Raw genomic sequence first — 51,339 nt, forward strand, 5'->3', positions numbered from 1 at the left:
GACATGACAAACTAGAAATATTGATAAACAGCCCAATACCACAAACAGGAGCAAGAGGAAAGTTCATACAGAGCTACTGCCAGAAATCAAGAAATGAAATTCCCTTATATCAAATTAGGAAAAAATTCCCCAATAAACAATTACAAAGGAGAAGAAACTGAAAGTGAACATTTCAAACAAATATTTTCAGACAAACTTTGAGGATATGAAAAAACATTGTGAAACAAATTCAAAAACAGGATGTGGACAGAAGTGGACAGAAATCAGAGATAAAAGCAAGAGTCATTGAAAAAGCCAGGAAAACAACCAAGAAAATGAAAATGACAAAAGAAGAAATAAAAAAGATTAGAGAAAAAGTAATGGAATGGAAAGCTGCAATATTTGTGTTATTGAGGAAGAAAATTAAGTTAACAGAGGTTATTTTTAAAACTATAATCCAAGAGCACTTTCAAAAATACAAGAAAAAAATCAATCTATAAACTTAAAGTGTTTAACAAGTATTAGGTTGGGGTGCAAAAGTAGTTGCAGTTTTGCAATTAAAAGTAATGGCAGGCCGGCACGGTGGCTCACGCCTGTAATCCCAGCATTTTGGGAGGCCGAGGCGGGTGGATCATCTGAGGTCGGGAGTTTGAGACCAGCCTAACCAATATGGTGAAACCCTGTCTCTACTAAAAATACAAAAAAGTAGCCGGGCGTGGTGGCAGGCACCTGTAGTCCCAGCTACTCAGGAGGCTGAGACAGGAGAACTGCTTGAACCTGGGAGGTGGAGGTTGCAGTGAGCCGAGATCATGCCACTGCACTCCAGCCTGGGTGACAAAGAGGGACTCCGTCTCAAAAAAAAAAAAAAAAAGAAAAATAATGGCAAAAACTGCAATTACTTTTGCACCAACCTAATACTTGGGAAAAATTGAATGATCAACTTTGAGACACATTCTAATAAAAGTATTAAATTTCAAAGACAAAATATCCTCAAGGTCAGAAGACCAAAAGATCAAAAGAATTTACAAAGGCAAAAGACTGTCAGACATTGAGAAACCAATACAGTTAGCAAGGTGACAAGGAAGTGGTGTGGTTGGCAGGATTCTAATAGAGGCCCCAGGATTCTGTGCCCACTGGTGAACATGCCTGCATCATCCCTAGACTGTGAAAGTGATGGATTTTACTCCCATAATTAGATTGTATGTCACAGTTAATTTTAAGAAAGGGAGATTATCCTGGTGGGCCTGCCTAATCACATAATCCCTTTAACAGCAATTTTCTCCAGATGCTTGAAGAAGAGAAAGAGATTTAAAGCACAAGAAGGGTTTCATGTGCCCTTGCTGGCTTGAAGAGGAAGAAGCCACGTATGCAGGTGGCCTCTAGCAGCTGAGAGTGGCCCCTGACTGAAAGTCAGCAAGAAAGCAGAGACCTCAGTCCCAAAACTGCACCCACCTGAAGGAGTTTGGCAGCACATTCCTTCCCTGAAGTTGCTTTAGGGCTTGGAGCCAAGTGGAGATGGAGCTGAATGTTGAGTAGAGTTGACCTGGCTCATTCTGGGTCACCAGTCCATTTCCTGACAGCCCCTCAGCACTTCTGTACCTTTTCCAGCACCCAAAGAGGGTGCCTTGGGGCAGGTAGAATCTACCACTAATAATAATGATTCCTGTCAAAGGAAACCCAAATAGGATTTCTCTCCCAGCCTAGGTGAAGCTTGTAAGTTTCTGATTTCTACTGCCTTTAATGTAGGTGCCGGCACCTCTTCCCACACCTTTAAAATCACTGCTGCCTCTATTGCTCCGAGGCATTGGAGTAGCTGAACAGAGCTATCCTATGTTGTTTCCTCTGATTCTCTAAAGTCTCAGCTTTGCCTCCTTCCATCAGAATCAAGAATCATCGTTTCTTTTGCCTCTTGAGCTGCCTGAAATGGCCTGCAGATGGCAGCACTCTTGACTCTTCTCCGCCTTCAGGGCTTTTGTAAACAGAAGTAAGTTCTTGACAAGCCCTAGCGGACACAAAGTGAGAAGACTTCTGGCTTCCTGAGGAGACTAGGTTCATTTTTGTTTAAGGTAAAGCCGAAAGCTTGCTATAAAGCTTAGCCAAGCCCACAGGCCGTGTACTGTTTTTGTACTTCTAATCCTGAAGTAATCTCGGAGAGCTTTATAAATCCTTCACAATCCACCTCTGTCTCTTAGCCTCTGAGGCGCCCCCAGCTCCCACTTTCCCTGTTAGCTTTCCACATCCGCTATTTCAGTGGTCCTGTTTGTTCTCTATTTTGTTGGTCAGATGTAGATGGGGCTGGTCTGCTTTCTTCTGGGATCCCCCTAAGAACTCCACTCGACTTCCCTAGATCTTCCTTACTTTTCTAAACACAATCCAACTTTATTTTGAAGTTTCATGTTGGCCATAAAAGGGGAAAAAATTGATAAACTTGATGATACTAAAATCTAAAACTTGAGTCTTAAAGACACCACAAATAAAGTGAAAAGTGACAAAGGCTTAATACTAGAATAAGAATGCCTATGATTCAATAAGAAATATGACCCAATTTTTAAAAAATTGGCAGAGAATCTCAAAAGCAATCCAGAGAAGAAAGAAAAATCCAAAAGGTTTATAAATATATGAAAAGATAGATTTCAGCTTAACCAGTATGCAAATGAAACAATTATTTTTCACATATCTGTTGGGACAAAAATGTGAAGTTTGAAGCAAGCATGGGGAAACAGGTATCCTCACACAACTGATACAGCCATTTGGGAGGGCATCCTGGCAGCATGTACTGTGTTCAAATGCATGTACCCTACAATCCAGGAATTATGGCTATGTACACAAGGAGGCACGCAGTTTTTTTCTTTCTCCCCTGGAGAGGCTAACTTGGTTCCTACAGGTCCTATGCATCCTAGGAGGAAAACTTTAGGCCTTTCCATGTAAATTATCTGCAAGACAAACAGACCTTTATATTGTTAACATTGACTGACACTTGCAGCAGAACTTCAGTGTGTTAACGCCTTACCATCTCTTTTCTCTCGGGCTTACCAGAGAGACCCTCTAGGAAAACAATGGGAATAGGAAGAGAAAAGATATTGAGGAGAGGGGGAAAATACCTATCCTGTTATTTAGCAGCTGAAATTATCAAGATATTTTTGGCCTTTAAAAATTTCCTAGAGATAGAGTTAATGTGAATTGTTTTTCACTCATTCCAAAGCTGGCTTTAGTCTGCAACTCGAAGGTAATGCTTTTCAACCTTTTTCGTTTCGTGGCACACAGAATACACAGCACTATATGTAAGGTATGCTGAGATGAATGGTAAAGGCTGCTCTGGGATTTGCTGGCTTCCCCAAGGCCTGACAGGTGATCACACTTGCTCCCAGCACAAAGTTGGAGCACTGTCTTTTTTTTTTTTTAAATACTTTAAGTTCTGGGGTACATGTGCAGAACATGCAGGTTTGTTACATAGGTATACATGTGCCATGGTGGTTTGCTGCACCCATCAACCCATCATCTACATTAGGTATTTCTCCTAATACTATCCCTCCCCTAGCTCCCTACCCCACAACAGGCCCAGGTGTGTGATGTTTCCCTCCATGTGTCCATATGTCATCATTGTTGAACTCCCACCTATGAGTGAGAACATGCAGTGTTTGGTTTTCTGTCCCTGTGATAGTTTGCTGAGAATGAAGGTTTCCAGCTTCATCCATGTCCCTGCAAAGGACATGAACTCATTTTTTACGGCTGCATAGTATTCCATGGTGTATATGTGCCACATTTTCTTTATCCAGTCTATCATTGATGGGCATTTGGGTTGGTTCCAAGTCTTTGCTATTGCGAACACTGCCACAATAAACATACGCGTGCATATGTCTTTATAGTAGAATGATTTATAATCCTTTGGGTATCTACCCAGTAATGGGATGGCTGGGTCAAATAGTATTTCTGGTTCTAGATCCTTGAAAATCACCACACTGTCTTCCACAATGGTTGAACTAATTTACACTCCTACCAACAGCGTAAAAGTGTTACTATTTCTCCACATCCTCTCCAGCATCTGTTCTTTCCTGACTTTTTATTGATCGCTATTCTAACTGGCATGAGATGGTATCTCATTGTGGTTTTGATTTGCATTTCTCTAATAATGGTGATGATGAGCATTTTTTCGTATGTTTGTTGGCTGCATAAATGCCTTTTTTTGAGAAGTGTCTGCTCATATCCTTCACCCAGGTTTTGATAGGGCTCTTTTTTTCTTGTAAATTTGTTTAAGTTCTTTGTAGATATTAGTGCTTTGTCAGATGGGTAGACTGCAAAAATTTTCTCCATTCTGTAGGTTGCCTGTTCACTCTGATGATAGTTTCTTTTGCTGTGCAGAAGCTCTTTAGTTTAATTAGATCCCATTTGTCTCTTTTGGCTTTTGTTGCCATTGCCTTTGGTGTTTTAGCATGAAGTGTTTGCCCATGCCTGTGTCCTGAATGGTATTGCCTAGGTTTTCTTCTAGGGTTTTTATGGTTGTAGGTCTTACGTTTAAGTCTTTAATCCATCTTGAGTTAATTTTTGTATAAGATGTAAGGATGTAAGGAAGGGATCCAGTTTCAGCTTTCTGCATATGGCTAGCCAGTTTTCCCGAAACCATTATATTAAATAGGGAATCCTCTCCCCATTGCTTGTGTTTGTCATGTTTGTCAAAGATCATATGGTTGTAGATGTGTGATGTTATTTCTGAGGTCTCTGTTCTGTTCCATTGGTCTATATATTTGTTTTGGTACCAGTGCCATGCTGTTTTGGTTACTGTAGCCTTGTAGTATAGTTTGAAGTCAGGTAGCATGATGCCTTCAGCTTTGTTCATTTTGCTTAGGATTATCTTGGCAATGCAGGCTCTTTTTTGGTTCCATATGAAATTTAAAGTAGTTGTTTCCAATTCTGTGAAAAGTCAATGGTAGCTTGATGGGGATAGCATTGAATCTGTGAATTACTTTGGGAAGTATGACCATTTTCATGATATTGACTCTTCCTGTCCATGAGCATGGAATGTTTTTCTATTTGTTTGTGTTCTCTCTTATTTCCTTGAGCAGTGGCTGGTAGTTCTCCTTGAAGAGGTCCTTCATATCCCTTATAAGTTGTATTCCTAGGTATTCTATTCTCTTTGTAGCAATTGTGAATGGGAGTTCACTCATGATTTGGCTGTCTGTTTGTCTGTTATTGTGTATAGGAATGCTTGTGATTTTTACACATTGATTTTGAATCCTAAGACTTTGCTGAAGTTGCTTATCAGCTTAAGGAGATTTTGGGCTGAGATGATAGGGTTTTCTAAATATACAATCTTGTCATCTGCAAACAGAGACAATTTGACTTCCTCTTTTCCTAACTGAATATCCGTTATTTCTTTCTCTTGCCTGATTGCCCTGGCCAGAACTTCCAATACTGTGTTGAATAGGAGTGGTGAGAGAGGGCATCCTTGTCTTGTGCTCGTTTTCAAAAGGAATGCTTCCAGTTTTTGCCCATTCAGCATGATATTGGCTGTGGGTTTGTCATAAATAGCTCTTATTATTTTGAGATATGTTCCATCAATACCTAGTTTATTTAGAGTTTTTAGCATGAAGGGTTGTTGAATTTTGTCAAAGGCCTTTTCTGCATCTATTGAGATAATCATGTTGTGGTTTTTGTCATTGGTTCTGTTTATGTGATAGATTACGTTTATTGAATTGCGTATGTTGAACCAGCCTTGCATCCCAGGAACGAAGCCCACTTGATCATGGTGGATAAGCTTTTTGATGTGCTGCTGGATTCGGTTTGCCAGTATTTTATTGAGGATTTTCACATCGATGTTCATCAGGGATATTGGCCTAAAATTTTCTTTTTTTGTTGTGTCTCTGCAAGGTTTTGGTATCAGGATGATGCTGGCCTCATACAGTGAGTTAGGCAAGATTCCCTCTTTTTCTATTGATTGGGACAGTTTCAGAAAGAATGGTACCAGCTCTTCTTTGTACCTCTGGTAGAATTCAGCTGTGAATCTCTCTGGTCCTGGACTTCTTTTTATTGGTAGGCTCTTAACTACTGCCTCAATTTCAGAACTTGTCATTGGTCTATTCAGGGATTCGACATCTTCCTGGTTTACTCTTGGGAGGGTGTGTGCGTCCAGGAATTTATCCATTTCTTCTAGATTTTCTAGTTTATTTGCATAGGGATGTTTATAGTATTCTCTGATGGTAGTTTGTATTTCTGTGGGATCAGTGGTGATATCCCCTTTACCATTATTTATTGTGTCTATTTGATTCTTCTCTCTTTTCTTCTTTATTAGTCTGGCTAGTGGTCTATTTTGTTAATCTTTTCAAAAAAACAGCTCCTGGATTCATTGATTTTTTCGAAGGGTTTTTTATGTCTATCTCCTTCAGTTCTGCTCTGATCTTAGTTATTTCTTGTCTTCTGCTAGCTTTTGAATTTGTTTGCTCTCGCTTCTCTAGTTCTTTTAATTGTGATGTTAGGGTGTTGATTCTAGATCTTTCCTACTTTCTCTTGTGGGCATTTTGTGCTATAAATTTCCCTCTACAGACTGCTTTAAATGTGTCCCAGAGATTCTGCTATGTTGTGTCTTTGTTCTTGTTGGTTTCAAAGAACATCTTTATTTCTGCCTTAATTTTGTTATTTACCCAGTAGTCATTCAGGAGCAGCAGGTTGTTCAGTTTCCATGTAGTTGTGCAGTTTTGAGTGAGTTTCTTAATCCTGAGTTCTAATTTGATTGCACTGTGGTCTGAGAGACTGTTATGATTTCCATTCTTTTGCATTTGCTGAGGAGTGTCTTCCAATTATGTAGTCAATTTTAGAATAAGTGCGATGTGGTGCTGAGAAGAATGTATATTCTGTTGATTTGGAGTGGAGAGTACTGTAGATGTCTATTTAGGTCTGCTTGGTCGAGAGCTGAGTTCAAGTCCTGGATATCCTTGTTAATTTTCTGTCTCATCAATCTGTCTAATATTCACAGGGAGGTGTTAAAGTCTCCCACTATTATTATGTGGGAGTCTAAGTCTCTTTATAGGTCTCTAAAAACCTGCTTTATGAATCTGGGTGCTCCTGTATTGGGTACGTATATATTTAGGATAGTTAGCTCTTCTTGGTACATTGATCCCTTTACCATTATGTAATGACCTTCTTTGTCTCTTTTGATCTTTGTTGATTTAAGGTCTATTTTTTCAGAGACTGGGACTGCAACCTCTGCTTTTTTTGCTTTCCATTTGCTTGGTAAATATTCCTCCATCCCTTTATTTTGAGCCTATTTGTGTCTTTGCACATGAGATGGGTCTCCTGAATACAACACACTGATGGGTCTTGACTCTTTATCCAATTTGCCAGTCTGTGTCTTTTAATGGGAGCATTTGGCCTGTTTACATTTAAGGTTAATATTGTTACGTGTGAATTTGATCCTGTCATTATGATGCTAGCTGGTTATTTTGCCTGTTAGTTTATGCAGTTTCTTCATAGTGTCGATGGTCTTTACAATTTGGTATGTTTTTGCAGTGGCTGGTACCGGTTGTTCTTTTCCATATTTAGTGCTTCCTTCAGGAGCTCTTGTAGGGCAGGCCTGGTGGTGACAAAATCTCTCAGCATTTGCTTGTTTGTAAAGGATTTTATTTCTCCTTCGCTTATGAAGCTTAGTTTGGCTGGATATGAAATTCTGGGTTGAAAATTCTTTTCTTTACAAATGTTGAATATTGGCCCCCACTCTTTTTTGGTTTCTGCCGAGAGATCCACTGTTAGTCTGATGGGCTTTCCTTTGTGGGTAACCCGACTTTTCTCTCTGGCTGCCCTTAACATTTTTTCCTTCATTTCAACCTTGGTGAATCTGACAATTATGTGTCTTGGGGTTGTTCTTCTCGAGGTTCTTTGTGGTGTTCTCTGTATTTCCTGAATTTGAATGTTGGCCTGCTTTGCTAGGTTGGAGAAGTTCTCCTGGATAATATCCTGCAGAGTGTTTTCCAACTTGGTTCCATTCTCCCCCATCACTTTCAGGTACACCAATCAAATGTAGATTTGGTCTTTTCACATAGTCCCATATTTCTTGGAGGCTTTGTTCGTTTCTTTTCACTCTTTTTTCTCTAATCTTGTCTTCTCGCTTTATTTCATTGAGTTGATCTTCAATCTCTGATATCTTTTCTTCTGCTTGATCGATTCGGGTATTGATACTTGTGTATGGTTCATGAAGTTCTTGTGCTGTGTTTTTCAGCTCCATCAGGTCATTTATGTTCTTCTCTACACTGGTTATTCTAGTTAGCAATTTGCCTAACCTTTTTTCAAGGTTCTTAACTTCCTTGCATTGGGTTAGAACATACTCCTTTAGCTCGGACAAGTTTGTTATTACCCACCTTCTGAAGCCTACTTCTGTCAATTCGTCAAACTCATTCTCCATCCAGTTTTGTTCCCTTGCTGGCAAGGAGTTGTGATCCTTGGAGGAGAGGAGGCATTCTGGTTTTTGGAATTTTCAGCCTTTTTGCGATGGTTTCTCCTCATCTTTATGGATTTATGTACCTTTGGTCTTTGACGTTGGTGACCTTCAGATGGGGTCTCTGAGGGGACGTCCTTTTTGTTAATGTTAATGCTATTCCTTTCTGTTAGTTTTCCTACTAATAGTCCCCTCTGCTGCAGGTCTGCTGGAGTTTGCTGGAGGTCCACTCTAGACCCTGTTTGCCTGGGTATCACCAGCAGGGGCTGCAGAACAGCAAACATTGCTGCCTATTCCTTCCTCTGGATGCTTAGTCCCAGAGGGGTACACACCAGATGCCAGCCAGAGCTCTCCTGTATGAGGTGTCTGTCAGTCCCTACTGGGCGGTGTCTCCCAGTCAGGATACAGTGGAGTCAGAAACCCACTTGAGGGGGCAGTCTGTCCCTTATCAGAACTTGAACGCTGTGCTGGGAGATCTGCTGGCTCTCTTCAGAGCTGTCAGGCAGGGACATTTAAGTTTGCTGAAGCTGTGCCCACAGCCACCCCTTCCCCCCTGTCCCAGGGAGATGGTGGTTTTATCTATAAGTCCTTGACTGGGGCTGCTTTTTTTTTTTTTTTTTTCCAGAGATGCCCTGCCCAGAGAGGAGGAATCTTGTGCTTGGTTTTTTGGCATGGTGGTGCATGCCTGTAATACTAGCTACTTGGGAGGCTGAGGTGGGAGGATGACCTGAGCCAGGGAGGACTAGGTTGCATTGAGCTGTGATTGCACCACTGCATTCCAGCCTGGGCAACAAAGCAAAACCCCATCTCTTAAAAAAAAAAAGAGGCTTGGCATCCTTGGAACTAGTTATAACAGAATTGAATACTGCTTGTCCTCTTTTATGCAGTTGCAGGTCACTGGGCCAGAGGTATCTGTTTATTGGCTTTCTCTTTCTCCTCTACACTTGTCTGAACTCCCTGAATAGAAACACCTGACTGTCTACTAAAATGCCAAGTGGTCCTGCTAACTCTCACTCTTCACATTAGCATACTTACCCTGAACTGCAAACAGGATAAATTTGGGGTATGATCTTCAGGGTTATGATTAGACTTTTCATGCTTCATCTGGTTGCCCTGATACCTGCTAGACTTGTTTAGGTTAAGGCTGAAAAATGGGCAGCAAGAAACACATACTAGGGTCCAGCTTCCCTTCTTTCAATGCTGATGGGAGCCGCACAAACAGAGCTTATGGATCTGATTGCTCAAATGTGGAGGGCGAGACTGAGATTTTTTTCTATTGAAATGTTAAAAGTTAGACAAAACATATTAAGACAATTAAATTTTATGAAATACAGTCCTAAATTTATAGAAATGTACTGCCATCTACTGCATATAAAAAATCATTGCAGGGTATGTTCCTCCCACTGGAATTATTTATAATCAAGCAGTCACACACACTGAAATGTACATGAATTTATAAGATGTGGCAACTGCCACAAAGAACTCATTTAGACTTTTATAACCTTTAATTTTCTTATCTGAAATGTTCTCAATTTTCCATTTTGTCTCTTTAAATTCTATTTTCATATTTTCATTGAATTTTTGCAATTACATTTTAAATCTCATAATGTTCTCATTCTTTCAATTCCTTCCTTTTAATAGCATCCTCTTGTTTCATGTGTATGGTATTTTCTTATCTGGGGATATGAACTGCATTTTGTTTTTCTACTTCCTGCACGAATTCTGTTTCCTTTGCGTTCCTTCCTCCTCTCCCATTGCTTATATGGATCTCTCCCAGTCCTGAAGCGTTCCTCAGTGGTCTGATGATCGTGAGCTGTCCACTAATGCTGCTAGCAAGGTGCCAGCAAGCTGACAGCAGTGGGAGGGGTTTGTTCACAGGCAGGCTTCTCTGGCCAGGATGGGCTGTTTCATTGAGAACCCTCAAACTGCCAGTATATATATGAGCATTTTTTTCTTGGACAGGATTTCTCAGAAAGGAACCCTTTAACTTCCTGCTTAAAGGATGTTAAATAGATGCCAGTTTTCTAGGAGCTTAGGAGGAGAAGTCAGCTGGGCATCTCGCTGCTCAGTGTGTAGACGTCCACTTAATCCTCCGCTTTCAGTATAACACTCTGGCCTTCATCTCTGCCTGGTATTCCCGAATCCAGAGGTCCTGATTCCACAACTCCAGAAAATGGACCACCAGTGTTCCATGCGGGAGTGAGACAGTTTCCATAGGTGAAAAGGGTTAACTAGGAGGGTCTCACTGTGGCTTAACAGACTTTCCACTGCTCCCATTTTTGACCACACTTCACCTGTCTTTGGAGGAACCTAGTGGACAAGCTTTAAGGTCTTGAATCAGCTTGCTTCTGCCCCTCTCCCCACCACCTCCTGTGGGCACTCAGCTTTCACTTTTCTGTAGTTTATTTAGTTACCAATTGCCCATTTGCTTCCTAGTTTCTAAAAATTATTTTGTCGTCTCTCTGTTATCTCTTATTCTTTTTGGCCTGGAGTTTATACTGTCTTTTTTGTTTGCTATGTTTTGTTGGTTTTTGGATTTTGGAGGTAAAAGTAACTGCGTTACTTTTGAGATGGAACAGGGACCCCTCTTAGGGGCCTGCAGCCTGTCCCTGCACCAAACAAAATTTTTTTAAAATCTTGAATTCCTTCAAAAAAAATTCCTGATACCTAGCTAGCCCTAAAAAATAACGTAATAAACAAAAAGATAATAACTTAAAACAATAGCCAAAAAAATTAGTCACTGGATGGTTTGGGTCTCTATAAAAACTAGTAAGAGCATCTTATAACATACGTCCCTAAGTTGTTTTTCAAAAAACCAGACCCGCCACTGAGTGGATCCACTGACACATAAACCTCTAATAAGGGGGAAATGAAGATTAAATGCTGCCACTGCTTGCTCTGAATTTCTTCCTGAAGGGTCTAAAAGAAGTCATGCCCAAGAGCCAGGGCCAACATTCTTTTCTGATGACCCCAAAATTTTAAATAAAGCTTCTCTTCCTTAACCAATTACAAATCAAAAAAATCTTTAAATCTGTTACCTATAAGCCCCCACTTCAAGATATCCCACCCTTTTAGGCCAAACCAATGTATTATAGAACCTCCATGTATTAATTTACAATTTTGCCTATAACTCTTGCTTAAAATGTACCCCTGCATTTAAAAATCCTTCCTTATGAGCCATTGGAGAGGTCAGGTCCTAAGCATAAACTGCCCAATTCTCCTTGCTTCAAGGTGCCTACAAATAAATGCCCCCCTTTCTCCTGCTGAAAACCTTGGTATGGATGCTTGGCCTTACCATGCTGGGCAAGCAGACCCCAGTTCAGTTTAATAACATTGTTGAGATTTTTCATTAATTCATTAGTATTGGTATTTATTATAACTTCTAGTTTCCCTCCATGCAAATTTGACCACACCTTATATTGTCACCTAAGTCATTAATGAACATGGTGGCATGTCATTTGCAGTTTCTCTCCAGTCTACATCAGTCTGTCAACATGCATTCTTTGAGTTCGGTCATTCTACCAGCTGAAGAACCAGCCACACTTTCCCATTCAATCCATAAGCATATCACAGCAGTCTTCCTCACAGACTCTGCTAAAACCCAGATACATAAAATGTAAGATAGTCCTCAGAACCACCAGTCTAGTACCAAGCAAAAAGAGTGTATCTCCTAAAAGATTGAAGTGGAAGTTATTATAGAATCAAGGATATCCTGATCAAAGAATCAAAGAATCTATCTGGATTCTAGAATGAATCCAAGGGTGAGAAGGCAGCTGGCCTTTTTGCTTGGAAAAGAAGAGTAAGTATCCTAAGGAACATCACTTCAAAGAACACACAGATGGCTGGAATCATGCCAGCACTAACATGCCCAAGTGGTTTCCAGAATCCACCTTTTGCCCACTTAAAAAATTCAGTTCATTTGGTCATTTTCTTCTGAGAATGCCTCAAAATTATAATTTGCAGTTTCATAGCATAGCCATTAGTATAGGGACTATGGGCCTGGAGATGCAGTTCATTTCTAGTCCCCCCTTACCCATATCCTCACCCAATATCTTGGCCATTAACTCCTTTCCTACCCTGTTCAGTATTATGTTGGAGTATACATTCTTTCAATATGAACTATAGTATTATACTATTAGCTTTACAACACCACAGCAGGAACATTCCTCCTGTTCTTGCTCTGAATGATTTTGAAAAGCCTGTTTATTGTGGATTAGACTTTGTGACACTACTTGTAATTCAGCAACAAATTTTTATATTCATTTCTCTTTGCTTTATACTTTCTTCCTATGAAAATGGCTAGAAAGCAGTAATGCTAAATTAAAAGAAAGATGGAATGGTGGTCGATCAGTTCAAAACTTTTTGTATGTGCATTTAACAGAAAAACCCAAGCTGGTGTAAATATTAAAGTGGAAACTATAACAGAATCAAGGCTATCTCCTAGAACGAATCCAAGGGTAAGAAGGCAGCTGGCCTTAGGATAGAACTGAAAACTGGAAATCTCTGGGACTTCAGAGAGAACTCTCTCCTTCGCTCATCTTTACTTCTCTTAATGCAGACACCTCACTTTTTTTTTTTTCCAACAGAACGGGTTAACTGCTAGTTGGCCTCATTGTTCTGAAGTTCTGGCCCTACATGAACTATTTCAAGTCTGAAATTCCCAGGGAAGGCGGGAGGAAACTCCTGATTGGCCCAGGTTGGTTCAGGAGCAGACTCCCTCCTCGATCAACTGTGATCATGCAGGAGCAGCAGAATCTCAGTGCATAAAACAGGTACCAGGACCCCACTGCCAAGGTGAGGATGGGAGGTAAGAGAATATGAGCTTTTAAAAACAGACCCCAAAAGATGTTTTTATACAGGGGCTTTGATGGGCTGAAGGCCTGGAAGACAGAAACACTGCCAATGTCTTTTTTTCTTTCTAAAATAAACTTATGCTTGGCTGGGTGCAGTGGCTCACACCTGTAATCCCAGCACTTTGGGAGGCCGAGGCGGGCGAATTACAAGGTCAAGAGATCGAGACCATCTTGGCCAACATGGTGAAACCCTGTCTCTACTAAAAATACAAAAATTAGCTGGAGGTGGTGGCGGGCACCTGTAGTCCCAGCTACTCGGGAGGCTGAGGCAGGAGAATCGCTTGAACCTGGGAGGTGGAGGTAGCAGTGAGCAGAGATCGTGCCACTGGACTCCAGCCTGGAGACAGAGTGAGACTCCGTCTCAAAAGAAAAAAAAAAAAAAAAAAAACCTTATGCTTAATGTTTGTTGTTACTCTGAACTACAGCAACTGTGTTCTTCTGAAGGAAAATCTCTGAGCAAGGAGCAGCTTGCTAGTGATCTTGAACATGCTATTTAATCTCTAGATACAAAATGGTGATGACAATATCAATAATAACTACCTTGCAGTTCCCTGAGAGAATCAGAGATAACATATCCAAAGTGTTTAGCACCATACTTAGCATATAGTAGCAGAGTAAAAACTCAGCAAATGGAAGCTATGATTTTAAAAGCTAAACAAAACTATGCAATATCAGCTGTTTTTTTTCCCTTAGGGAGACTTATTTCCTCCACGGCTATTTAGTAGACACTGGAGCCACAGTCCAGTGAGCTAATTTAAGAGAGAAAGTCGGAGCACAGAATGCTCAGTTCCACAGAATTCCAACACACAAGTCTAACTTATTACTGTATCTCAGTTACCTCTACCATTACCTATAAATGGCATAAAGTAAAAATTAAGCATGTGAAACAATTAACCTCAATTATAAAAATAAAATGTATTTAAATTATACACATGGAGTATACAATATATTTACTTATTGCATACAAATTCTGCTCAACTAGAAAGTTTTGTGTACAGTAGAAACAGTGGTAAGAATTTCTAATAAGTCAGTCCCAATTTTATTTCTTTGATCCTAAGCCTCTACTTGTTTCCCTCCCACAATTGGGCTGGGTGTTACTAACCTATGTGCACATTAATTACAGCATTTATTTTTCCCTAAAAAGTTGTTATTAAGCTAACAGTATATCTAAAAAGTACTGTTAACTTAAATTCAAGAACATATAATAGTGGAGATGAGTAAACAAAAAAAAAAGTTTTTTACTTTTTCAGCAGTATGTCCTTTATTCCATACGTACTACTTGCCCAGTCTTATATTACTTGTGATCTTGAAATGGAAACCATGTCCTGTTATTGAACAAGCTCTTCTCTATTTTTTCATCAGAAAGCCACAAATATAGATAAAGCATTTTTTTATTTGCCTTGGAGCAATATATTTTGAATTAAGCCCAGCCTCCCATGTTTCAGTTTAGGTAGCTAAGATACATGCAGGTGAAAAGTAAAAAACTAAATTATTTGTCTTTCTACCTACCACATAACTATTTTAAATAATTTTCTTAGGTGCTTAGTTATCATGGTCATGACATCATAAAGAGTCCCACTTTGTCTTTCCTTTAATAATAAGCAACCTCTGTTTATACGTATTTGAAAAACTGCCCATGTGATATTGACAGAGCTACAGTATTAAATACAAAGATGAATAAATGGTGTGAGTGAAAAATAGTGTATTCGACTCCAAGCTAGCTCAAAGGCTTACACGTCCATTTCAACATTGGGAACAATTCACTATAGAATGTGAAAGGAAAATGACAGAACAATATACAAATTTTTGACAAATTTTTGTAGGAATAATTTTGCATATATACCACAAGATCATTATCACATATTAAAAATAAATACACTGTTAGGTAATTCTGAAATTGTCATTTCTATTTTGGAGTTACAAATAATAAGCCCTGAGACAGAAGATACTGGTCCTCACACAGCAGCTGCCATTGCTCCATTCTCAGTTGCGGTGCTTTATATAGAACAATAGGTATACAAAAGCGTTTGAGCCATTCCAGTATTCCCACTGCTCTGATAAATGAGAGACAAGTTGTAGGCAATATCTCTTCGTAAGTCTAACTGGTCAACTTCTATACCCTAGGGAGAAAAAGATACCTTTATGTTTAATATTTCCAACTGTCAACCGGGACAATTTTATGGCAAATTAATAGTTTTATAAGTGTAAGTTTTCAAAAGGTATTAAAGCTCATCTACTAAAAAAAATTATAAAACTATGCATATACCTTGGATCAATGCTGATTCAGTTAACAGCATCATCAAACATTTTAACAGTAATTTAAAGTCTCACCCACAAACTACAGCAGAATAAACGCCAGATGAATTCTGGATTTTAGAGTTAAAAAAGAAACCATAAAAGAAAAAAATACAATGGGATAATATAATCTTGGATAGGAAAGGTCCTTTTTATGATAGCAAAAGTAGCAACTATAAAGGGAAAGATTGGTATGACTTCATAAAAAACTTCTCTGTGTAAAAATAACATAGTATTAAATGAACACCAATGACCCAATGGGAAAACAATTCCTATGCTATCACGGAAAGGCATATAAAGTGTAGGTTTAGGAGGGATACAACAAATTGACTCTAATATTACCTCAGGGGTATTACAGTTTTTCCCACATACATAACAATGCAGTGAATTCAATGGAATAGATTAGACCTATGTTTCTAATCTTCCCCAATACAAAAACTTTGGGTCAACTGAAAAAAAAACTGCAACAATTAAAAATGATACCTATAAAGCTCAATTAACAAGATGTAACAATATTTATGAAATAACACTGTATAAACAACCTTTAATAAACAACCTCTTAGGTGTATTTGAAAACTGCCTCCAGTAATATTGACAGGACTATAGTATTAAATGCAAAGATGAATAAATGGTGTGAGTAAACAGTAGTGTTTTTATACATATAAATATGTACATATGAATATGCATATACACCTATTTTTATATATACATATGCATATATAAATATAAAATATGTATGAAATACATATATAAATATGTATAAAATATTCAAATAGTAAATTTATATATAAAAACAGCATCACTATAAAATATATATTCATTTGTTTAAACTGAACAGTAATAGAAAAACAACTGTGCCGGGTGCAGTGGCTCACGCCTGTAATCCCAGCACTTTGGGAGGCTGAGGTGGGTGGATCACAAGGTCAGGAGATCGAGACCATCCTGGTTAACATGGTGAAACCCCGTCTCTACTAAAAATACAAAAAATTAGCTGGGCATGGTGGCGGGCGCCTGTAGTCCCAGCTACTCGGGAGGCTGAGGCAGGAGAATGGCGTGAACCCAGAGGCGGAGCTTGCAGTGAGCCAAGATCGTGCCACTGCACTCCAGCCGGGGTCACAGAGCAAGACTCTGTCTCCAAAAAAAAAAAAAAATTGTGAGGGAATACAGGAGGGATTATGAGTTTTAAAAGTTTTTTTCTAATACAGTGCTATGTTAAAATACATTTAAAAATTAACATATTTCAGGATTTAAAATAAAAATCAGACTTTAAACACAGATCATCATAGTATTGGCAACACTTTACCCTATCTTAAAAAAAGCTACATTAATACTGGTCTTTCATCTTTATAAAGAAACATGTGAACTACACTTGGAAACAGTCACAATATTCTTCAATATTCAGAGGTTATGTCTACCAGTTCCTGTCTGTAAAGCACAGGAACTACCTTGGGAACTAAAATGCTCACAGCCACAAGCTGTATATGTTCATATGGTTGCTGGTCAAGTCATAAGGCTCAGATGTCGAAGTGGTACCTGTTCCTGAATATAATTACGTAAACGTACTGAATAAGAGAAAATACATTTTAATATACGAGCTATAATTTACTGGCTGGACTTAGCTAACTGCCCTTATCTACAGACAGATGAAGTGTCTCAGTTTTAAAAATGCACAATACCTCTACCACAAGTGGAGGGAGCTCCAGGGCCTTCTGATAATAGTGGATTGCAAGATGAATCAGCCCCAACTGATGAAGGCCACGGCCCAAATTGTAGAATGATTCCTGGCAGGGCCCACGTAAACTGAGGTATCGATTAAGAAAGGAAAAGCCCTAACCAAAAAGAAAAAGATAATTCAATATTTCACTGATTTGACAACTATGTACTAGACCACTGTATTACCAGGTGCTGAAAATACAAATATTTTTTAAAAACCTATCTGCTTAGTGTCCTATTACTGTGTAGTATTACAGTGTAGTTAGGTGTCAACATTATAGCTCTTCTGAAGATGTAAGAATTTTTTTTAGCTAGGGATAAATATTCACAGAAAACAGAGCCAAATGTTACAACTAGTTACCAGAGATTCATAATCTACAAATACACAAAACTTTTAAAAAATAATTTGAAGTTGGCTTGTGCCATTATAGGCCAATAAACTTTTTGATGTGAGATTGACGCCTAAAAGATTGAGCAAGATATAAAATAATGATAATGTACAAAGGTTTCCTCTCAGGAGCAAATTCACTTGAGTATACTTAACCTTTTAGGGTAAATTTTACCTTTTATAAGTTACTTCTCAGGACCTTGATAACCTCTTAACCCAAAAAACTGAATTTTTTCCTCCTGAAAGCTTCTGACTCAAAGACTATGGAGAAACTATTTCAGAGCACAGCTACAATGACGCTGGCTCCCTGTGGCTCACACAGTCCAAAAAGCAACTTGTTTCTTTACCTCTTCCCATATTCACTTTCCCTTTTAATAGAGCTTCAGCTTTTATCATTCACTGAAATTACAAATTGCAAAGGTCTGAGTCCTAATTAAGTAATCAAATATATTACCAGATAATTAAGAATAAATCAACTAATTTATGAATATAGAATATAAAATGTAATTATTCTCTAGATGATCTGCTATGTAATAAGTGGTCACAAATTTTCCTTTATAAATAGGTAAATAATAAAAATGAATTATTTTAAATGAATGCATTTTAGGGGTAGTAATACTCGTGTTCAGTATACAAATCATACTTTCTGCATAATAAAATAACCTATTTGTGTGACTATGACCTCTATTCCACTGAAAGACACAGCTCTCTTAAGTACCAGCAGACTATTCGACTGCAAAGAAATATCAAGTATTCATAGTTAAAAATGACAAATTTAAAGATAAAAATATGAGGAAAAAGGAATAGTAATCTAAGATGAATTGTTGTAATGCAAATGAACCTGTAGGTCCTCTAATACAATAATGGAATAACTTGCTGCCCTTTAAGAAATGTTTAACAAATTTAAGAGGATAATCTGAAAGACTATTCAAATAATAATTAGTGATTTAAAAACTAGCCAATGTGGGTAGCCACTTTATAGGTACTGTGAATTATCAAATTTAAAAACTGAAAAACAAATTCTATTGTTCTATTCTGTTCTGTTCTCCCAGATGGAGTCTTGCTCTATCACACAGGAGTGCAGTGGTGTGATCTCAGCTCATTGCAACCTCCACCTCCTGGGTTCAAGCGACTCTCCTGCCTCAGCCTCCCGAGTAACTGGGATTACAGGCACACGCCACCACACCTGGCTCATTTTTGTATTTTTAGTAAGACCAAGTTTCACCATATTGGCCAGGCTGGTCTCAAACTCCTGACCTCAAGTGATCCACCCGCCTCGGCCACCCAAAGTGCAGGGATTACAGGTGTAAGCCACTGTGCCCGGCCAAAAACACACAGTTTAAATTGAAAAGAAAAGAGTTCTTTTGACATTATGTTACATTTCAAACATTTAAATCAAATTAATCACTAAAGGGCCCAATGTACTCACTGTCTATACAATATTAAATAAAAGCAGAAGTAATGAAACATTGACGATTTTACTTTTAATACAATATAAAGGTAAGAAAGATAATAAACCATAAAAAAATTTTTTTTTAGGTAGTATAATAGAAAACTAACTATAGTCTTGTAGCAAGAAGAAAGAAAAATAAGAGAAATTAAAACAGTTTCAGAAATGATGCTATTTACAATAAAACCTGCTTCTCAGAAACTTTTTTTATGGAAAATGTTTAACATACACAAAAGAGATTAGTCCAATGAACTTCCATATACTCATTACCTCTTGTTTCATCTCTACCTCCAACCATTTGAAACCTCCTATTTAACTATAAAAGTAATTTGAAATTTAGCTTCCATAGTGCTTTGAAGTACATGAATTTTTGTCCTACCAAGCCCAAAAACTACATATTTTACATATTTAATGAGTTAATCCATAAAATTTTCCTATCAATTTTTACCAGAATTTTATGAGGGCAAGAAATTCCATCTGTATACTTACTCACTGCTACGTCCCCGATTCCTGGCACACAACAATCCTACATTACTTAGTACAGCAAATAGTATCCATTAAGGAAGAAAAAGAAGCTTTGAGGAAAAGATAGATAAGAATATAAAAAAGGAAAAATTTAGAAGTTTTTGTTTTTCAGGATTTTTAAAAAACTTATTATAGAAATTTTCAAATATACAACAGTAAAGAGACCACCTTAATGAACCCATACCTAGTTTCAACTGTTATCACCATTTTAATGCAGGCTTTATTTTAACCAATTTACTTTAAAAGAAACAAAAAGCCCCTTACTAGACCCTGCAACTCCATTCAGGTCAACATTTTCTTTCTTTTCTCACCTACTACTTAATAAAAGACATGTCTATCCCATATCATATTTTGGAAACATCAAACATACAAAAATGAAGTCACAGAAATGAAAATGCTGAAGGCAAAGTAGTGAATAAGACAGACAAGATTTCTGATCTGCTGGACTTTATACTTTTATTAGAAGAGACAAGCTATTAAGGTAGACAACAAGAAACATAATTTCAAATTATTATAAGAACCACAAAGAAAATTTTAAAAGAACAATTTGTTGGTGATGGTGTAAGGAAACAGGCACAATCATATTATTGTATAATTATTTTTTTTCAACTACTTTAAGTGAATCTTCAGTACCTCAGATGGCTAGAGACCTTGAGGACCAGACTATAAGGAAGCCTGCCAGTGCATTCCTCCAGATTCTGCCTGTGTCTTTGTCCCTAAAGATCTGGCTGTGTACCTTTACTATATCGCTGTAATAAGTCTTAATCATGAGTATAATTATATGCTGAGTGCTGAACACTGGGGTAAGTGTTGGGGAACCCCGTCATGTGTACTGAGAGCATTGTGTATTACTTTTGAAGCAGGATTTTAAAAAAAGTATTAAGTGTATACATTTTTAAGAAACATAAAATCAAGTAACGAGAAATTTGAGTGAATTACCTGTACAATAAGAGCATGTCTCCGTAACACATACTTCTGAGATGCCATATGAATAAAGGTTAGGCCTATACAGAGGCTATAGAGAGGTTCGTCAGGGTGAGTGCGAAAGGCTTGCACATACTGTCCTGGAAAATAAGCAGTGGTGTCAGACGGTGTGACAAGAACAGAGTTCTTTATTTCTTCAACACTTTTAAGGCCAAACATTACTGATTTTAACATACATAAGGTGGCCATTCTATCTTAAATAGCAACCAGAGACCTATTAATTTGAATTTTAAAACAATGTATAAAATAAAACAAGTTCCCCATGAATGTATGCTGACCATGAAGATTCATATGAGGAACTAAATTAACTTTTTCTAGGCACAGCTAGACATTTCCATGTAAAGTAATACTTCCAAAATAAACAATTTATCAGCTGCAATCATTAAATCTATTTTATGACCTTAAATCTATTTTGAAAAGAATGGAGGAGGTGTGTTTTGGTGAACATTTTTATAGAATCAACTGATCTGTTTTATAAATTCAAATGTGGTGGATCATGGAGGTTAGAAGAGGAAAGCTTTGATTTGTTTTTTAGACTACAGGTGTTGTTTTCCCAAATGTAGCAATTATTTGTTTTTTCTGAGAAAGCTAAATGTATCCAATAACAGAATAAGAATTTGGAATTTTATGAATTACATGTATTCCATATATACAATCATCTCTTGTCAAAAGCCTAATCATATGCAGTACGGGTATTTAAGCAAGTTTTTCTCATAAAGGAATAACATATAATGTATCACATATAGATGAAAATTTCTCTTCCTTCTGGCTTCTATTTTGGAAGGAATGGCACCACAGAATCTCTTAGGCAGCAAAGATGGTAGACTGCCATTTGTCTATCATTTTAACCTTTTGTAAAAGTTTCTAATATAGGAAAATAAAATATTTTTATTTTCTTAATATAAAATAATTCCACAAAGCACACACAAAAGAGGAATGTTTCAACATCTGATGTTTGAGGTTACTGGATGAACAATGATAAAAATACGGGCCATACACAAGGAATCATGAACGTACCAAATAGCCAAAAACCATAGTTCACTCATAAGAAGTAAATCTGGCAACACCACCTTTTAGGTACTAAGACATGCATGCCTAATTTTAAGTTTAAACATTTAGTTAGGTATTTTTCTACTTGTTTGCTTCTTCTTTAATTTTTTTTTAAAAGGAGACTCTGCAAGTAATACTTGTTTACTTCTGATTCCTTATTACAGAAATTCCTTATTATAAATGATTAATGAAGTTTCCTTGAGTTTAATTAGAATTAGTAACCACCACATAAATAAATCTTAATATAGATTTAGCTCCTGAAGGAATGAACTTTCAGCAAATCTTGAATGTTTTGCATTATGGCAAATTAAAATCAGGTGGCAAAAGCATCCATAATTAATGAAAATCATTTTAAAAATAATAGGCCTAAGCAGGGAGAATTGTTGACCGTTAAAATGAATTTTATAAGACCTGTGTCAGCCTTTTACAACCAAAGCTTAATAAGAATAACAAATATTAATATTAGTAATTATCATTGTTGCTATTATATCCACTTACTACATGTGCCAGGCACTGTTTTAAGTTCTTTATATTGATTGATTTAATTTTCACAATTATCTACAAAGTAGGTCCAATTATCATCTCCATTTTAGAGATCAAGAAACTGAGGCAGGAGGAGGTAGAATAATTTGTCACAGTGGGGCTGATAATTAACCCACAGTTCCAATCCAGAGGCTAGGCTCTTCACCACACTATTTATGCTTGACAAAGTCACGTGCCAGGACACTTACCAAGCGCATGCTTAAAACTACCAGATACAAATGCATTGTGTCCATTTAAGACACATAGGGCATGATTTTCTGGATTTTTCAGCATCAAACGGAGACAGAAGCGATGATGTCGTACATCTTGGGAGTGCATGGTAACTTGATTGAAAATGTTCCAGAGCTGGGGTTTATTGACATTTTCCATTACCATTATCCTAAAATTGCAGGAAGAGGGTGAGGGAGAAAATAATGTAAAAATCTTCCTGATTTCTAAAAATGAAACCCTTCAGTGCTGTCCTACCAGCACTGAAATGTACCATCCTCCAACAAGGAAAAGCAGATAGTTTCAATCTATTTAAAGCAAAACTCTCCTACGCAATAAACGATTTTCCCCAGAAAATGTTGCTTAAGTTAGTGTTTCTACATCTTATTTCTACTTTCAACAAAACTTTTAAACTAAAACAGGAGCAAGTGGTTTAGGTTTCACTTTTTCTCTCCTTGCCCACTATAGCTGCAGTACCGAATAACAATTCATAATATTTGCCAGGCATTGGCCGGGCACCGTGGCTCACGCCTGTAATCCCAGCAATTTGGGAGGCTGAGGCACCTGAGGTCGGGAGTTGGAGACCAGCCTGACCAACATGGAGAAACCCCGTCTCTACTAAAAATACAAAATGAGCTGGGCCTGGTGGCACACGCCTGTAATCCCAGCTACTTGGGAGGCTGAGGCAGGAGAATCGCTTGAACCTGGGAGGCGGAGGTTGCGGTGAGCCGAGACTGTGTCATTGCACTCCAGCCTGGGCAACAGGAGCAAAACTCCATCTCAAATAATAATTATTATTATAATAATAATTGCCAGGCATTATTAAAAAGGCATAACAACTCCTTTAACCGTCATCATAACCCTATGAGATGGCAGTATTATGATATCCTTTTATAAGTGGGAAGACTGTGGCACTAGAGATTACCTAACTAGCCTAAGGTCACACAGCCAGTAGGCGTCAGGGCTGGGATTTAAACCCAGAAAGTCTGGTCCTAGAGTGCATCTTCTTATATACTGCCTCTGAGAATCACCAGTTAACCAGTTTATTGTTTAATAGGAGAGCCAAAAGTAAAGTAGCTTCTAAATCGAAGTACATGTACTTACTCTATTAAAGAATCTAATTAAAATAAATAACTGGGAAATCACCTGATATAGTTGTATGCCTTTCTGAAATTTTTGTCCAGAATTGCAGCAGACAGACCAAAGTATTCTAGTTCTTTGCGTTTTTGCCTGTCATCATAAAATGAGTAATATTCCAATGAGGAATCTACAAGCAACTCAGCCTCTTGAAATCGGGATAGGTCACATAAGGAGTATATGGCCTTCAACAGAAGATTCCACCAGTCATCCTTTGTCAAGACGCTTGTGAGCACAGCAAATATTGCTAAAATGAGACCAGTGAAAACCAGTTAGGATTTTCCTAACTGTATTTCCAGAAATAGCAGTATTAGAAAAATTCACATCATCAATTTTAAGACAAGTTTAATAATCATGAGCCTAAATTGTTGCCAGTGCTCTCCGGACAAAGATGAGAAGGGGTAGTTGCTTGCTTACACTCCTTCAATACTATCCGCTTCTTCTCTGCCAGTTTAACAATCTGCATTCCCAGGCACCTGATTCGGACTTGGTCTCTACAAGTTCCAGCTAGTTCCATCTGCATTTCTCCTTGCTAGCTAGGATATATCTCCTCCAGGGTAGAACAAGTATACTTTCTATGACTGTAATCCCATAGGGAAGCGGTCCCCAACCTTTTTGGCACCAAGGACCAGTTTCATGCAAGGCAATTTTTCCATGGACCAGGGCTGAGAAGGATGGTTTCAGGATAATTCAAGCACATTACATTTATTGTGCACTTTATTTCCATTATTATTGTTGTAATATATAATGAAATAATTGTACAACTCACCATAATGTAGAATCAGTGGGAGCCCTGAGCTTGTTTTCCTGCAACTAGACAGTACCATCTGGGGGTGATGGGAGACAGTGACAGATCATCAGGCATTCAATTCTCATAAGGAGCGTGCAACCTAGATCCCTCGCATGGGCAGTTTACAATAGGGTTTGCGCTCCTATGAGAATCTAACGCTGCCGCTGATCTGACAGGAGGGGAAGCTCAGGTGGAAATGTTCGCTTGCCCACCCACTGCTCACCTCCTGCTGTGCGGCCCAGTCCCTAGCAGGCCACGGGCTGGTACTGGGGTTGGGGACCCCAGTGATAGAGGATTACGTACATACAGGCATTCAAATGTTTGCTCAGCAAAAGACTTCAAATTCATACTTTGAGATTCAAGTTGTTCTTGATCTTTTTCTGATCTCAAGTCTCTTTAACAACCTCCTTCTCTTCCTTAGTTCTCTGTAAAAAGCCTCCCTTTGATAGCCCTTAAGGAATATCAAAAGCCATAAAAAATTTTACTATCTTTGATCCAATAATTTTCCTTCGGAGAATCTATCCTAAACAAAATATGGACAAATCTGTATGTATGAAAATGCTTACTACATTACTGCTTATAAAACTGTCAAAAGTGATCATATGCCAAAAAATAAGAAAATGATTAAATAAATTATGGAACCACTATCCAATGGAATATTACACATTCCTTAAATATAACTATGAAGAGAACAGAGCAAGATGATAAAATGTCTATGCGAAAATGTAAAGTGAAAAGATCACAGTACAAAGTTGCATGTAACATAAAAAGGCTTAGTTCATCCTATCCTGGTACACCAGTGTAACGTGATCCTCACCATGATAAAATTTACAAAACAAAACAACAAAACCTTATGAGCCTAAGGAAAACTAACCATGGACCTCCAGTGAGGAATCACTGAAAGAAAACAGGCAGATCACACAGGGAGAAAAATACAACATAAGGAAACATGGTTAAAAACACAAGCTGCAGAGGTAGAAGCTGTAGTCTTTTAAAGTTATATTACTTGAGACTAGGTCACAGCAACTTATTTTCAAAGAGTTTCTATGACTATTGCTACATTTGTTAAAAATTATTTCATAGAGAATGGAATATATATAAGTGAAGTCTCTGGACAAATCATCTATAATGTCATCTAATCTTCACAAATTTCTTAAAATATATTTTCTTTTTAAAAAGTCAAAGTTTTACTTCTTTCACAGATCCAAGCAGATGCTTTCCTTTTAATTTTTTTAAATTTAAAGTATTTACATTTAGCCTTTCCTTTTTAACATCGAATGAGTTTATTACACTTGAGAGATTTAGATTGGAAAATTTCATTTTATTTGAAAAGTATATTTTCAATTAGATTGCTGTCCAGTGTTACTTCATGAGTCTTTTTCAATTCAGCCAAATTTTATATAACATAATGCAAATGAAGTTATTACCTTTTGCATCACAATTTGCTGACTCTTGGTCATTGCTGTCTGATATTTTGTCTCTCGATACTTTAATAAGATAAAGATGCCTCTCTCCAGACTTGGAACTGGATATCAAACAAACTTGGGCTCGATTCATTGCTACCTGAATTGAAGATGAAAATTTCAGATTCTTTAAACAATAACTGTTTTGTTTAGAGACAAAGTCTTGTTATGTTGGCTCAGGCTGGATTTGAACTCCTAAGCTCAAGTGATCCTCTCACCTTAGCCTCGCAAGTAGCTGGGACCACAGGCACATGCCACCATACCCAGCTCTAAACAATAATTTTTTAAAGAAAACCTATGGGTCACAGATGCCACAAGACTGAAAGCTCCCTTAGTAAGAAAAAAGGAAACCAAATTACTATATTAAAAAACTAAAATTAGAATGAACTGACTTATTTTTCTCTTACCAAAGGAATTTTGGGTCACATTCCTCACCTCAGAAAGAAAAAAGGCAATTCACGTTAACATTATAACATGCATATACACACATCCCCAGAGATACACCCACAGAGCTACCTCCCTGCAAATAAGCTGGACTCAGAAAGAATATTAGATCTGGAAAATACTTTTGCAAAGTGAGTAATTTTGGCACATAGTACTGTCCACAGGGCCAATATCTGATAGACCATGGTGCTCACTTTTCTAAATATGTACTAGGGAAGATTTTCACTTAAGCTACTGTCAAGAACTTTCAGTCATATACCAATAACCTCTAGCTTTTTTGTTTTTATCTTTCATTTTTAGAAGTTTGAGTTTAATGAAGAAAAACAATTATAAAGTAGTATAATCTATGTTTAAATGAAATACTAAACATTTAAAAAGTCAACAAGGCTAACATAAAGAAAGATCATTACCCACCTTTAAAAGCATGGCTAACATAGTAAGTAAGGTATCCACATAACCATACATTTTGCCTTGTGAAAACAACAGAGTAGAACGATGAAGCAATAACTTCAGTTCCTAAACAAATAAGCACATGATGATGAGCCTAACAAGATTCGTTTTCTACAAATTGTTTTATTTGCATAGAAACATTTTTAAAAAAACAAACCATATTGCTTTATGGTCTTTTACAATAATTAAGAGCCAATATTTTAAAAACTATAATTTGTAACCCAACCAGTGGCTGAAATCCAATACTTAAAATCATTTTTCAAAAACTTGAATACACTAAAATAAAATTTTGGATATAAGCTATAGAGACATCCTTAACGGAGGAGAAAGTTCTAAAATATAATATACCAAGAAAAACTTCCCTCTATGTGACATGGCCCACCTGCTGTGCAGCATTTGCATCCTGTGCTAAAGTATCTGGATCATACATTGGTTCCAGAGCTTCCAGAGCTTTCTCAGGCTGGCCCAGCTGCTGCTGAAGGGTAGAAAGTGAAATCCTTGCATCCAAATGGAGTGGGGCCAGATCAACCACCTTGCCATAGCTTTCAGCAGCTCGCTCCATATAGCCTAAGGCCTTTAAACATTCTAAGATGATGTTAAAATAAAGCAAAAGTATGAACTACAGATTTGTAAACTGGCCAAAATTACTCTTCCATTTTAAAAGAAATATAGCAATATAAAAAATTATAACAAGAAATGAATGTGTATTTCTAGTACTTTAAAACTATCCCTAATCTCTATTAATCAATCGATCTCTCTAATAAATTTAAATTGCTAAGGAGTAATCAGTGTATACATATAATTTAGGGTTCTGCTTTATTCATTGAGCATTACATTTTAAACACTGTCTTCACTGGCATTTTGAATGGTTACATAATCAAACTGATTATGTAATTATATCATTTGCCATTTAGGTTGCTTTCAAATTTTTACTCTAATAAATAATACTGCAGTAAACATCTTCACATATATAAACCAGAGCACACAATCGGCAGACCAGTGTAACCCACAGGTATGTTTTATTAGCCCACAGTGCTTTTAAAAACTATTAACATCCTACATTTCTTAAAATTAGGATTTTAATAAAATCCAGGGTATTGGATTCTTTTGAAAGTTCTGTATTTGGCCACAGTGGGTGCCCCATTCCCACATGACACATCAGTCCATGCAGAGAAAGTGCCCTTTAGAAAGGGCTCCTCAGTTTCCACCTCTCCCTAGTATTCTCTCTCTCTCACTTCACTCATTTTTGTTATCTGCCAGGCTCCCAAGTTTTGTGATCCCTAATAGAAACTACCTCCTCTCATCCCACTCAATTAGTTCCTGAGTATAAGTTCTCAGAGTGAGGTTACTGGGCCCTATTTCTCAAACTTTACACCCAATCAGTCAATCAATCAATCACTACATGCGATCATTTGAACGTGAAAACAAGTCTCTGTGAGCATTTCTTCTTTCCATCCTTTTCGCTGCACTGTATCTCCTAAGTATTTTTACCTCCAGTTGCTTTTTCAAATCTCTCCTGACCATCATCTTTAGGTTAAATTTTGATAATAAAGGAAGAACACTAATATGCATGGATCATCACAGTGACATTTCTTACATTTTCTCATTTTTCACTTTAAAAACATTTTGTTATTTTGTTACTGAAATAACTGAATTCCTCTAATTATCTTTCTTATATACTGATCCCAAATTTCTTTATCATTTTTAGATGACTCTGAGATTTTATCTTTCATTCATCTCAAGCCACATGGGCTCAAAATGGAAACAGCATTGATCAGAATCATGATTAAATAGGATTTTTAAAGTATACACTATTAGTAACACAGGAGCAGTTTCAATATCACAGCCCTAAGTAGAAAGGCAATACAAACTAAGATATCCTGCTCATGTCTTTAAAATTCAAATCTCACAAATAATGCAGCTTTTTACGATGGTATTACATTTGTATTCATATTTATTCATCTAAACAGAAAAGTGTTATCTTAATCATTAAGTGCTCTCTTTCCTAGCTCATATCTGTGATGTGAGTGCACTACTGCCCCAAAATGCCAATCAATGCTTCTCTCATTATAGAGTTCTGTCATCATATAATACTTAAGAGCCATTAGTTTTCTGCCATCACATAGTATTTGAAACCAAGACTATTCGATCTTTAATGTGTCTTTTATGTTGACTCAATAAGAAACCCTATTAGAATACTTTTTGCTTTCATGTAAGAGCCACTAGAGTTTTCTGCCATCACACAGTATTTGAAACCAAGACTATTCGATTTTTAATGCATCTTTTATGTTGACTCTATAAGAAATCGTATTAGAATACTTTTTGCTTTCATGTATTTCTTCAAAAGATTTAGTCATGTTTCTTAAGCTATTTTTTCCAGTCTAAATGATTCACTGCAGATTACTATGGACTTAGGCACAGTGTAATAAACGGCTGATAAAACCCAATTTTGAGTATGTGTGGCTCAAAGAGCATTGAAAAATATATTAATTTTTCCCAATATAACATATTAAATATAAATCTATAAAAACTCTTCAAAATTAGATTTTGCCCCAAGTCTGACAATCCTTTACTAGAAACCAGACCCTATGGTTAAGAGAGGTTCAAGACAGGCATCTAAGGGAAATGTGAGTACTTCAACTTCACTCTGGCATCATTAAGTAAATCATTCCTCCAAAGCATTAGTGATGGGGAAATCACTTAGTAGCCTAGCAAGACAATTTAAAATACTGACTTTCAAAAAACTCCCCTGAAACCAGAAACACTTGCACTATAATAATTACCATCTTGGGAAAGTAAGTTCTTGGCTGCTTATATGATTAAAACTTCTTCCTCCCACAAAAAAGTGTTACCTGCATGACGAAGCCAAACTACTGCAAGGTTGTATCTTTCAGAGCAAACAAGAGCACTGAGGAGGGGAAGTGCAGAATTATATTCACCAACATCCAGAAAAGCTTCAGCAACATCTAGGTATAGGTCTCCCATATCTTCAGGATTCTGTTCTACTAGTGTTGTCAAGAGAGGCTAGACCACAAATAAAAGCCCCAAGTTAAACATTCATTACAAACGTGCACATCTATCTATAGCTTTTTTTTTTTTTTTTTTTTGATATGAAGTCTCTCCCTGTCACCCACGCTGGAGTGCAGTGGCACAATCTTGGCTCACTGCAACCTCCGCTTGCTGGGTTCAAGTGATTCTCGTGCCTTAGCTTCCTGAGTAGCTGGGATTACAGGTGCATACCACCAGGCCCAGCTAATTTTTGTATGTTTAGTAGAGACAAGGTTTCACCATGTTGGCCAGGCTAGTCTCAAACTCCTGGCCTCAAGTGATCTACCCTCCTCAGCCTCCCAAAGTCTGTAGCTCTCTTTTTAACCTACATATCAGTTATAAGAGGCAAGCTGAAAAGGAGCAAGGCTTAATAAAAACAGCTTTATATGGTCATTTTTCTGTTCACTTCTGCCATCTTTATTTTAAATAACTCATACCCAGTGAACACATTTTGTGGATCTGTTTAAAGACAGGCATTGCAGGAACTAAGACACAGCTCATCTGTTTTGCTCTTCGTCTAACCAGCACAACATCTTGTGCCTCAGGGCTTCTGTGTTTGCTAATGTTTTTGGAAAGTTGTTTCCTTAGATATCCCCATGGTTTACTTCCTCACCTCCTTCAGGTCATTATTCAAATGTCACCTTGTTTGTTTGTTTTTGAGACAGGGTCTGCAGTCTCTACCTCCTGGGCTCAAGCAATCCTCCCACCTTACCTCCCAAGTAGCTGGCACTACAGGTGTGCACCACCACACCCAGCTAAATTTTTTGTATTTTTTGTAGGCGTAGGGTTTCACCATGTTGCCCAGGCTGGTCTTGAACTCCTGAGCTCAAGAGATCTGCCCGCCTCAGCCTCCCAAAGTGCTGGGATTATAAGTGTGCACCATGGTGCCCAGCCAAATGTCACCTGATCCCCTACTGAAAACTGCAACTTTCCCCTGCCCCCAATATTCCTTATTTTCCTCCTTTTTTTCCAGAACACTTATCACCAGCCAATGTCCCATATATGTTATGTATTTATTTTATTATCTAATCCCATTAAAACAAAAAAGCATCCCAACCCATGAGGGTATGGATTTGTATATTTTACTCAATATCTTATCCTAAGGTTTACAAAGTAGATGCTAAGTACTTTTTTTTTTTCAATAATATACTTGGTCCAAAGTCCACAAAAAAGAATAGCTGTCAGAATTATTACCAATTATCTAATTGTCTAATGACAATCTCAAATGGTCTAAAGACAATCTCAAATTATGGTCTTTAGATTGTTATTTTAAAAGAAAAATAAATTACTGTAAGCCCAATTGCAAAACAATTTTAGTTTTTATAAGATATTCATACAAAATTATCTGATGCTTATTGTTACCTCCTTGGTTATTAAGAAATGTGAAACTCTAGGGTCAAGTTATAATTTCTTGACATCTAAAGAAAAGAGATGGTGCATTTGATCTGAACTATCTCAAGTACAGATCTTGTTACATACATTAAGTGGTTCAAGAATGTTGAGATGTACAAGGCAGACCATCAACTTCACTGTGATATCTATTGGCACGCCATCAGGTATAGTGCAGGTAACATTCTCAGGAGCTGGAGAATACACAGACAAGAAGCAGTTACTATATGCAAGCTTGAGATGTGTATCTTCTATGTAAGATCTCATTTATTTCATTCAAAGCAAATGATTCCACAGTCAATTCTTAGTGTGGCCAACTCTATTAATAAGTTCTTACATCTCTCTCAGTCTGTCCTTTGGTAGCAAGTATGCTTCCTACTTGATTTCTAATACCTTATGTACTTATCCAAAACTTACTTTCACACCTTCTACTAAACTACGGAGAACTAAAAAGACAAAAATAATGAGGATATATGAACCCTCTCTCTTTTTTTTCTTGAATTGAAAAGTCTCTTTTTAGTGTTCACTAGAAACAGGCTAAGAAAAGGATAAAATAATACTGTGTTATTTTCTAAAACCTCATTACAACAAAATAATTTTTAAAGCCCTGGGAAATTAAAGGAATTTTTATCCACATTTAAAGTAGTTTGCAAAGTCTAATAAATTCCAAATAAGTTTACATGTTTTCGTTTCAGAAAAACGTGAAGTATAGAGGACATTACAGATGTATCCTAAGTGGTGAAATAAAAAATTACTTCAAGAATTAAATAACTATCTGTTTTACAGAACTTGTCATATAAATTATGACAGTCTTCCATACCTTCAGGTTCCACATATGCAGATTCAATGAACTGCAGATCAAAAATGTTAAGGGGAAAAAAAAAATATATATATATATATATATATAATTAAATAATCATACAAACTTAAAAAGCAATACAGTTTAACAGCTATTTACATAGCATTTACATTGTATTATTAGGTTGGTGCAGAAGTAATTGTGGTTTTACCATTAATATTATAAGTAATCTAGAGATGATTTAAAGTATACAGGAGAAGGTACGTAAGTTATATGCAAATAATACACTATTTTATATAAGGGATTTGAGTATCCAAGGATTTTGGTATGAGGGGTGTCCTGAAGCCAATCTCTCATGAACACTGAGGGGAGACTATATTGCCTAAAATTACCAAGTTATAGGAGGATTCGGACAAGTTTAATTAAGAGACTGTTTTTATCATTGAGCTCTAAGCCAATAACTGGTATCAGAAATCCAATTAAGATATTTAGTCTGCTCAATGAGAGAGCAGAATTTACCTACCATGTAAATTTACTCACACTAAGCCCTGAGCTCCATGAGGACAAGAACCATGTCTCACTCAAGGCTGTATCCACAGCACATTTCTTCTGTAGACAGTAGCTAAAGTCACCTGTCTGAATAAGGACTAAACACAATGCAGTCATTTTAATGAGCCTTTTTCTTTACTAAAATCTGATTCTATCTTTATCATGTATGGGTTCTACATTCCAACTGTATCACTTTGATTTTCATTCTAGAAATGCTGTTTGCTAACAGTCTGAAATGTTGGTGTCCCACCAAAATACCTGTGTTGATACCTAATGCCCAAGGTTATTAAGAGGTGGGTCTTGGGAGGTGACTATGTGGGTGGGATTTGTGCCTTTGTAAAAGAGGTCTGAAGAAGCTTGTTTGTCCCTTTTGCCACGTGAGGACACAGCAAGAAGGCACCATCTATGAGAAAAGGGCCCTCACCAGACACCAAATCTGCTGGTGCCTTGGACTTCCTAATCTCCAGAACTGTGGGCAATAAATTTCTGTTGTTTATACATTACCCAGTCTAAGGTCTTTTGTTAGAGAAGTCCAAACGGACTAAGACACTGTTCAATAAAATATATCTACGTGTTTTAACTTTCAGCAAGAAAATTATAGTATATGAAATACTTTATATCTCAGCATAGGCCTTAAAAATATAGTGTGTATAGATGCATAGCTCAAAAACCCTGCTTTCATATCAAATCACAAAGTAAAACTCAACCTTATGTTGAACGCAAGATGTATACCTAAAATCAAGTGATTCAGGAAAGCTGAAAATAAAAGGACAAAGGTATAGCAGGCAGGTGCAAACAAAAAAAAAAAAAAATAGGTGTCACCATCTCAATATGAGACAATGTAGAATTCAGACCAACTATATTTTAAAAGGTAAGGAGGTCACTTCATAATGCTACAGGGCAGTGCTACTCAAACCAGTCTGGGACCTGTGCAGGTACACAAACTGTTACCAGTTCAATCAGGTAAGTATGGAGATTGAGAGTAAGTATTTAGATACTTTAATGGCAACTTGACAATGCTAAGGAAAGCAGTATATATATTTATAGCCCCTACAGCTTATATATTATTAACTAACATTTAACAACACTATCTTTTAAAAAGCTTGTCTTTGTGTCACTGATACTTTATTCTCCTGAACTCCCATTAGGTCTTTCACATTCAGAAGAATTTGAAAATGTGACTGTCAATAGACAATACATAATCTACCATAAATGGTCTCATTTTTTAAAATGCATACTAAAAAACTACCTTTGCTCACTTTGTATCTGTTTTAATCTCCTAGTCTTCTGGACATATCTTTTTCTTTGAAGTTACTTCATCAACACTAAGCTGCCAGATTTCAGATGCACCGTTATTTTACATGCTAAAAAATAAAGAAGCCACTACTTAAACTCTAACCTGTTGTTGATTTATGTTAATATGTGCCAGGAAGGAAGGGAAGGAGGGAGGAAGGGAGGGAGGGAGGGAGGGAAGTAAAATATATTAAACAACAAAATGATTATATCTACAATTAAAACTAGAACAGAACTTGGTATTTCTCTACCAAGTTTTCCAAACAAAGGACAGATTTTCAACACAATTAAGAAGAAAAATCTTAAGCAGAAATTATGACAGTAAAATAATAACTTCATTGGGCCTTGGCTCGTGCCTAAGCCAGGTCCTAGTAAAGTATCAAAACTGGCAAAGCCTCCTTCACATGCCCTAATCCATGCTTTCATCCACAATTTCTACTCCTTATTCTACTCATTCACACCACCCTGATGACTCAACAGCCCCAACCACAGCCTGTGATCTGGTCCTGCTCTTCCAAGCAGTGCTCCTACACCCTGTGACTCAATCTGGATCACACTCCCCATGGGTGTCTGCTTAAACTGGGCCTCTATAAACATCTTCTGATCCTTGTATACTGCCCTCCTCTATTTTCCCATAACATCAACTTTGCTACAGAAATTATCACACAACTCTTAAAACTGTATGCACCTCATTTGAACGCCTCTTCCCACCTCCACTTCCTTGAGAGCAGGAAATATCATACTCATCTGCGTAGTCTCCACACACCTAGCAGTCCCTTACAAGAAACTTACTGAACTGGGTTTCCCTTCCCCAACAACTTTCCACTTCAACATTTATCTGTCCCACATCTCACCTTGGGCCTTACTCTCTATGAATTAGCACAGATTGGCTTGTGTAAGTGAATTACTGCTCACCATTAGGATGGATCATATTTTAAGTAACAGTTTTTGTTTTTGAATAGTTATGCCTTAGCCCAAAGGATTACATAATGATGGAATTTTTAGGCATCATGACAGGCCACAGAAGGAGCTGTTTTGAACCAGGCAGGACTCAGTACCAACTCACTTGCCCCTTCCACAGATTCCATCAAAATCCTCACAGGGTAGGGGTTGAAGGTACTATACAGGAATTCTCTTAAAAGAGCCGGGTTATATACTCTGCTCATAAAGATCAATTTTGCTACAACTTGATATAGGGTCTTGAATGTTAATATTTTTACAGAATAGGTTAATGAGTATGGTACAAAGAGACTGCAAGCCACACTTAGGTATAACTTTCTAACCAGATCACTAATTATATATTTGAGTTTTCAAACAATGTAGGGTAATCATATTAGTTTCTACTTATTATGTGAATGTTTAAGCTTAAAGTCGAATGTTTTAAATAAAAGCATTTTAGGTCCTATTTGAAAAGTAAATTGCTTCAGTGCTAAAAGTTTTTGATAAACTTCAGTAATTCATTTTTTTTCCTATAAAAATGAATGAAAAAGACTGTCAATGAAAAATGCCATGTTCAAATGGACATACAGGGACTCAAAACAAATTTTTTTAAAGATTACTTGTAAGTCAATACTCACAAGATATGAAATCTCTGAGAAAAAAATGCTTCTTGGGAAAACTTATTATGAGAACATTAACTGTCAACTCACCACAGTATGAAATAAATTTTCACCATAAAACGCCACCTTATGACCAAGAGAGGATTATATACACTTTCCTAAGCAGAGGAAACTACAACCTTTATTCTCTTCTGAGGTGCCTTCTTCTGAAGTTTTTTTTTCCAGCACAATTCCAGAAAAATCTGTAATTATCTAAAAGAATGGGAAAGAAGAAAGGAAATAAAATATGTGTGAAAAACCATTTCATAATGCAAAGATTTGTACAGTTATTTCAAATAATCCCTAATATAAAGTTGGGCTATAAAAAGAAAGAGTCTTTTAAAAATGAGAAACCCTGTGACACATTAACATTTTAATATCCTATTAACTAACGCAAACTCAATGTATATAACTTCTTTATATCAAACCAACCTACTTTCCCCCAACCAGCTTAAGAACTAAATCACAGCAATTCATCTGACTGTTGAGTCCTACTACCCTGAAGTACAGACATACTTAGCAACTGTGATAATGGCAATATTTTTTATTATGTAACTACACTTCATATTTCATACTGAATTGCTACAGAATCTAGAAATCACTTGTTTCCATATAGACTTTAAATATATACATAATTTAATATAACTAAAACGAAGAACTGCCAATTTTTAAGAATTTCCAGAACACAGAAACACATGCAAAACCTAACAGAGAAACACATAAGCATTCCTACCTCCAAAGCTTTGTCATACTGTTTGTTAGAAATATACAGTTCAGCTGCTATGTTAACATCTTCCATGGAGACTAGGCCCTGGTGTTTTGAGAAAGCTTCATCAATTATGTTAATAGCAGAAGTAACATCATTGGCTTCATAGTAACTCCTAAAAAAAAGTGGCAAAATGGATGAATATTTACTTAATTCCAATTATAAAACTCATTTCCTTGCTTAGGCTATCTAACAATGAACAGTGATTTTCATTTTCTTAGAATTTGAGAGGAATGTGTATTTCCTTAAAATCGTAATCAGAACTGATCCAGAAAAAATGTGCAAAGTCAGTAAAACAGTGTCATAATTTCAAGCATCTCACCCTCCAAACGCTACCTCCTATCATTCCAGCTCATTCCCTATGTAATCCAATACCAACTCTTCTACCTCAACAGATCTACAAAGCATAGGTCCTACCACTTTTTCACTATTGCCTACACCCCGCCTGGGCTCACTTTCTTCCTTCTCCGTGGCCCAACATTATAGCTATTCCTTTGCATACATCCTCAGTTCTCTTGCCCTGCACTCTCTTGATCAAAATCACTCAATAAAACTCCAAGCCTGGTTAAAATCCAACTATATCTACTCTTCACCACCACCTGCCCAGCTGACCATGTTGACTGGTCTCACTCTAAACTGATGACCAATAGCCTCAAGCAGGTCCATGGTACTGATGAGCAGTATTACTACAGTTACCTATTTCAGTACTTCTCAAACCTAAATAAGCCTATGGACCAACTGGCTATCTTGTAAAAACGCATATTCGGATCCAGTAGAGCTGGGGCGGGCCTGAGATCCTGCATTTCTGACAAGCTTCCAGGTGATGCAAATACTGCCAGTCTGTGGGGCAGTAATGTCCTAGACAACTATTGACATCTCTCTCTTTTCAAACCTCCAGCAGTCTCCCAGTCCCCACTCTCAGTTGATGGCCTTGCTTGACATTTTTACCAAGAAAAGAGAATTAAATCAGAACATCCCACATATTTCCAGCACATCTACCTACTTACCAGTATCTTTGGCCATATCATCTGCCTTCCCCTTTATCAAGGATAAATAATTGTATACACGAAAATAACCCCTAGTTTGATCCCATTCCCTTTGATCTACTTAAGGATATTGCTCAGGCAATTGTCTCTTCCCTCACAAATCTTCAATGTGTCCCTCAATTTTTGATTACTCCCATCTAAATAAAGATAAATTGTAATTTTTCCCAACTTAAAAAATTCTCCCACCCCTACAACCCATTCCTCTGCTCCCCTTGCAAATTCCCCCAAAGTTGTCCATCCCCCATACCCTGTCTCCAATGCCTCTTTCCATTCTCTTTTTAACCTAATCCAATCAACTTTTCCTCTTCCCATTCTGCCAATATTTCCAATCTCCTTGTTACTAAATCTGTCAATTCTCAGTGCTCATTTTACGTGATCTATCTGCAATATCTCACACAGATGATCATCCCTCCTACTTGAAGTTCTTTCTTCAATTAAATTCTAGAACATCATGCTGTTCTCAGTTTCCTGCTACTTCACTGGCCATTTTCTTTTAGTCTCCCAGCTGTTTCTTCTTCTTTCTGACTTCTAAACATTGAAGTGCCTTAGGGTTCAGTCCTCTATGCCCTGTCCACCTCCCCAACCCACCCCTCATATTCAATACATCAGAAAATCTTGAGAGCTCAGCCTTCAAAATACATACATAATCTGATTACTTCGTACCAGTTCCTGCTGCCAGTTCATCCTGGTCCACGTTACCATTTTCCCTTCTATGTATCACTACAGTAATTTCCTAACTAGTCTCCATGCTTCTGCCCTTCCACTGTTCAATCTATTCTCAAAAGAGCAGCCAGAATTGATGCACTTAAAATTTAAGTCAGACCATGTCACTTTTCTACTCAAAATCTTCCAGTGACTTCCATACTCATTCAGAATAAAAGCCAAAGCCCTTACAATAGCCCAAAAGGGCTAAATGATCTATTCCTCTGATACCTCTCTGCACTGCTCCCCTTAATTCTTCAGCTTCCCTAACCATACTTTGCACTTCCTATTTCCTTTACCTGTGATACTCTTCCCTGAATATCTGTTCTCGTACCTACTTAAGTTCACCTTTAGTCAGTATGACCATAATACAGAGAATTAAGTCCTTCTCTAACCAGTCTATCTTAAAATAACACACCCCCACCACATACCTCAAATTCCTATCCCTTTTTCCTGCTTTGTTTTTCTTCATATCACTTATCAACATCTGATGTACTATATATTTAGCTGTTTATTTATTGTCTATGTCTCCCACTGAAATGTAAGCTTTACAAGAGTAGGGGATTTTTAAAACTTGTTCAATAGTGGATACCCTGGTTTCCTGTATAGTACCTAGTGCCAAAGATATATTCAATAATATTTCTGGAGGGAAAGCAGGGACCAAAGGGAAAGCCTAAACAGAAGTTACAGTGATAGAATTCCACATAGGAAAGACCTCAATGGCAGTGGCAGAACTGACAATCATCACTCTTTCCCAAAAAAGTATTATATCTAATAGAAGTGGAAAACCAATTTACTATCATAGGCCACCTAACATTTCACAAAGTCAAAGGCTACTGGACTAACCACTGTGACAGCTATAGATTAACTAACAGCAAATAACCTGGGAAGACCCTCAGTGCTCACTGTATTCCATCAGAGATCAACTTAGGGTTGCCTTGCCTCAACAAATTTCCTAGAAATGTTTTCTAGTAGTCCTATGTAACCCACCCCTGGGAGGGTAAGGGACAGTTTCACAGCTAAGCATCATTGTGACAAAGGCCATGGAATTAATAGGGTCACCCCTAATGTACCCTGATGGAGATGGTTACTCCTAGAACAAAATATCATATGGTATCTCTAGAATGGAAAGCATATCACAAGGCATTACTCAGCAAAAATGTTTCCTACTTTGTTTTGCTGCGCAGCATACCAGAGAAGTAAATGCAGTAGGGCATATTTTAGAATAAAATATATACCACAGTCAATAATATGCCAACTGTAAAAGAGAATTTTTATAGTCTTAAAATATTATATACTGGCTCAAGATAAAATAATAGAAGATCCCAAATCATTAACATTTCATTGGCACATCTACAATAAAAAATAATTTTTTAATTATTGCAAATATATACACTTTTGACTAAGTTTGGAAACCTGAGAACCTACTCTTCCTTTTAGGACATGTCCCATTTTTAAGCCTCTGAGCACTTGAAATGTAACCTTATATACACAATTTTCTAAGCAATGACACAGTTGACTTGGAAACAGAAAAGTACTGAAAATTCGGTACAATCTAAAATACAGGGCTGGGCGCGGTGGCTCATATGTTTAATCCTAGCACTTTGGGAGGCCAAAGCAAAAGAAATGCTTGAGGTCAGGAGTTCGAGACCAGCCTGAACAACACAGCAAGACCTTGTCTCTACAAAAAAAAATTAAAAATTAGCCGGGTGTGGTGGCGTGCACCTACAGTCCCAGCTATTTGGGAGGCTGGGTGAGAGGATCACTTGAGCTCAGAAGTTCACGGCTGCAGTGAACTATAAACATGCCATTATACTCCAGCCTGGGTGACAGAGCAAGACCCTGTCTCAATAAACAAAACAATAAAACACATAAGGCAAAACACTTCTTGAACTTCAATGAAAAGTACATTCTATTCCAAATATATGCTTTGATTTGCAAAACAAGATTAACAGGAGCAAGTAGATCTGTTTCACTCCAAACTTACTTTGCCATATCTCTAGCCAGCTGCATAAAACGTTCGCCATCAGATGGAGACAAAAGGTTTAAAATACGCCTATAACCATCCATGGCCATTTTATGATCACCCATCTGTTCATAAAGGCTTGATCGCTCCCACAGATAACGGACATTAGTAGGTTCATATTTAAGAGCTAAAAAGAAAGAAATACAAATTATTTACCACAAAAAGAGGTGCATGGTACCTGGGTGTGATCCATCATCTCAGAAAATTTAATAAGCAAACTAATCCATCAAATGGAACCAAGGGAGTTATTCTGAATAAATCTATATTCACAGGAACTCTTGACTAGGTTTGATGTAAGAGCAGATAGAATCTGAATCTCAACAGTAATCTTCTTAATGTGGTCAATCTAGTCTGATGTTAATCCTCAAGGAACAGCTTAGAACCAACAATGATCTTAGTGAGAAACTGAAGGTACCGTTCATCTACCAACTTTCGTGTTGTATTATCTCACAACATTCAAAAAGTCCCTGATAAACATGAGAACAGAGGAACCCCAAATACTTACCTCTAGAGCAACACACAATAGAAACAAATTTATCTCAGCCAATATCACACCCCAGAATAGCAAATACAATGATCAAAAAACCTATTATGTAACAGCTTGTAAAAGTGAAAAAAAAAAAAATTTTAATTACCTTTTGTATAGCAAAAAATAGCCTGCTTAATATTGTCTTGTTCCAGAGACATTTCTGCCAGTCTAACCCATTCTTCTGTGTCACTGGGATTTAAATGCGCAGCAATCAACTCAAACTGCAATGATTTTTCCATGTCACCTTGGTCCTCATATATCATGGCTAGAGTAGAGAATGGCTCATAAGCCAGAGGAGCTATAACAAATTAAAAAAATAAATTCCATTGGCTGAGAGAAGAGGCTTGAGTTGATGTCCATCCCATGGTTCAAACTGTATGTCTTTTTTTTAAATACCTAAACTCTTCAAATCACTCTAGCAGAATTATACAAACTGCTTAAGGCAAGTTAAAATAAATGCTAGATTATATCTGCTTTATTTTCATACATTTTTAGCATTTTTAAAGCATTGTTTTCTCTAAGCAAGGTATAATTTCATGAAAAATCCTAATCTCTACCACATCTTCCTCATGAAAATGCCCCTTTGCTCAGGATAAACTTGGCTCAATATCAGCAAGTTCATCCTAATAAACACCAGCCACATCAGTGGGATTGAATCTTCATGATTTAGCTCCCACACCAAGGAGTATGGTATGAATGAACAGATGATACCTAAGCAGCAGCTAAATGGATATCAAAGTGACTGGCTAATCTACATTTCTGAAATACTGTTTCTGAAACAAAATTCAAAGATTATGAAGTATTAAAGTCAAAGATTTTTGTCAAGAACAATTATAAACTAAAATAAAGGAACAAATAATATTGGAAAGTAGGAACCAAATGAAATATACTAAAGGAAAAAGTCTGTTTAATCTTAAGCAGTAGCCTCAAATTACCCTAATGAATAATCCAGGAAATTATAATAAGACTTCTAAAAGGACCCTAGTCTAACCAAAAAGAAATGCCAAACTATTGAAAAGATAAAAGTTCACTGTATTACAGCTATCCAAACCACTCTGCAGAGCATAATTTGGCAAAACATCAAGGAAACAAAACAATAAATATAAGTAATTAGTTAAAAAAAATCACACTGAAGATATCATTTAATATGTCCAAGATACACCATTTAACTGAGAGATAAGATGACAAGTTTAAACTGTCTTTTACCAAAAAAATAGAGTAACATAATCTAGTACTGCATGATCTAGAAAACAAAAGGAAAAAAGAAAGCTCTTCAAGTGGCTTTAACATAATATATTTGCCATACTGACAATTCAAAAGTCTAAATCTCTCAACTGAAACATTAGAAAAAAAAAAGGTAACAGTGAAATTCAACAAATATTAATGACATCTCATTGACTCATACTCTGAGATTTTCATTTTCTTGTGAAAAGTGGCAATTACCATTACAATCACCCTTAAGCTTCTGAACATATTTTCCAAATAGTACTGTGAAGTGCTCCCTCATTTGTTTTAAGTCAGACTATTAAACTGCTATTATTAACAAAGTCCCCACAGAAAACACCTTGTCTTATGATTTCCATGCACATCAATATCGCCTCTTCACGTTCCCCTCGAGCAAAACGAATGTTGGCTTCACCCATGAGACCTCTCAGAGCTCTGGGAAGTTTACTCCGAGGCCTTTTCTCCTGTATGGAAGAAAAATGACATTTAGATTAAAATATAGTGAAGTCTTAGATTTCAATTCCAGCCATATTAATAAATATAGCATATAATGAAACTGAAATTTTCCTTTAAAAATTTTCAGTTTTTGCAACCCAGAACTAAATAGTTGCAATTCTAATTGACTCTTTAACATTAAAGTTTATCAAGTCTAAAACTGGCCATACATGGTGACTCATTCTTGTAATCCCAGCACTTTGGGAGGCTGAAGCAGGCGGATCACCTGAGGCCAGGAGTTGGAGACCAGCCTGGCCAACAGAGTGAAACCCGTCTATACTGAAAATACAAAAAAATTAGCCAGGCATGATGGTGCACACCCACAATCTCAGCTACTTGGTAGGCTGAGGCATGAGAATCACTTGAACCTGGGAGGCGGAGGTTACAGTGAGCCAAGATCACGCCACTGCACTCTAGCCTGGGTGACAGATCAAGATTGTCTCATTAAAAAAAAAAAAAAAAAGTCTAAAACTCGATTGCAGGAAAAAAAAAAGTGGTCAGAAGTTACTAAATTACTAATTAGAATAATAACAAATGTAGAGCTGGATGCTGCAAAATGCATTTATATTCCAGAATTATGATGTAATTTACTGAAGATTCCCCTTCTTTCAAATTTATCCACTCAAAATGAACTTGTTTAAAAAAGTATCAAAGGGTTATAGTATGGACACGGACATATTTTTTAAGACAGGGTCTCACTCTGTTGCCCAGGCTGCAGTGCAGTGGAGTGATCTCAGCTCACTGCAGCCTCGACTTCCCGGGCTCAAGCATCCTCCCACCTCAGCCTCCAGAGTAGCTAGGACAACAGGAGTGCACTACCACACCTCGCTAGTTTTTAAAAAAGTTTTTTGTAGAGACAGAGCCTCACTATGTTGCTCAGGCTGGTCTCCAACTCCTGAGCACAAGCAATCCTCCTGCCTCAGCCTCCCGAACTGCTGCCATTACCGACATGAGCCACTGTGCCTCACCAGTATGGACCTTTTAATAGCAAAAGCGCAGTCCATTTTGACATACGCAATAATTAAGGTTTTGTCTGTGTGTCTGTGTGTGTGTTAGATTCTACCTTTCTAGCATTTTTAAAAAAATAAATGGCCCAATTGGTTTAAATGAGCCACTTTGCTTTGACTTTATTTATTTATTGTGTTGTGTTGTATTTAATTTTTTGAGACAGGGTCTTGTTCTGACACCTAGGCTGAAGTGCTGCAGCCTTGACTTCCCCAGGCTCAGCTGATCCTCCTACCTCAGCCTCCGGAGCAGCTGGGCTACAGGCACACCACCATGCCCAGCTATAATTAAGGTTTTACATAAACATTATCTAATAGGAAACATAATAAACAAATAACAATAGTTGTGTCATAGTATTTCCTTTCGTACAGTTTGAATTGTTTCCCAGGTATAACTTACAGACTTCTTTTTCAATTACTATGTCACTTTCTTCATTGTTTATAAATACCGAAATAAGTAAAAATTTACTTTCATCATTTTCTTGGTTTCACGATTGAGAACCATCTCCAATACAAATACATCGCCCGCAGTGGGTTGCTCAGGTGTTTCTTCCTCCTCCTCCTCCTCCTCCTCCTCCTCTTCTTCCTCTTCCTCCTCATCATCTTCATTCTCTCCAAGCATGGAAGCAAAGACCTTGTGAACTGACTTCCTCACTCCATCTGATGTTTCTCCTGAGAAAAGAGACATTGATGATGGGGGAGGGGTGGGGAAGCTGCGGAATTCTCAGTGAAAAACAAGTATTTTCTAAGTATAAATTTTTACCCCAGTAACACCAAATTTGAAAGTAAAAAATAGCAAATGAACACCCTCAAAAACCAAACCAAAGAAGAAAGTTATCACAAAGCCATGTATTTTATTATATAGGAATAGCTGACTCATCCTTTAGGCCTCATCCAGATTTATAGGCAAAATTAACTGAAAAATCAGAAGCACACACAATAATACAGAGGAAAAAAATAGAAGAATTATAAGACATAGACCTAAGAACTAAACAAGTCTAGCAGTACGGAGCCCTGGTGGTATAGGATAGTGGTTAAAAGTGAGGGCTCTAGAGCCAAGCTGCCTGGTTCCAAACTTCATCTCCATCTATCACTAACTGTGTAACCTAGGGGAAATTACTAAAGCTGCTCTATACATCAGTTTCTTTTTGCAAAAAGGGTTAATAATAATTTATAGGGCTACTCTGAGGACAAAATGAGTGTGAGTGTGTGTGTGTATATATACACTTAGAATGCCTAGCATATAGTAAACGCCTATTAAATGCTATTATTAGTATTAAAATAGCTTTATTATTTCAGGAAAAAAATAACATGACATAGTTCATTTGTATCTCAGGATACCACCATAGTATAATATAATGATTTTTGAATGTCAATAATTATGACTTTGAATGATCAAGAAAATGTTAAGTGCAGAAGCCAATTTTCTGTTAAAGCAGAGACATTGCTATGGTTTCAATATCTGTCCCCTCCAAGTCTCATATGGAAATTTAATCCCCAATGTGCGAATATTGAGGTCTTTAAGAGGGGACCTTTTAAGAGGGACTGGGTCATGGGGCTCTGCTCTCATGTATAGATTAATCCATTCATGATTTAATGGGTTATCATGGGAGTGGGACTGGTGGCTTTACAAGAAGAGGAAGACAGACCTGAGCTAGCATGCTCAGCTCCCTCACCATGTGATACCCTACATGGTCTTGGGACTCTGGAGAGTCTCCACAAAGTCCTCAACAGATGCGGTTCCTCTGCCTGGGACTTCTCAGCCTCCCTAACTATAAGAAATAAATTATTTTTCCTTATAAATTACCGAGTTTCAAGTATTCTGTTATAAGCAACAGAAAACACAAAGATAGACATGTAACATATTTCTAGAAAAGTTCCAACAAAATAGTTAAAATTTTAAGTATATATAGAGAGATATAGTTATATTTATATTTCTCTATATATGTGTTCAAAATATATATGTATTTTTTGAGATGAAGTTTTCCTCATTTCCCAGGCTGGAGTGCAATGGCGCAATCTCAGCTCACCGCAACCTCCACCTCCCAGATTCAAGCAATTCTCCTGCCTCAGCCTCATGGGGTAGCTGGGATTACAGGCATGCGCCACCACGCCCAGCTAATTTTGTATTTTTGGTAGAGACAGGATTTCTCCATGTTGGTCAGGCTGCTCTTGAACTCCCGACCTCAGGTGATCCGCCCACCTCGGCCTCCCAAAGTGCTGGGATTACAGGCGTGAGCCACTGAGCCCAGCCAAAAACTCTTTTTTTTTTTTGAGAGGGAGTCTCACTCTGTCGCCCAGGCTGGAGTGCAGTGGCACGATCTCAGCTCACTGCAGCCTCCACCTCCCAGGTGATTCTCATGCCTCAGCCTCCCGAATAGCTGGGATTACAGGCATGAGCCACCACACCTGGCTGATTTTTGTATTTTTAGTAGAGATGGGGTTTTGCCATGTTGGCCAGGTTGGTCTCGAACTCCTGACCTCAGGTGATCCACCCACCTTGGCCTCCCAAAGTACTGGGATTACATGCGTAAGCTATCATGCCCGGCATTTTTTTTGTTTTGTTTTGTTTTGTTTTGTTTTGTTTTAGACAGAGTCTTGCTCTGTCGCCCAGGCTGGAGTGCAGTGGTGCGATCTCAGGTCACTACAGCCTCTGCCTTCTGTCTTCAAGCAGTCCATCTCAGCCTCCCTAGTAGCTGGGACTACAGGCTTGTGCCAACACACCCAGCTAATTTTTCTATTTTTAGTAAAGATGGGGTTTCACCATGTTGGCCAGGCTGGTCTTAAACTCCTGGCCTCAAGTGACCCACCCACCTCAGCCTCCCAAAGTGCTGGGATTAGAAGTGTGAAGAACTGCACCTGGCCTGTGTTCAAAAACTCTTATGCATACTCACTTATGCGAAATACTTCAAATGAGATAATCAGTGTTTAATGAAGAATAGATTTTAAAAGCTACATGTTCTGAGCAATAAATATTATTTTGAAGTCATAAGGATCATATTCAAGAATTCTGAACATTCAAAATAAAGATGAAAAGAAATGTGTAAAATTTATCAGAGGAACAAAAGAACAAAGGAACAAAAGAAGAAAAATCGTATGATCCATCCTGATAGAAAGAAGCATTTGATAAAATCCAATACCCATTCCTAATAAAAATTCTTAGTCAACTAAAAATGAAAGGGAGTATCTTTTATTTCATGAAGAGTATCTATGAAAATTTTTCACAAACACAGTTGATGGTGAATTACTGAATGGTACTAAGAATGAGACAAAGTTGCCTACTGCCACCACTTCTGTTCAACATTTTACTGGAGGTCCTAGCCAATGTAATAAGAAACAAAAGGCATAAAGATGGCAAGGAAAAAATAAAATTATCAAGTCACAGATGACATGATTATATACACAGAAGACCCAAAATAAATCTACATACAAACTATAAGAATAATTTAGCAAGGTTGCTGAACACAAAGTCAATATATAAAAATTATAGTTTAATATATCAGCAAATGAATTGAAAATGAAATTAAAAGATGATCCTCTCTTCAGTGTGTAAGAACGGTGTGAACAGCAAGAATTTAGTGGTGTATTTAGTACTGTCCAGAGGAAAAGGACAACTAGTGACCATATATTTCAATTAGCTGACTGCCAAAGCTTGTTCAAAACTGACCCCTTCTGCTCTGAATACATGCTCATACTCACCAAGAGTCTTGGTAGAGTTCTGGGACAATTCCTTACTAGGAAATTAGGAGCTTCACATCTTAAAAGGACGGATGACATTATTTGAGCTGAAGCCAGCCAGTCCTTGTGGGCCTGACTGCTCATCATGAGCCTGAATTGGACTCAGTTCACTCCTTTTTTAGGGCCTGATGGCTAGCTTTTGGGAGCAGCTTTAGGTAACAGGACTGACAGGCACCCACTTGTGCCTGCTGCTATAGTAGCAACTCAAACACCTGAGGAAAAAAGAGCAGCTCCTCCCTTCAGCAGATAAGGAAGGACACACAAATTGTGAGAACAACTTCGGTCAGCTGCCTTTTTTTCTTCATCTTTTAAGTTCAGGAGTACATGTGCAGGATGTCCAGGTTTGTTACATAGGTAAACATGTACCATGGTGGTTTGCTGCACAGATCATCCCATCACCTAGATATTAAGCCCAGCATCTATCAGCTGTTCTTCCTGATGCTCTCCCTCCCGCGACACCCCTAATCCAAAAGGCCCCAGTGTCTGTTGTTTCCTCACCCCCTTTTGTCCCTGTGTTCTCATCATTCAGCTCCCACTTATAAGTGAGAACATGCGGTGTTTGGTCTTCTGTTCCTGTGTTGGTTTGCTGAGGATAACGGCTTCCAACTCCATCCATGTCCCTGCAAAGGACATGATCTCATTCCTTTCTATCAGCTGCCTTTTCCACCCCACTTTCCTGGCAGAATAAGAAACTGTAACCCCCAGTTTTCCCTCCTCTTTGCCCTTTTTTCCCCACTTGGTCCAGGGAGGTAGGAACAAATCTTGTTTGTTTTCTGCCCATGCTATGACTGTCTGTTCTCTGTGTAAACGCTTATTTGTTTCGAGGGAAAAGAACCCGACTGTACTTCTAACCCCCAGAACTAGACAGTTGTTATCACACCCTATACATGAAGCTACATTCTAATTGACAGTTTAGCATCCCAGTTAACTTGATATGGTAGTAAATGGATACCCTGAGATATTATCAGCATTCTGATCCCTGGAAAAGGGTATCAATCACTGAACATTAATAAATTTGCTTACTAGTTAATTAGGCTACGATGAGTTTAATTAGTCTGGGTGCACTAACCAAATTTAATATCTGGACATGCAAAGCTGAGGACTGGATGCTAGAATGAGGTAGCCTACCAAGACACCTGTGCTGTGTGTGAAGTTCCATGAGGGCAACCAACTTGCCTTCCACGCTAACATTTCTATCTTTTCTCCCTGTAACTAAAGCAGTGGTTTGGAAGCCACTTTATATCGAAGTGTAATTCATTACAATTTGAGGAAGTATAGTCTGGAAGTGATTAGTTACCAACTGAGAGGGCCAATTTAAAAAATAATCTTAAAAAGCTCCCAAACAAATACTGATGTCAATTTAAAACACTTTTCCAACACCAGGGCTCACAAAAAATAACCATCAGGGTATTCAATAACTCAACAAATATTTATTGGGCACCTACTATATAACCAAGCATTCTGTTCCTGAAAAACCAGGTAATCAACAACAGAATATCACTGCAATGAAAACACAATGTTTCACTAAATTACTTTGCTTACATACTCTAAACATTCATTGCAGGAAGCACATAATTTTAACATACCTTCATTGACATCTTTGTCTTGGGATTTGGTAGAGTTAATTCCTGATGATGATGGAACTTCAGAGTCATCGGGATTTTCTTCAGCTGATAACTTGCCTTTTTCCTGAAGACTCTGTGATTGCAAATTAATTAATGATTCCAAAAAATAATGCAGACTTAGCTCTCCCCAGCCACAGAGTATCTGGTTCTAGTCCTAGCTTTGCCACTCGGGCATTTTGTGACCATGGGTTGGCAGTTTATAGAATAGGGCATTTGCCTAATTTTCTATTCCTACAAAACTTGAGCTGTGAACACATACACAGTAGATGGAATCTAAGTTTGAATACTGTCAAAGCATTTCAAAGTACTTATATCTTACCCTTCAATCTGTCATTTGTAAAAATAAATAAATAAAATATCTTAATAATTTCATTAATGAACATATTGTATCCTAATATTTTAAATAAAAAATGACTTGGTGGCTCACATCTGTAATCCAACCACTTTGGGAGGCCGAGACAGGCGGATCCCTTGAGCTCAGGAGTTTGAGACCCGCCTGGGCAACATGAAGAAACCCTGTCTCTACAAAAAATACAAAAATTAGCAGAGTGTGATGGCTCACACCTGTGGTCTCAGTTACTTGGAGGCTGAGGTAGGAGGACTGCTTGAGTCCGGGAGGCGGAAGTTACAGTGAGCCGAGATCGCGTCACTGCACTCCAGCATGGGTGACAGAGCCAGACTCTGTCTGAAAATAAAATAAAATAAAATAAAATAAAATAAAATAAAATAAAATAAAATAAATAAAAAGATAAGTCCCTACTAGTCGCATGAATTATTAAAGAATCTGCCGGCCGGGCGAAGTAATCCCAGCACTTTGGGAAGCCGAGGCAGGCGGATCACGAGATCAGGAGTTTGAGACCATCCTGGCTAACATGGTGAAACCCCGTCTCTACTAAACATACAAAAATTAGCCGGGCATGGTGGCAGGCGCCTGTAGTCCCAGCTACTCGGGAGGCTGAGGCAGGAGAATCGCTTGAAACCAGAAGGCCGAGGTTGCAGTGAGCCGAGATCCTGCCACTGCACTCCAGCCTGGGCAACAAGAGCGAAACTCCGTCTCAAAAAAAAAAAAAAGAATCTGCCTTCGAACTTAAAATTTTAAAAAGGTTGCATTACTTTTATTTTCTCTTGCACTTGAAGTAAGCAAGAAGATACAGTAAGTTCAGATATTTCTAAGTATGGGGAAAAAAAAGGTATGGGTGAAGATTATCTTCTTATCGGACAATACTTTTTTATGGACTATTACTTCACACCAGTGGGAGACTCCTCAAAAACAGGAGCTCAATCGTTCCAGTTCAGAAAAGGAGACATTGGGGCCTAAAGAGGAGAAGTGAGCTGTCCACCCACCGTCACAAAACGACTTAGTGGCAAAGCTAGGACTAGAACCTGAAACTGACTCCAAACTCTTCTCCCCACCTCCCATTTAACTTACCAGCGTTAAGCTACCCTGAAATAAAAACGTAGTATTGGGGGAAAAAGAAGAGGTTACCACCAAGAGGAAAGCTTTTCGGTGGGGGAAAACGTTTTAAGGAGCTTAGCACAGGGATGAGGGGTGAAAACCGGTGTTTCTGTAAGATAAGGAAGAAGCTGCTGAAAGTTCCCAGCCCGCCCCATCACAGTGAAAGCGGTCGTCTGGGTCCCCCACACCTAAGGGTACGAAGGCAACGAGAGTGAAGGGCACCGTGGCCTAGCATCGCCTCACTTTCTTCTCGCGGGTTTTTCTCTCTTCTCTCCGCCGTTCGAACTCCTCGAAGGAGATTTTCCCTTCCAAGTAGTCGATGAGTTCCGGACTGAACCCTGACATGTTTACAGGGTCTGTCTGTGCAACCCCAGGAACCGGGACAGAGAACCGGAAGAGCAGCGCCTTCCAGAAGCTACCTCGCCGGGGCCAGCAAGAGCAAGGAACCGGCGTCCTTCTGGGAAACTCGCCCGGTCTGCGCCGCAGCTGCAGCACTCAGGTTCCGCGTGCGCGCCAGACCGGGACGTATATATAGGAGGCGCGACCCATGCTGACTCCCTTGGGCGCGTGTTTCAGCCCTCGTTGAAGGTTATTAGATAGCTCAAAAAAAAAAAGTGCTTTAAATATATTTTCTTTAACCTAGGTAATTTCCCTCAATTCTTCACTAAGTGTTAGTTTCATTCTCCCAATCCATTTTTTTTTTTTTTTTTTGGAAGGAGTCTCGCTCTGTCGCCCAGGCTGGAGTGCAGTGGCGCGATCTCGGCTCACTGCAACCTCCGTCTCCCGGGTTCAAGCAATTTTCCTGCCTCAGCTTCCCGAGTAGCTGGGACTACAGGCGCCTGCCACCACGCCCGGCTAATTTTTTGTATTTTTAGTAGAGACGGGGTTTCACCATGTTAGCCAGGATGGTCCCTATCTCCTGACCTCGTGATCCTCCCGCCTCGGCCTCCCAAAGTGCTGGGATTACAGGCGTGAGTCACCGCGCCCGGCCTCTCCCAATCCATTTTCTTTTCTGAAGGTTCTTTAAATTAATTTGGTCGCTGCTGTGTGATAATTTTTTCTTAATTTAACCGTTTGCTCTGCCATGTGCATGTTTCACTTTCCAGTTCTCTCCTGCTACAGAAAGCTAAAATCCTCCCCCAATGTATGCTTTAAATTTCACTCCCGCCAGTTTTTCCTCCCCGCTCCCACCGCCCCGCGCCCTGCTCCCACCCGGAATCCTCAAACTCTCCCTTTCCTCAAGCACCGTCTCAGTCTGTAAATACGTTCACCTGGGCTTCCTGTTCCACCTCTCCCACCCAAGTTTTCTTCCTTTCCTAACAGCAAACTTTCAGAAAGAACCAAATACTTGATATGGTT

The 51,339-nt window shown here is 38.0% G+C and overlaps 1 protein-coding gene across 1 annotated transcript; it reads right to left on the bottom strand.

The window, feature by feature from the left end:
• Positions 1-14,488: 14,488 nt before the first annotated feature.
• GTF3C3 (general transcription factor IIIC subunit 3) lies at positions 14,489-50,905 on the bottom strand. Its single transcript, XM_019022529.4, has 18 exons — positions 50,224-50,905; positions 48,486-48,597; positions 43,631-43,833; positions 42,003-42,126; positions 40,545-40,736; positions 39,871-40,036; positions 36,103-36,250; positions 35,510-35,582; positions 31,221-31,324; positions 29,546-29,717; positions 27,076-27,278; positions 26,658-26,759; positions 25,764-25,899; positions 23,556-23,793; positions 22,391-22,581; positions 20,565-20,689; positions 17,226-17,378; positions 14,489-15,374 (listed from the first exon to the last, which is right to left on the bottom strand). Exons 1-18 carry the CDS (start codon positions 50,323-50,325, stop codon positions 15,252-15,254), a joined length of 2,667 nt encoding a protein of 888 aa, XP_018878074.1. The 5' UTR covers positions 50,326-50,905; the 3' UTR covers positions 14,489-15,251.
• Positions 50,906-51,339: the final 434 nt, after the last annotated feature.

This window comes from Gorilla gorilla, chromosome 11, assembly GCF_029281585.2.
Source record: "Gorilla gorilla gorilla isolate KB3781 chromosome 11, NHGRI_mGorGor1-v2.1_pri, whole genome shotgun sequence".
Lineage (NCBI taxonomy): Eukaryota > Metazoa > Chordata > Mammalia > Primates > Hominidae > Gorilla > Gorilla gorilla.

Bases quoted from the DNA above. Each gene is read 5' to 3' on its own strand.
- GTF3C3 (XM_019022529.4), bottom strand. From the start codon at position 50,325: ATGTCAGGGTTCAGTCCGGAACTCATCGACTACTTGGAAGGGAAAATC. The intron at 48,598-50,223 runs GTGAGGCGATGC...TTGCAATCACAG, and splicing joins GAAAAACCCGCGAGAAGAAA to AGTCTTCAGGAAAAAGGCAA. The intron at 35,583-36,102 runs GTAGGAATGCTT...CCATTCTTTTAG, and splicing joins AGTATGACAAAGCTTTGGAG to ATAATTACAGATTTTTCTGG.